General features: G+C 39.1%; 1 protein-coding gene and 6 non-coding genes across 7 annotated transcripts; 1 reads left to right on the top strand and 6 right to left on the bottom strand.

Annotated features, from left to right (window-relative positions):
* Positions 1-15766: 15766 nt before the first annotated feature.
* LOC142177747 (small nucleolar RNA R71) lies at positions 15767-15873 on the bottom strand. Its single transcript, XR_012706305.1, has one exon. It is a non-coding gene; the product is annotated as a small nucleolar RNA R71 (small nucleolar RNA).
* An 11791-nt stretch (positions 15874-27664) lies between these two features.
* On the top strand, positions 27665-39739 carry LOC107784313 (thiamine-repressible mitochondrial transport protein THI74). The gene is made up of 8 exons (XM_016605424.2): positions 27665-28225; positions 29658-30059; positions 30226-30443; positions 32621-32691; positions 32781-32882; positions 38150-38267; positions 38358-38493; positions 39263-39739. Exons 1-8 carry the CDS (start codon positions 28145-28147, stop codon positions 39323-39325), a joined length of 1191 nt encoding a protein of 396 aa, XP_016460910.1. The 5' UTR covers positions 27665-28144; the 3' UTR covers positions 39326-39739.
* Positions 39740-60192: 20453 nt separating this feature from the next.
* Positions 60193-60308, bottom strand: LOC142177702 (U5 spliceosomal RNA). The gene has a single exon (XR_012706267.1). It is a non-coding gene; the product is annotated as a U5 spliceosomal RNA (small nuclear RNA).
* A 180-nt stretch (positions 60309-60488) lies between these two features.
* LOC142177688 (U5 spliceosomal RNA) lies at positions 60489-60605 on the bottom strand. The gene has a single exon (XR_012706256.1). It is a non-coding gene; the product is annotated as a U5 spliceosomal RNA (small nuclear RNA).
* Positions 60606-61172: 567 nt separating this feature from the next.
* On the bottom strand, positions 61173-61333 carry LOC142177886 (U1 spliceosomal RNA). The gene has a single exon (XR_012706425.1). It is a non-coding gene; the product is annotated as a U1 spliceosomal RNA (small nuclear RNA).
* A 2654-nt stretch (positions 61334-63987) lies between these two features.
* LOC142177691 (U5 spliceosomal RNA) lies at positions 63988-64104 on the bottom strand. The gene has a single exon (XR_012706259.1). It is a non-coding gene; the product is annotated as a U5 spliceosomal RNA (small nuclear RNA).
* Positions 64105-64729: 625 nt separating this feature from the next.
* Positions 64730-64889, bottom strand: LOC142177907 (U1 spliceosomal RNA). The gene has a single exon (XR_012706438.1). It is a non-coding gene; the product is annotated as a U1 spliceosomal RNA (small nuclear RNA).
* Between the last annotated feature and the right edge of the window lie 7200 nt (positions 64890-72089).

Raw genomic sequence — 72089 nt, 5'->3', positions numbered from 1 at the left:
AATTGATAGTTTTTATTGTCATTTTTCCCTAGTTAAATAATTTCTTTTAATTCACAAATCAATTCTTGAACTCTGAAAGTTGTCTGAGCTTATCATTAGCGATACTAAAAAGTTGTAGCAAATAGGTTAGTTCCCTGTGGGATTCGACTTCGGACTCTTGAACCGGATTATTTTTTCAGCGACCGCTTAGTCCTTTTTATAAGTCATAGTTGGGCGTGATCAAATTTTGGCACCATTATCGAGGAACTAACGGTGTTATTCGTTACAACTTGAAAGAATTGTTAGGATTTTTAGTTTAGATCAATTTTCCGTGATACCAAAAATATTTCCATTGAAATTCTCACGTTTGAACTCTTATGTGCCTCAGGTGCATGCCTAGAAACTCCTTGAGAACTGGTGAACTATTTGAAGGTCTCTCTGATCCCGAGAAAGCATTCCGGACCTTGAATCAGACTAACAAGAAGGGCAAACAGCTAAAACAAAACGAATAAATCGAAATTGAAATGGGTGACATTGAGAATGTCAACGAGAACAATAGAAATAATCAAGATGATCCAAACATCGGAGTGGTAGCACCTCTTGTGCCGAAAGCTGCTCTATATGATTGGGCGTAACAAACTGATGATAATCTGGCAACTGCAATTGCAGTCCCTCCGATAGATGCATCTATCTTACATCGAAGACCCACAACAACATCTGAAGAATTTCCTATCAATTTGTGTCACTCAAAGATAGCCGAATGTGACACCTGAAGCAATCAGATTGTTACTGTTTCCTTTCTCAATGACTGGGGAGGCTTAAACTTGGCTGAATTCGCTCCCAATAAACTACATTGCTACATGGGAGGAACTAGTCAAACAGTTCTTAAACATGTTCTATCCACCCAACAAAACTGCAAGGCAAATTGATGAGATATTGTAGTTCACGTAGAAACTAACTGAAACTTTGCAAGAAACCTGGGAGAGGTTAAGGGTATATTGGTGAAGTGTCCAAACGATGGCATCCAGATCAGATGCTAGGACAGAGATTCTATATGGGTTTGGCTAACAGTCTGAAGGCCAATGTAGATGCTTCAGGGGTGCATTCTTAAGCAAATCATTCACTGAGTGTAAGATTCTTCTTGACAAGATGGCTCAAAATTCATGCTGGATGACGAGGGATACAACATTCACTCCAATAGTGCATTCTGTTTCTCTAGACCCAAACAATACAAATACAGAAAACATAGCCACTCTCATGACCTAGATGAGCTTGTTAACAAAGAAAATTGATGAGATGGGCACGAAATAGGTTCATATTATTGACACAACAAATGGAGGCTTATGCATTCCCTGCATAAATCAGTCGTATGTTTGCTCGTGGAGTGGAGAGAACGATAACCATGGCTTCAGAGAAGACATGAATTACGTAAATAATTTTGGGGGTCAGAGGCAAGGTGGACAACAATGGTTACCTCAAAATCAGTAGTACAGACCAACCCAGCAACAGTATAATACCAATCTTGGGGGAGCACGACCACAAGGCCAAGTTGTGCCCTATCAAAGGCAGCAGGGTTATAATCAGCAGCACCAACAATAGTTGGCTTACCAACAGCCTCATCAACAGCAGGTGACCAGACATGACGATAGTAATATGATAGAAATCAAGGGCATGCTGCAATAAATCACTGGGACAAATGGAAGGATGCAAGAAAAGTTAGTCGCACATGACTCGGCTATTAAAGGCATTGAAAATCAGTTATGCTAGCTGTCCATGGATTTGAACAATCGTCCACAAGGAACGTTGCTTGCAGACACAAACATCAATCCAAAAGAGCAAAACCCGAATTAGTTAATGGTAGTGAGTCTCAGGAATGGAAGGGATTTGGACAGAGAAATAGAAGTTGTTTAATCTAATAGAGACGGCGTGCCACTTACTCTAGTGCCAATCAAGATCAATGAGTTGACAGAGCTCACAGAGGTTGTAATTGAACAAGCACAAGTTAACAAAGGCAAGGAGAAGGAAATTGAACAGCTCCCAGAACAGGTAGTGGAAAATACTTCTAATCAGGAAAAGACATAGGCCAGTGGGCAGAAGCTAATTCCAGCACCATTCCCTCAAAGATTGGCAAAACAAAAGAAAGATGATCAATACAGAAAATTCATGGAAATGCTCAGACAGATTCAATTGAATATTCCGCTGATGGATGCTTTGAGGGAAATGCCAGGTTATGCTAAAATGATGAAAGATTTGATATCGCGAATGTTTGACTTCTAGGACTTGTCCACTGTAATTCTGACTCAAACTTGTAGTGTGGTAGTGACAAGACCTATGGCTCAAAAATTGTCTGATCCCAATAGTTTTACTATCCCATGAACAATTGAAAGTTATGTTTTCTGCTAAAGCATTGTATGACTTGGGATCCAGTAGCAACTTGATTCCCTTGGCAATCTACACAAAATTAGGCATTGGTAGAGCTAAACCGACTTCAATGTTGCTGCAACTTGCTGATCGCACAGTGAAAAGGCCAACAGGAATTCTGGATGATGTGCTCGTCCAAGTGGGAAAGTTTGTATTTCCTGATGATTCATTATTTTTGACTGTCAAGTTGACGAAGAAATATCCATAATTTTGGGAAGGCCGTTCTTAGTCACTGGGAGAGCATTGATTGATTGTGAGACTGGAGAGTTGAAAATGAGGTTGAATAATGAAGAAATAATATTCAATGTTCAACAATCTATGAGGAGGCCCAGCGAATTTGCAAATTGTTCGCTAGTAGAGGCAGTTGATGTATTACTACAAGAGGAGGACGAGACCCTTAATGTCAGCGACCTATTAGAAGCTTGCTTGATGAATTTGGAAGATGTGGATGGTGAAGAGTTGGCAAAGTGGGTTATGGCTCTCGAAAGTCAAGGGTTCTAGAAAAGGGAACCTCGGTTTGAGCCACTATACTTAGAAGAAAGAGAAACACCACCTGCGAAGCCGTCAAAAGAGGATCCACCATAGTTGGACCTGAAACCGCTTCCAACTCACCTCAGGTATGCTTTCCTAGGGCCTAACTCTACTTTACTTGTTATTGTCTCATCTGGTTTGTTAGTTGTACATGTAGAACAAATCTTACAGGTGTTACAGGAATATAATACTGCTATTGGTTGGACCATAACAAACATAAAAGGTATCAGTCCGGTCTTTTGCATGCACAAGATTCTATTGGAAGAAGGGCACAAACCTTCTAGGGAACATCAAAGAAGGCTGAACCCGAATATGAAGGAAGTGGTGAAGAAGGAAGTGATTAAGTGGTTGGATGTGGGCATCATCTTCCCGATCTCGGATAGCGTCCGGGTAAGCCTAGTCCAATGTGTTCCGAAGAAAGGTGGTATGAATGTTGTACATAATGAGAATAATGAGTTAATCTCTACTCGTACAGACGTGGGCTGGAAAATTTGCATGGATTACAGAAAACTGAACACTGCCACCCGAAAAGACCACTTTCCCCTGCCATTCATTGACAAAATGTTGGATAGATTGGCACGTAGGTCTCACATTTACTTTCTGGATGGATATTCGAGGTACAATCAGATCACAATTGTCACGCCTAAAAACCGAGGAGCACAACCGGCACTCAACCGAGTAAACCTGACCGAGCAAGCCTGTTAAATTTCATTCTACCCAACTCATCCACCATAGAGATAATACATAATTTCATTAATTAGATAAAAATGTGTTCATGTCTACAATACCAATTCATTACCAATAATTTCATCACTTTTAAAGTCTCAAATGGACAGATAATACAACCACAATATAACATAGTTTGTCTTTCCCCAGCACCAATATACAACCCACACTATGTCTACGGAGCCTCTATAGATAAAGAAGGGTATAATGATAATGCTGGAAACAAAGCTCCGGCTATACCTCAAACCGAATACACAAAGTACAAAAGATACATGACCCCGGAATGAAGTGGGGCTCACCAAGTCAGCTGGGAAGAAGGTGTACTGATATCACTGATCAATATCTCCTGCTGTGGAAACACATGCATCCATTTAAAGATGTAGCGCCCCCGACAAAAGGGACGTTAGTACCGTCGAATAGCACTAGTATGTATAACTAAACACCCTCTCAATAGAATGACAAATAATACAAACAAGATTATCATAATATCAATGAAAGCCTTAATCAACATCAAACCTTAATTTAGGATCAAGACAGTGTTCAAATTAATTTTCATATCTCACATTGGGAGATTTTTCGTATCGATATACCATTGTCCACAATACCATTATTCACAAAACCAGTACCACCATAATCTTAGCACGGAGTCCGATCACGACCCGATCGGCTAGGCTATCTCATTAGAGATATCAACCACAATTTCTCTCAATAACAATACCACCGTCTTTAACACGGAGTCCAATCACGACCCGATTGGCTAGGCTATCCATTAGGGACATCGACCATAATCACAATTTCAATTACAATTCCAGCACAATCACCACCATGTGTGCGTCATGGTGTCCGATCACGACCCGACCGGCTAGGCTGTCTTATTTGAGACATCAACCTTTTTATATCAATCATCACATTTCATATTACTTTTACATCTTTTCATTTCATTGGCACTAATGGCGATAATTATAAGATCATTCTTGGCACGTTGGCCATGCTTAGTATTTCATGCTCACCTTTTCAATTTCAACTATCATCATCAGCAGCAGCAATAAATACAATTCGAATCAAGGTGTGTAGTACACATGTAAGCAATTTAGAATCTAAGGCACATAGAGATATTTCACAAAATTTGGCATAATAGCCTTCGTTTAAACTTGACTTAAAGTCGAAACATTATTAATGCACATCCCATATTTTAATACATCCTCAATTGATAACATAACATGAATAAAGCATTTGGGGATACTTATTGAACATACATCTTTCAACCCAATCTTACTCGAAATGGCCAATTTTATAATGAACCACTCGGGACTTACATAATTCACATGAATATCGTAGGATCCAATTCTAGGAGAAGAGTTTAGCCAACATACCTCAATTGAGCTTCCTTAAACTCTAAAATGTTCCAGAATTCTTGGCAACTTCAATCTATTATAGAAATATAACAAATTGAATCAAAATTAGGAAGATGATCATGGTCCTAGCTCATTTGAGCATTTTATCAAACATTAAGTGTGCATTAAGATTCCAAGGTCCTTTTATGGAGAATTCCATCATCCCACAATCCAATCTTTATCATTTTTAGCTCAACAATCTTCCTACACCCTTTTATAACACATGCATGTAAATAAACAACCCTCCTGCCCAAATATTATCTTGCTAATTGTCCATTTCTACATAAAATTCGAAAGTGAGGGTTAGGGTGTAGAATCTTACCTCTAGGATGAAGACCTAGTGAGTTTCCCTTCTTCATCTTACAAAACTTGGGCAAGAATTGAAGAATACCTTCTCACTCTAGGTCATCCTCTCTCACTCTAAAATATCAGATTATAGCTCAAAAATGACCCAAAGAGTGTATTTAACGAAATAAGGTCGGGTTTTAAAAATCTAAAAATGGAGCTCCGGAACGATTCTGCGATCGCATATGCGACCGCATAATGGATATGCGGACCGCATATCGGTCACATAATTGTTGACAAAAATGATCAAAAATCTGCATGTGTATGCGGTCTGCATAACTGTTATGCGGTCGCATAATGCATCGCATAACAGTCATGCGATCGCATAGTCGACCGCATAGCTGCTGCCAGATTTGGCCATCTCCTGCTCACTTCTGCGGCCATTATGCGGCCCGCAGAGTGATTATGCGGTCGCATAATGGACCGCATAAATGCGCTTTTCTGCCAAAAATTTTCCTTTACTTTCCGGTACATTGTTCAACCCAAAAGAATTTCTATAATCCTCAACACGTAAGCCTAGTCTGGCACCATGAAATATTATTTTTTTTGTAAATTTTATCGGGCTTTACACTTAAGTACTTCAAAAATTTCCAGGGTGTTACAACAATAGCCCCTAAGGATAGAGATAAAACGTCATTTACTTATACGTATGGCATCTTTGCCTTTCAGAGAAGGTCGTTTGGCCTATGCAATGCACCGGCCACATTCCAGAGGTGTATGTAGCCATTTTCACTGATATGGTTGAGGATATTATGGAAGTCTTTATAGATGATTTCTCAGTGGTAGGGAATTCATTCGAAGACTAACTTCACAATTTGAGAAGAGTATTGAAAAGGTGTGTGGACATAAACTTGGTGCTGAACTAGGAGAAATGCTATTTTATGGTACAAGAAGGTATAGTTTTGGGGCATCGAGTGTCAAGCAAAGGTATTGAGGTCGACCATGCTAAGGTTAACGTGATTGAGAAGTTTCCATAGCCCACCTCGGTTAAGGCAGTAAGAAGTTCCCTTGGGCACGTCGGTTTCTATAGACGATTTATAAAGGATTTCTCTAAAATTACTAACCCCTTATGTAAACTGCTTGAAAAGGATCACCCCTTTTTATTTTTTGATGATTGCAGGTTAGCATTTGAGGAGCTGAAGAAGAGACTAGTGACTATACCAATTATCGTTGCATCCGACTAGGAGCATCCATTTGAGCTTATGTGTGATGCGAGTGACTATGCTATAGGAGCAGTTCTGGGGCAGCGAAAGGACAAAATGGTACACCCAATTTACTATGCAAGCAGAACGCTAAGCGGTGCACAACTCAATTATACCGTGACTGAGAAAGAGATGTTGGCTATGGTGTTTGCATTCAACAAATTCAAGTCTTATTTGATAGGTTCAAAAGTGATTATTTATACTGACCATGCAACACTTAGGTACTTAATAGCAAAGAAGGAGTTAAAGCCACGCTTGATCCGTTGGGTTCTTTTGCTACAAGAATTCAATTAGGAGATCCGCGATAGGAAAGGAACAGAGAACCAAGTGGCAGACCACCTTTCAAGGTTAGAAGGAGCTGAAAAAAAGTAGAAGTTGAAGATATAACAGAGACATTCCCAGATGAACAATTACTAGCAATGGCAATTGAGGAGACGCCTTGTATGCTGATATTGCTAATTATTTGGCAAGCGGTATTGTACCTTATAAACTCTCTTCGATTCAAAAGAAAAAGTTCTTTCGTGATTTTCGGTCTTATTACTGGGATGAACCTTTACTTTTTAAAATATGTTTGGATAACTTGATCCGGAGGTGTATCCCCGAGAAAGATCAATCTTCTGTTTTGTAGGCTTGTTACACTTCACCATATGGTGGGCATTTTGGAGGAATTCGGACAGCTGCAAATGTTGGAGTCGGGTTTGTATTGGCCAACTTTATTCAAGGATGCCCATGCCTTGGTGAAAATTTGTGATGAGTGCCAAAAGACTGGCAACATATCTCGCTGTCACGAGATGTCGATGACCACAATTCAAGAGGTGGAAGTGTTTGATGTGTGGGGGATTAATTTTATGGGACCATTTATCAGCTCGTACAGTAACAAGTACATATTGGTAGCAGTTGACTATGTTTCCAAATGGGTTGAAGCAGTGGCTCTTCCAACAAATGATGCCAAGGGAGTGATAGGATTTCTAAGAAACAATATTTTCACATGGCTTGACACTCCGAGATCTATAATCAGTGATGGTGGAACCCATTTTTGCAATAGAGCATTCGCAAGGCTATTAGAAAAGTATGGAGTTCGCCATAAGGTTGCCACACCTTACCACCCGCAAACGAGCGGGCAAGTGGAAGTGTCCAACATGGAAATCAAAAGTGTCCTGACCAAGACAGTGAATGCGACTCAAACTGTTTGGGCAAGGAAGTTGGATGATGCATTATGGGCTTACCGCACAACATTTGAAAATCCAATTGGTATGTCTCCGTACAAGTTGGTGGTTGGAAAAGCATGCCATCTTCCAGTGGAGCTTGAGCATAAAGCCTTATGGGCACTGTGGCAGTTGAATTTGGATATGAAAATCACAGGCATAAGTAGAGTTACAGATTTACATGAACTCGAGAGGAGTTTCGGTTCCAAGCATTATAGAGTACAAGATTTTACAAAGAAAGGATGAAGATGATGCATGATAAGCACATTCTAGATAGGAACTTCAAACCGGGAGATCTAGTGTTGTTATACAACTCAAAATTGAGATTATTTCCGGTTAAGCTAAAATCAAGATGGTCGGGACCATTTAGAGTGGTGCAAGTGTTCCCAAGTAGAGCGGTAGAGATTGAGTCCGAAGATGGGACAAATAGGTTTAAAGTGAATGAGCAAAGGTTGAAACACTACCTTGGAATGATTGAAGAAAAAGAGGAGAAATATGCGATGTACTTGGGAAAGCCCCAATATGTGAGCGAAGTGTAATCTTGAAAGCCTGCGTCATGTCGCGACGTTAAATCAAGCAATTCCTGGGAGGCAACCCATGGTTGTGTTATATTCGTCATGCCATGACGTTAACTAAGGCGCTTATTGGGAGGCAACACAATTCAAATTGTAGAGTTAGTGTAATTTTATTTTATGATGTTGTTTGATGTTGAGGCCGATTAACAAGTGAGTTTTGTGTTCATTTGAAGTGTTTTTATAGGTAGTGGAGCTATGTAGAAGGAAGATGTGCTCGGGTGTCCGAAACAAGCTAAAAGGTTGCAAAACAAACAAGAAAACATCGAGCCATCGTGAGGCGAAGTCCAAATGGTAAGTTGTGTACGCCTTGTGTTACCTAGCGCAGAAGTAACCATACGCCGCCCCAGACCCCGCCCTGTGCTAAATTTTCAGCGCCTCCCATGGCACCTCGCGTTGTCCAACGCGCTAAGGCCAGCGTCCCTAATGGTGCCTCACAGCATTCAAATGTCGCTGCCCACACCACCTCGCGCCAAGCACATGTAAGTCTTTAATTTCTTTTGTATCTTCTCGGTTAAACCCCTCAAACCAATTAAAATAATCCAACATCACCAAACACACACCCTATTGTACCTAAAGTCCCTTGTTTTCTTATTATTTCCTTAACTTCCTTTTATTAATTAACACCATAACACTATCCCTTCCTCCTTAATTAATTACCCCCCTTCACACGACCTCACCCCAAAAACAATACAACATACAGTAGAATCCAAGATTCCCCAACCCTTTTGTCCCGTGTCCAAAGAGAAAAGAAAATCCAAAGTCCTCACCACAACACCCCCACCTCACTGCCTTGCCCTCTCTCTCTCTCTCAAGTAACAGGTACAAATTTCTCTTTCTCACTCTTATATTCTCTCTTTTTCTTGTAAATTCTAGTTGTGGTTAATATGCTCTACAAGGTACAACAATGGTGCACTTGTGCAAAACCTTTCCAACCCCAAATACCCCATCAGATATCTTGTGATTGTTGTAACGAGTGTTTCACACTCGATTCCCAAGCCGATTTGGGAGGGTGGAGCAATCCTTCACCTACAAAGAAACTCACACACAAATAATACATACAAGGTGTTTGATACATTGCCTCATTGGCGATTTAAGTCCCAATTGGAGCCCGAGTCTGTTGGATTGATTGTTTGTGTTAGGTGAACATGATTGATATGAAAACCTAAGTGTGGGGTGACTCTAAGGAGTCAGGGTAGATTGATAAAGTGTGTTGGCAATGACATATGGGCTATGTGTAGTGCCTAAATTTAGATGCTAATACGCTTACTTGATAAAGGTGAAGTCTGAGTAGCCTATCATTTAAAGTAATTAGCATATCTTAGAGCTTTAAGTGTGGGGTCACCCCGACCTTATTTTTGTGATAGTTGTTTCCTTGCATTGATAATTGGCATGGTTGAGAGGTAAATGCAATATGGGTTGTCCAACAGCTAGTTCTAAAGCACCGGCTAAGGTCAAGGCACCACCAAAGGCAAAGGCTACCTCGTCAGGCCTACCGCCAAAGCAAAGGACCAGAGTTGAGGCTACATCTGGTAGTCACAGTGGTAAAGGAAAGGAAATGACTTCTTTTTCTACCAGGGAACAACCTCAAGAGAGAGCGACTCATGAGTCTGTAATCAAGAGTGTGCCCCTATGGGAGAGCATTTTATAGGAAGTGTCGCCCAAACTCATATCTCCCTAACTTTGCAGTCAATGAGCACAAATTGAAGTCTGTTACCTGTAGATTTGGGATACATGAACTAGCATTGAGTTTTGTATTTCAAAATCCAGGAGAAGCAAACTTTATCTTAGTGCACGAGTTCTATGCCGGGTGGAACATTGAGGATAAGGAGCAATTGGTACCTATTCGTGGGAGGTTGATTGATATTTCGGCTAGTGCACTATGTAGATTCTTGGATACCCCTGATGTCCCATGTAGTCCGTTGTGTGACTTTATTGACCGGCCTTCTTATAGAGATATTAGGCACACACTGTGTGGTGTTAATTCAAATGCGGAGTGGACACGAGAAAAGAGATACAACAACCGTGCTTCTTTGCCTAAAGTGAAGTTTACGAAATTTGCTAAAGTGTGGTTGCGATGGGTGAACACGAGACTACTTCGGTGTGAGCATAATTCTGTTGTTGTCCAAGAAAGAGTATGTCTAGTGTATTTCTTGATGAAAAGGTGGCTGGTGAATGTGGGCCAACTGATACGTAGTCAGATGGCACAATCTAGAAATGGCACACTTACTAGGATATTCTTTGTGAATCTTCTTACGCAATACTTGCATAAAGAGCAGGTAGATGAGGAGCCCCAGTTTGACATGTTGTTTCCACCCACATCTCGAGCTACCGACATTACTATTATCCGTGGGCCAGATGAGGAAGATGGTACGATGAGCGTCCTGGCTAATTTGTATGGGATGATGGATTTGCAGTTAAGGATTGGCGGTAGGCCTGCTACTTCAAAGGAGAGGACTCAGTTGACTGAGCGGTTCCCGCTCAACACACTGGCACAACAATTGGTTGATATAGCTGCGAATCAGAGGGTGCCACCAGAAAAAGATATCAACACTCCAGAGTATTTGGTACAAGGTGACGAGGAGCAGGTTGATCCAGCAGTTGAGCCAGCAGTTGATGCCGATGGTGAGTATCTGGGTGATGATGTTGATGATTGGGATAAGACTGACCGGACTTTCTTCGATGGGGGCCATCATCTCTAGGATTGATCAGGGAGTTCTTATTCACCCTTTCTACTTTAATTATGCATTGGGGAACACTGCATGTTTTAAGTGAGGGGTGGGTAACTCTCATTATGCATAGTAGGAATAGATTAGTAACCGTATTAGCTTCTTATATTTTTAACGAAAAGGGCCAGAACTTACCCTGAACTATAGTTTCAGGGTTAAAAATACCCTTCGTCCACCTATTGGGCCATTGGAGTCCCTAACGTTATTTTCCTGGCCCTCATCTGCCACTCCGACTAACGACTCATATTAAAAAAAGAAAAGGTTAATGACTAATTACGTGGCAATTTTTCATTGGATTATTTTAAAACAAGAGACCCCTTTTACATAACCATCAGGTACACCGACCCGCCCCAAAAAACCCACCCGCTCAGACCCAAAAATAATTAAAATACGGATTTCACCCACTCTAACCCTTATTCTACTCAGTCGTCATCTTCTCTCCTGTTTAGGCGATTTCATAATCTCGAAAATGTCTGCCACTTTATAGAGATTGAGTAGTAAAATATTCATTAAAGCTGAATTTGAAAGAGAGGCCACCCACACTTCTCCCCAAATACAGGACATCTGGGTCCTGTAAACTGATGGCATGTCCAACGCGTCAGGGTCCGGGCTGGGACTCGTACTCGAAGTTTCGATCGGCGAAGTGATTCTCCAGTCCAAAAGGTGCCCGGATATGACTAACAACGAGGTCAGATATGAGGCCATAATTGCAGGGTTAAGGCTAACACTCAAATACGGGGCAAAACGGTTAAGACTACGCTGCGATTCTCAACTCGTTGTCAACCAAGTCACAGGGACTTTCCAAATCAAGGAACAAAGGTTACAAAAATACCAGACCGAAATCTGTAAGCTGTTGCCCGAGTTTAATGAATGTCAACTCGACCATATCCCTTGAGCACAGAACACCGAGGCAGAAGGCCTCACCAAATTAGTCGTAGCTACCAAAAATATTACAACCGAAGACAGAAGTGTAATCCACATTCTCAATTCATCGATAAACCAAATTGAGGTAAGAACCATAAACCTGACTTGGGACTGGCGCAACCGTATTATTATATATTTGCAGGATGGCGTACTCCAGGTGACAAAAAAGAGGCAAAAAAATTATGAATGCAAGCAGCCACGTACAACATCATTCACAATGGCTTGTACAAGAGAACGTACGGCGGCCCTCTGAAAAAATGCTTGGTCCCAAATCAGACGTGGCGCGTCCTCGAAGAGGTCACGAAGGCCATTGTGGAGCTCATTCTGGCAATCGGGCTTTGGTTAGATGCCTTATACGGGCAGGGTATTACTGACCCACCATAAAAAAGAGGTCGCAGACTTCGTGAAAAAAAAAAGCGAACAATGCAAAAAGTACGCCCCAGTGATTCACCAAGAAGGAGAACACCTCCACCCAGTCACTTCCCCTTGGCCATTCATGAAATGGGGAATGGACATCGTAGGCCCCCTCCCGGCAGGGCGAGGTAACATACGATTTCTTTTAGTTTTAATTGACTATTTCTCTAAGTGGGTAGAAGCAGGAGCATTCGCCCAAATACATGAATAAGAAGTGTGCGCCTTCATATGGAAAAACATCGTATGTCGGTTCGGCCTCCCCAAAGAGATCAACTGCGACAACGGACCCCAATTTACAGGAAAGAAGGTCACTAAATTTTTGAGAAGTGGCATATCAAAAGAATATTCTCGATGCCATACCACCCCGTGGGCAATGGATAAGCAGAGTCCTCCAACAAGACGATACTGAATATCATGAAGAAAAACCTTGAAGACGCCAAAGGGCTATGGCCGGAAATGTTACCAGAAGTACTCCGGGCCTACCGAAAAATGCCGTAGACAAGCACATGAGAGACACCTTACTCTTTAGTCTATGGGACTGATGCAGTAATACCGATCGAAGTCGGGGAGCCCAGCCTAAGATACTCCTGCGAGAGTGGACCAAGGAATGACAAAAGTAGAAGGCAGGATCTCGACGAAGTCGAAGAACGACGAGACATGGCCTACATAAGGATGATCGCCCAAAAACAACAAGCAAAACACTATTATAACAAGAAGGCAAAGGTCAGGCCACTCAAAGTCGGGGACTACGTGCTTAAAGATAAAACACAAGCAAGCAAAGACCCGTGGGAATGCAAACTGGTAATAAATTGGGACGGACCGTACAAAATCACAGCAACAACGAACAAAGAATCATTCCAACTAGAAACAATGGAAGGAAAGCTACTACCAAACAACTGGAATATTACCCACATCAAGTACTTCAACTTTTAGAAGGTAAAGCATCCCCCAAGTCGTACTCTTTTTTCCCTCACTTGAGTTTTGTCACAATTGGGTTTTCTCAATGAGGTTTTTAATGAGGCGACGAGGGGGACACTTCAGGTCGAAGTATGCAAAAATGGAGGCCCAGGACGGCTAGTTCATTGCCCGACCTCTAAAACCTTCTCCGAGATGACAAATGAAGGGACTTGATGGTAGGCTATCATCTAGTATTTTAGTCGCCTATTGCACTCTAATTTAATGCACTTTACTTGTGTTTGAGTTTTAATTGATAGTGTTTTGCACTTATTGTGTGTTTATACCTCGTGGGAATGATTCCAAGCTATATAGATGTTATGGAATGAATTTGAGTGATTTGGAGATTTTAAGTATGAGTAAAAGCCCAAGGGATTAAGCCGGGATCATGTTAGGGGGTCAAGGACTAAGTCTGGACGTCAAAACGCAAGAAAAATTCGTACTTTGCGAAAAGCTCACTGTCGCGGCGCGTGGGGCGCCGCGACTGTGCAAATTCATGCTTCCTGTCGGAACCAAATCACTGGATTTCCCCACTAATGACTTGCATGGCGTGTCGCCCCATGAGGTGCGCCTATGCAATTTTTATAGAGTAATTTTCCTATTTCGGCTAGGAGAAGGTGATTTCGTCTGGGCCTGACCCTACTTGGTAGAAATATATGGAAAAACATTATTTCCTGGACTTTTGACATACTTTAGGCCTAAGGAGGCTAATGAGGAGTTGGAGGAGCAAAAGCACAAGGATTTCATCATTCTGTCCTCACTCAAGACCTGAGTTTGGATTGAATTTATGTTTTCCTATCTTTTAATTATATTTGTGATGAATTGCTCCATATATATCGAGTAGTTTCCTTTAGGGTTGATGGATTTGGTGTATTGATGATTGTTTGTGGATTATAACTCTAGTTTGTGTATTGAAGCGTTTTTGGATGATTTAACTGTTGCATCTATATTCACTTGTTCATGTAATCGAGAGAGGCATAACATGTGATATCTTTGCATTATAGTGTTGGTGGAGTTCATTAATTCTTCTTAGTAATCGAAAGAGGCTAGTTGAATTATTGATTAAATCTAGTTAGGAGGATAATCAAGAGAGGTTCTCTTAAAGACCAATCCACTACGCATTCTTGCATATCTTCACGTGCTTGGTTCATCTTGTGAGGTTAAGACTTAATCGAGAGAGTAGTTTTTGCTAAACGTTTGAACTAATAATTGATTGAATTCGAGATACTCACTTAAACATTAGAAGTGAATTGTCTAGAGTTAGATACCAAACAATTATCTTGCACCTATCCTATCAACCCCTATTTTCTACCATTAATCACTTCCTTGCTTACCTTTGTTTCGATTATCATTAGGCAACAGCTTTAGATTCTTAGTTAATTTTAGTTATTCATCATAAAAACCTCGATTGTTGATTCTCCTAGATAGAAATCAAGCTAGAAACTACGAAACTACTGTTTAACTCCAATCCCTATGGATACGATATTATACTATACTATCTTTGACTAGCGAGCATAATTAAAGTGGTATTTTGTGCTCGTCAAATTTTGGCGTTGTTACCAGGGATTGGAAATCAATAGTGTTTGAAATAGTTTGTAGTGCTAATTCAAGAATTTTTCTTTTTATTTTATTTTATTTTTCCCTTTTTACGTTTGGTTACAAGTGTAGATTGGTGCATGACTCGCGTCTACGAAAGAAGTGCTACCATACCAGCATGAGATAGAAAAACAACTGCGACAGCTGAGGAAGGAAAGAAATCTCACTGAGATGTTAGAAAAGGTTGGGCAATACTCAACCAAAGAAGATAAGTCTGGAAACGGTGATGATGATGTATATATGGCTACGAGAGAAGCAACCCAACGTCGAGAACAAGCTGCACAGGATGTAGAAGAAGCAGTTATTAAAGATGCACAGATTATCTACAAAGAAGAGAGGGGTCGTAGAATTGCTCAAAATCAACCTTTGGGTGCAGACCAGTTCGAAAATATAGCTCCCATGCCTGGAAGACCACTTGGTGATTATGCTAGACCGATCTACATTCAAGATTTATCAAGTGTTAGATCACCTCCAATTGCAACAAACAATTTCGAGTTAAAGCAAGGGTTGCTTCAAACCCTTAAAAATTGTTGTGTGTTTAGATGGAAGCCAAACGAAGATCCAACTAAACATCTAATGGACTTCGAGGAGATTATGAACACCTTTCAATACAATGGTGTGTCACAAGATGCAATGTATCTAAGGGCATACCCCTTTTCTCTTAAAGATGATGCAAAGCAGTGGCTTCAAAGCTTACCCACGGGATCAATTAGAACATGGGAGGAGATGAGAAGAAAATTCCTTGATAAATATTTCTCCTCAGCTAAGACGGGCAATTTTAGAAGTGAAATCCATAACTTCTTCCAGAAAGAGAATGAAACTATTTTTGAAGCATAGGAGAGGTTTAAGGAGATTGTTAGAAAGTGTCAATATAGCGGAATTGAACTCTGGATGCAACTCTAGAACTTTTGGTATGGATTGACACCGGCCTCACATAGAACATTGAGCAATGCAGTTGGAGGCCCATTGATGAAAAAGACTATAGAGGATATAGTTACAATTCTTGATGAGTTATCTGAAGATGCTAATCAGTGGCCCTCTGAGAGTGCTAAAAGAAGAAGATCAACTGGTGTTCACCAAGTTGATGCTAATATATCTGTGTATGTACAGTTTGATGCTATGTCTAAAGAAATACGAAAGCTGCCTTAGCCACGATACAGAGTAAGCCTCATGCAGCCTGTGATATATGTGGAAGAGAACACCCTACTCATGAGTGTCAAGCCTCAACTGAGGAAGTGAATGCTGTGGGAAACTACAATTTTAATGCAATGGGTCAGAGGCACCCCATCTTTTCATGGAGTTCAACTAGGGGTACCACGAATGCATGGAAACAAAATAACTCTAGACCCCAGGGACAAGGTGCTCCAGCATTCCAAAATCAGCAGAGGCAGCAATTTCAGCCTCAACAACCCATTCAGTCTGGCATAGAAAATCTCATGAAGGCTTTCATTCTTAAAACTGATGAGAGGCTTGAAACTCATAGCGCAACTATATAGAAACATGGAGCAGCTATCAAAGAAAAAGTACTGGTTTTTGAAACTTGGAAAGACAGGTCCGGCAGCTAGCCACTCTATTGTCTGAGAGGATTCCAGGAACTCTCCCCGTTGATACTGAGAGAAATACCAAGGAAACAGTGAATGCTGTGACCTTGAGAAGTGAGCAAGTGTTGAAGGATACACCCCAACCCAAAAATATATGATAATTGCAAAAGAAAGTGGAGAGCAGCTGAAAAGTGATGATGACAAGAAGAAGAAAGGCCCAATGAAAACGGAGAAAAAGAATAAGGAAGAAAAATCGAGAAGAGAGGAACCTGAGAAGAGCGAGCATATGCCTGCTTTACCTTTCCCTCAAAAGCTATATAGAGAAAGGTTGGACAAGCAGTTTGGGAGATTTTTGAATGTGCTAAAACAAGTCCATGTAAACTTACCATTTACAGAAGTGCTCTCACAAATGCCTGCTTATGCCAAATTTATGAAGGAGATCCTTACAAAGAAAAGAAAAATAGAGGAGACCTCAGTAGTCAAGCTTATATAGCATTGCAGTGCTATATTGAAAAATAAACTCCCACAAAAGTATGGAGATTCAGAAAGTTTTACTATACCTTGCTCATTAGGGACTATAAATTTTGGTAAGTCTTTATGTGATTCTGGTGCATCAATTAACTTAATGCCTCTATCTATTTACAGAAAATTGGAGAAGGATATTGGAGAGATAAGGTCAGTGCCAATATCTTTGCAGCTGGCAGACCAAATGACCTTAATACCCGAAGGGATAGTGGAAGATGTGTTAGTTCGGTTGGATAAGTTCGTATTTTATATAGATTTTATAGTGTTGAATATGGAGGAGAACAAGGAGGTCCCCCTCATCCTAGGAAGACCATTATTAGCGACGGGTAGAGCTATACTAGATATACACGAGAGGAAACTCATGCTTAGAGTGGGCGAGGAGATAATGACTTTTGATATGAATATAGAAAAGGGGGCACAAAAGGAAAAACCAGTTGCGAGTATTGAGTGGAAAGTGAAGGGCTCGAAAGAGAAGGCTACAGTGAGCGAGAAAGATAAGTGTGGGGTGTACCCCAAAAAGCCTGAGAAGAAGTTGTCGGCATGGATGTGCGCATTAGTCTGAAGGCGAGGAATGGAGCCCGACTTCGACTCAGACCCCGACTAGATGTTCAGGGAAGTTTCCTTTACCTTATACTTTTTAATTGTGTGTCATGGGGATATGCCACAACTTAAAGTGTGTGGTGGGGGATATGTTGTATGTATGTATGTATATTAGTTTTAGTTTTTGTTGTTTTAGTAGTTAGAGATAGAAAAAAACCATAAAAATTGAATTTTTTTTCGATTTTTTCCGACGATGGATATCATTAGATGGGTTTCTTGAGGGATTAAAGTCAAAGGAAAAAATACAAAAAGATTTTCTTTTGTAGGTAGTGTATTAATTTCCCCTTAGTTTTTCTTTGTGCTGCGGTTCTTTTCCAAGGGTTTTTATGTATGTATGTATATTAGTTATAGTTTTTGTTGTTTTAGTAGTTAGAGATAGAAAAAATTGAAACAAAACCATAAAAATTGATTTTTTTTTCGATTTTTCCCGACAATGGATATCATTTGACGGGTTTCTTGAGGGATTAAAGTCGAAGGAAAAAAGACAAAAAGATTTTCTTTTGTAGGTAGTGTATTAATTCCCCCTTAGTTTTTCTTTGTGCCGCGGTTCTTTTCCAAGGGTTTTGTTTGAATCAGGTGTAGTTAGTTTTTATTTTTGTTAGGAGTAGGAAACCTTGTGCTATGGTTTCGATGGAAGGCAATATCTCTTGACTTTATTATTCCTCGAGAATAATGAGTGCTTTAGTTGTGACGCTTAGGCTCAGTTTTTGACTCTTGTATAAGTACCTTAAGTTGTATGATTTTAACGTTGCTTAAATGCTTTGACTAGAGTGTATTGATGAGTCCGATCCTGAGTGGGTTATGTGCCATGTGTGTGTAAGGTTTTGTATTATTCTGTACATTGCATTTGATGTCTAGAACTTGCCCCATGTGTTTGCAAAACGAAATAATAGTTTTATTTGGTCTTGGAAGTGATATAGGCGTTTTTTTGTTGAACCAAATATATGTTTACCCACCTAATTGTTATGTATCTTAGTTAACCCCTTTGAGTCTGTAATCCTGTTTCTTTGGCAACCACATTACAAGCCCTACCCATTTGTTTGAACTGACAATCTATTTGACCCTTGTACCTCTCGTGAGAACTTAAATTTATTGTGAACTTTGTAAAAGTTGAAGTGTGGGGTGGTTGGTTTGGCTTTTGAGGGGAACTAATGTAATAAGAAAAAAGGTGTACTGTATTGAAAAGGTAAGAGCCACTTGAATTGAAAGAGAGAAAAAATATTGTATTATTGTGCAAAATATTATTTGATAGTGCTGACTCTTGATGTAATTGTACTTAAAGAAGTAGGGAGCCAATGTATATTGATGTGAAGGTGGAGTTTTGGTTTGACATAAGTGTGGGGTTTTGAATGGCTAATTGTATGTATTAAAAATGCTTAGGGAAATATAGTCACTCTTATATCTAAATATATCTTACCCATCTCGCAGCCTACATTACAACCAAATGAAGTCCTACTTGATCCTTGACTGAATGAGCTCAATTAGTAGAGTAGTACACTACGGGCAAGTCTATGGTATGTCTTTTGTGGCATATGAATGTTGTTACTGAGAGTGAGTGAATTCTTTCTATCTTGAGTTCCTAATTGTTCTTAAATTTCATTGTGTGTGGAACTACTCTCTATTGTTGTGTGAGGGCACTTGATTCATGAAGAAAAGGTAATGTCGTTGACCTCTATGTTAGAGTAAGTGAGCGGGTTATAAATAATGCGTGGTGCTTTTGAGTCAAATTTTGAGACGAGGATGTTACGGTATTGTGCTTAATCTATTTTAAATATTCTTGGTATGATGATGCCACGACCCCAAATTCCCTCTGTATGATGTCGTGATGGTACCTAGTCTCTAAGACTAGGTAAGCCTATCAATGCGGAATAACAATTGAAATATGAAATAAATAAATCTGCAATTCACATAATTACAACTCCCAAAATCCGGTAGAAATAAGTCACAAGCTTCTAAGAATTTATCCTCAATGTATCTATATATATATATCAGGGTCTAAGAAAAATAAGGAAACAACATAATAATGATAGAAGGGGACTCCGGAGTCTGCGAACGCTGGCAGATATACCTCGAAGTCTCCGTACATAGGTAACTCACTGATGTCTGGACTGGTAGGATGTACCTGGATCTGCATAAAAAGATGTGCAGAAGCGTAGTATGAGTACACCACAGTGGTACCCAGTAAGTGTCAAGCCTAACCTCGGTAGAGTAGTGACGAGGTCAGGTCAGGCCCTACTGGAATAATAAAAGACAAGGTGAAATGTTTAACAATATAATAAAAATAAAATGACAATGAAAATGAATCAAGTAGTATGTCATCAATTAACTATGCAAAATAATAGCAAGTAATACCTCGTGGAAACAAAACAGAATTAGTTTCAACTTTAAGAAAATCACAACAATAATCAAAGGCAATTGCGGCCATAAATCAATATCAACAAGGGCACTCCCGAGGTATCGCCTCCTAGTCCCAAATCATAAATAAATTCACAATATCTCATTTTCTTATCTCACCGCGGGAGCCTTCACATATAATTTTAAAGAAAACTATTTTTCCTGAAATAGCATCCCACGTTTTAGCCACCCTTATCACACCACATGACTTCTAATAGTTTCCCTACTAGCCACGCGTATCAAGCCACCCTTATCTCACTGCATGCGTTTTAATACCCAGACCTTATACCACCGCATGCGTATCAATATCATAATATATCACAATCTCCATCTCAAGTGCTCAAATATTTCAATTTGCCAAAATAAATAATATCAACAATATTTTCCACAACAGGGAGCTCACACATCAATCACAATGAGTACAAAAATCTCATAAAAATATTCGTGAATAAATAGCTCAACAAAATAATAATTCAAAAATTTTAATACGTTGTTCCATACCAAATTTAAAATATCGAATACATCATATTAATAATATTTGCACAGAATCAAAGAAAACCAAGTTTCAACTAAACAGGTAAAACAATTAGCAGAAAAAGGTCAAGCAAGTTTAATATATAAAAATTAGATCAATGATGAAGAATATACAAGATAAAATAATTTAATTAATTTGAAACAGTGTTCTACAAAAAATTCAAAGACATAATCTTCCACATTTAGCCCGTGTACACACTCGTCACCTCGTGTACACGACTTTCATCACATTACAATTATCACATCAATATCAATCCTAGGGAAAATTTCTCCCACACAAGGTTAAACAAGTCACTTACCCAAATGTTTTTCCTTGAAAATCTATCAAAAAGCGCCTCTCCTCAAGCTCCAATTCGTCAAAAATGGCACAGGGGACGAAGTTCCCTGTTTTATAATTCTGTTCAGGCAACCTTCAGACCTGTCTCGATCCTGGACCTCGATCAAGGCTTTGATCATGGCCCTCGATCCTGACCTTCGATCCTGGGCATCGATCCTGGCTTCTATCATGGCCCTCGATCCTGGCATTCGATCATGGCCCTCGATTCTGGCCTTCGATCATGACCCTCGATCCTGAGCATCGACCTTGGCTTCGATCCTGACCCTCGACCCTGGCCTTCGACCCTGGGCTCGATTTCTTCATTTCCAGCAGAAGAAATTGCAACACCTTTTTAAGTCCAACTTTTGATCTGTTAACTATTCGAAACTCACCTGAGGCCCTCGGGGCCTGAACCAAGTACACCAACAAGTCCTAAAATATCATACGAACTTATTTGAAACCTCAAATCACATCAAATAATGCTAAAATCACAAATCACACCCAAATTCAAGCTTAATGAAACTTAAGAATTTCCAATTCTACATTTGATGTCGAAACCTATCAAATCAAGTTCGATTGACCTCTGATTTTGCACACAACTCATAAATGACATAACAGAACTATTAAACTTTTTCAGAACTGGATCCGACCCCGATATCAAAAAGTCAACTCCCCGGTCAAACTTCCAAACATAAATTCCTATTTTAGCCATTTCAAGCCTAATTTAACTACGAACTTTCAAATACGCATTACACGCCTGTGCAATATTTACAGAGTAATTTTTCTATATCGGCCAGGAGAAGGTGATTTCGTATGGGCCCGACCCTAATTGGTATAAATACATGGGAAAATGTTATTTCCTAGACTTTTGACATACTTTAAACCTAAGGAGGCTAAGGAAGATTTGGAGGAGCAAAAGCACAAGGATTTCATCATTCCGTCCTCACTCAAGACCCGAGTTTGGATTGAATTTATGCTTTCCTATTTTTTAATTATATTTGTGATGAATTGTTCTATATCTATGTAGTAGTTCCCTTTGGGTTTGATGAATTTGGTGTATTGATGATTGTTTGTGGATTATAACTCTAGTTTATGTATTGAATCATTTTTGGATGATTTAACTGTTGCCTCTATATTCACTTGTTCATGTAATCGAGAGAGTCATAACTTGTGGTATCTTTGCATTATAGTGTTGGTTGAGTTCATTAATTCTTATTAGTAATCGAAAGAGGCTAGTTGAATTATTGATTAAATTTAGTTAGGAGGGTAATCGAGAGAGATTCTCCTAAAGACCAATCCACTATACATTCTTGCATATCTTCACGTGCTTAAATTGGTTCATCTTGTGAGGTTAAGACTTAATCGAGAGAGGAGTTTTTGCTAAACATTTGAACTAATAATTGAGTAAATTCGAGATACTCACCTAAATATTAGAAGTGAATTATCTAGAGTTAGATCCCATATATTATCTTGCACATATCCTATCAACCCCAATTTTCTCCCATTGATAACTTCCTTGCTTACCTTTGTTTCGATTGTCATTAGTCAATAGCTTTAGATTCTTAGTTAATTTTAGTTATTCATCATAAAAACCTCGATTGTTAATTCTCCTGGATAGTAATCAAGCTAGAAACTATGAAAATACTGTTTAACTCAAATCCCTGTGGATACGATATTATACTATACTATCTTTGACTAGCGAGCATAATTAAAGTGGTGTTTTGCGCTCGTCAGGACTAGATAGACTGGGACTGGAACGCCAACCAACACCTGAAAATTGCTAAATTTCTCCAAGTGTATGAACAAAACAACAATGCATGAAGTTTATTTTTTCTATTTTCTCCAAACGTACAACCAAGGCAACAATGCTTAAAGTTTACGATGTCGACAAATTCCGCACTTAGAAGCATATTTTTCCAAACATAGGTTATGTTCGACCTTGTTAGAACTAACACCTAATGGCCCTCGTCCATAGTCAAACATAGGTTATGTTCGACCTCGTTCAAACTAACATATACTGGCCTTCGGCCATATTTTTGACCTCGTCCGAACTAACACTTACTGGCCCTTAGCCAAAATTAAACACATGATATGTTCGACCTTATTCGAACTAAGTGATTACGGCTAAGGAAATCAAGGCAACCAAGCGACAAAGTCAAAAAACATACAAGTACGAACAACAGGAAGAGAATAAGGTACAAATAACAAAGTTGACATTTCATACTTAGAATATTTTTACAAAGGCTCGTAAATATGCCTACAAAATACGCACAAGTTCACAGCAAAAATAAGAAGGAAGAAGAAAAACTACTGGTCACCACCAGGCCCATCAATGCCATCGGCCTGACCATCTGGGTCATCTCCATCTGCGCCCTCGCCATCACCACCGCCCTCAGGGTACGCGTCTTCATACCAGGCGTCCTCTTCAATCTGGTCCACACCCACACCCCTCTCATCGTCATCGGCCTCCGGCGTAACAGGATCATACCTGCAATCGATTCGAGCTTCACGGACCTTGACATGAGCATCTTCAAGGGAGGCCCCAAGAATAGATCCCGCCGCATGCAAATCTCAAAATGCATCCAACTGAGCCTCAACGTGAATCCATTCCTCGTACAAGCCCCAGGGAACGGTTGGGAAATCTGAGGTATGAGAATATGACGGTTGCACAAGCATTTGAGCCTTCTCAACTTCTAAGGCGGCCACCTGGTCCTGAAGAAAGGAGTTGTCTTTCTCCAACTCCCCAATCCTCTCATCGAGCCGCTCCTCTTTAAGTCTTGCCGTCTCCAAATTAATCTCTCGCTCAGAATGGAGTGTCCGGATCACTACCTCGAGGGCCTCCGCTTTCCTTGAAGCCGTCGAACAAGCAGACTCTGCCCTCTCCAACTCGTTTTGCTTCTCAGTAATCTCGCCGTGAAGAACCTGCGCCTGCAGATCGCCATATTGAGCCTCCACAGCCCTGCTAACATCGAGCTCTTTCTCTTTATTTCTTAGCGTCCCCTCAAGGACGTTGCACTTTTTGATGACCCTCACTAGCTCGTCATCCTTATCCTTCAGTTCATCTAGAAAGGCCTGCAGATTATTGCTCTTACCAAACCGCCTACAAATTTCCCGGTTCTTACAACGGTACTCGCGGTATTTTCGCCGCAACTTCATAAAAATGCCTTATGCCTCGTCTCTCTTCGGATGCTTTCAATTTCCAAGATCACGGTATGGAAAAGAAAGAAAAAGAAAATAGACAGAGTAAGAACGAGGCCTAAACATTGAACATAACAAACAAAAACATGAAGTGTTGAAAAACTTACCCTGAGGGCGAGGCCGGCTATGCTCCTCGATAAGGTAGCATCATTTAGCTCTAGGAGAGTTCGACCCTCCATGTCGGAGCAAAGGGGATCGAGGGAAGGAACCACGTTCTCTGTATCTTTTAATAAATCCTGATCTATGGGGATCGCAATAGTCCGCGTGGACCCTCCAATCTCACCTCCAGCTGGGTAAATCCCTCCTCCATCATCCTTATCTCATCATCATCGAGGTCAGAACCCACCTCGTAGCCATCCTCGGCAACGCCTTTGCCTCTCCCATCGGCCAGTGAGGAAGCTTCGTTAGCTGGTTGCGAAGTCGATGATCCCTCTTGCCGCAAGTTATCAGAAGCCATATCGGCCGGCCCTTCGGATCCTACCGTCGCAAAGGGAGAAGGTACGCCTTCGACGGCCCCGCTACTATCAGAACATAAAACGCCACCTCGAAGTCGTCCTCAAGTACTATAGTCTCCGTCTCACGGATGACAACATCATCCGTTACTGAATCTACGGCCCGGGTGACCCCATCACCAACGTCCACAGATTTTCTCTTACAGGGAACCAAGTTCCCACCGCTTGTCGATGACTCCCCCTCCTCGTCCACAAGACGGTGCAAGGGGGAAGCTGGAAGCTCCGCTGTTGAAATATTCACAGACAGAGAAGAAACTAATGTTGAGGTAGCAGTAGATGGGGCCGATAACCGAGCAGACCTGGCCGCGGATGAGGAAGGAACAAAAGCGGATGATCGAGCAGGCCTAGCCGCAGCCACCGAGGGAATAGACGCCGAAGATGAGGCAACCTTCCTCTTACGAAATGCAGGAGGAGGAGCTCTCGGCCTCCTCGAAGATCCTCGAGCTGGAAAAGAAAAATCAAAGTAAAGTTATCACCACCACCAAGAGCGAACTATAATAAGTAGGCGACCATGAGGCCAAAACAGCAAAAATATCTACAGATAAACTCACCGGCCAAGGAAGGAGCAGGCCCGAACTTCTTAACAAAGCCCGGCCACTCACGAATCCACATGATGTAAGGCAGAACCCGGCCAATCCAGTCAGAAATGTCCCCGACTAAAGGAGGGGGCGTAGTCTTGGTTGCACGAAGATGGGACAAAAGTTCAGAGCCTACGACTAAAATAGACATGTTAAACGTTTTAACAAAAGAAGAATAGACACTTACAAGTGTAATTCCAAGTCTCGAGGAAGCCATCCGCTTTGGCCACCACGTCTTCGGTTCTAACAAAGAAACAATTATGCCAGAACTGACGACTTGCCTTGTCATCTATCTTCACCACTAAACATTTGCCTCCTCGATGGCGAAGGTTCAACATTGTCCCCCTATAGAAACTAGGGGCGAAGAGATGCATCAGATGCCGGAGGGTGATCTCGATCCCGGCCAACTCCGCAATTTTAGTAAGCATCCTGATGAGCTTGTAGGAATAGTAGCGACAGTATTCCTCCGCCAATGGGCGAAGGGGAAGAGCGTAGATGACCTGGAAGGGGTATGCATAGAAAGCGCAATACCCGGGGCGTTGGATTTGTACCACATCATGCCCTGCTGGGACCCAATCGATGCGGGCAGGAATGTCAAATTTTTCCCTAAGCTCCGCTAGATCAGCCTTTTTCATCGCCGACTTAGAGACCTCGGGCTCATCTTCAGGCGCCTTCGAGAAGTCAGACCTAACTTTCTTGCCGCGCGGAATTATTTCCTCTACCGTAGGAAAGTTCTCATCGTCGATGGCGACAAAGACACCATCAGCGTGAGTAGGCATAAGCACCGCCAAAGGGATAGGGTCAGTTCCCACACCAGAACCAGATGATAGATTAGCCATAACTTCGATGAGAGAAAGGATATTCAGGCAAAGATGGATTAGAAACAACAGGAATCACTAAGACCAGGAAAGAAGACACACAGCAATGGAGGAAGGAGAAGAAGGCACAAGGTTTTGATGATAAAAACACGTAAAGAACAAATGAATGTCATCATATCTCTATTTATAAGAATTCGGGCACCAAAACCAAGAGATTATGCCATCATTACCAGCATTAGAATCGAAACGGCAGCCTCAACTGACAGTCACATGGGAAACGACGCAAAGCATCGGAAAAACGCATCATAATGACGCATGATGTCATGACGTCACTCTAGTGCAGAAACGACGTAACCCCAAAAGTTGCGGCTCACGAAAGGCCATGTTGCCAACTCGTCCCAAACTTAACTGCCCGACCCACTCGCCTACTCTTCTCGACCATAACCAACAAAATTCGCTCATCGAGGTCGTACGAGGACGACCTCAATAAGCGGAGAGACTAACTGTATAGGTCGAAATCTACCGCCGAGCATTTAGGGCGGGGTAATATCAAGGGAAGGGTCAATCGAGGTCGATCAGGAAACGACGAAGCTTGTGATCGAGATCTCAACAATAATTGAGGTCGAGCACTGTAAAAAGGACTGTAACGGCTAGTTTTTAGAATAATATAATAGTGGGAGTATAATAGTTTTTAGAATATTCTGGGTACATGTACTATTAAGTTTTTTTGGGGTGTGTCCCATATAAAGAGGAAAAAGATAGGGAAAAGAGGCTTGTGATATTTACCGGATAAGAACAGACTTATGATAAAGATTCTCTCTCTTGTAAAAGATACAAAGATTACCTTTTTATCAAGATTCTTATTCATATTATTCTACACTTTTCCATCAGATCCGAGAATAGTTCGAGCATTCTAGGATTTATCTGTCACTCATCATTGTGAGGAAGAACAATCATCTAGTTCATTCATCATTGGGTGAATCACTTTTCCTATTTTTTTTATTTAAATATCATATATTGTTATTTATTGCTAGATACTCCTCCATTATTACTCATACATTTTGGAATATTTAATGTATATTATTGTCAGTCTCGCACTAGATCTGTTCCACATTATATACATGTTATAAAGTTTCATCTAGAGATATTATCATTAACTAGGTTTAATCCATCATTACATAAATACAATAGTTTTAACCAAAAGTTATAATTTTTGGTCAAACAAACCTGATTTTGAATTTGAACCAAACTGTCCATAATTTTCTTTCCAAACTAATTAACATTGGTTAAATAAATGCGCCGTCCTTGTATTGTAAGGTATCACCCAAATAAATAAAACCTTGTTTTGAAAGTTACTACTACCGCACGCCTCTCCCATTCTTCATTTTCTAAAATGTTAAATAAATCTACTCTCTTTCTTTTTTCTTATTTCTTTCCCCTTTTTTTGGTCATTAGGGTACTAAGTTTAAAAATTTAATTTGATTTACGTAATACGTTTAATGATAGAGAAATAAAATATTTAAAAATAATTTAACAATTAATTTGTTAAAAAACACATTACACCAGGTTTTAAAAATAAAAATTTAACTTGGATTATTGAAAAATCAAACAATTTCAAACGTTAAATAGAAAAGATATTGTACAATTGAAGCAAATGGAGTATTACTTTCTAAAAATAGAAATAACTCTAAAAATATTGAATATTATGATCCAGCGGAGCAAGATCCGGCCGGCCGACCGACAACCAGAAATAGAAAGAACCTAAGAGGAAATGAACATGACCCTTTTAACTAATTATTTGACATTTCCAGAAAATTTTGTAACCCTCTTACCAATTTTCCCTCCATTATTTCCGATATTATTGGCATTCTTATTTTCCATGTTTGTCTTAAAAACGTAGCAACTCAGCATTCATATATTTCTAAATTAATAAATTCATTCATTCATTCATACACCTAACAATCCAAACCAAACTATTTAGCCAGTGGGTCAGATTTGAGTTTTTTTAAGAGTCTTCTTTACGTTTTATTACAAGTTGAAAAGCAATTGGCAAACTAAAAAGTTCAGATCTTTGGTTCAATTTTGTGATTCTTGAAAATACCCATTTGGGTTTTGAGTTATTTTTTATTTGTTGTGATGGGTTGGAGATACAAAGCTGGTCTCTTTCTTATTTCAGCTGTTGTTGTTATTTGGGTCACCTCTGCTGAAGTTACCCAGGTAAAATTTTTCTTTCTTTCCTCATTTCTCTTGATATTTTATGTATGTTTTTTTATTGGGGTATACCATAATTTGGTAGCAAGTTATACAAAGTGATAAACTTTGACATTTTTATTAGTCTTCCCATAATATTAGTGCTTATTGTTAGTTTTAACGCCAGCATTGAGGATTTGTATAGCCGATTCCGGCTGGTTTGGGTTTGAGGTGTAGTTGTTGTATCAAGATGTCTTAATGTTTAGATTTGTATATCTCAAATTAGATAGGAACACAGTGCAGAATATGGGATGAAATTATCAGTCAGTTGACTTTTCTGTCAACAGCTTATAATGTGGATGGATGCTAACATATTACCCAGAGGATTAAGAAACTAGAAAATGAACTCCAGCATGTGTATTTGTGACATTTACAGAAAATTTCTTATTATCAGTTTCATTAGGGATTCGGGTTTCAACAGTAGTTTCACCTTTGCAAAAAAAAGTTACAACAGTAGTTTGTTCTATGCTCTGATGATTTTGGACGAATTGCATTGTAGCTAGAGATCTGATAGCACATTTATTGTTTTTGAAGACATAAATAAGAACATCAATTAGGTTTAGGCTTATTTATTATGTTACCCTACAGAAATAAACTTATGCTGTGGGTCATTCGGACATGATTTAGGATACTCTTTTTCTTCTTCTGATGTATTTTCTGATGAAAGAGGATGTGGTGTTCAAGTAGTTGTCATGTGGTTCAAATGAGATGCTTCTCATTACTCATGGCTTAATCTGTTGTATGTTTCATCTCTATTTTTATAACTATGACTATTAGTGATGCTTTACAAGATATCTAAGAGTGTGACAAATATAAAAGGAACGCAAAAAATTAGATGCTTAATTTGAATTACTCATCTGTGAGCCTTGAAGCGTTGACTTCATCCTATTTATCCGCCCCAGAAAAAAGCATTAACTTTATCCTTAATGCCTTGAAAGCTATGTTCTCATAAGCTCCAGTGCTGGGCAAATTCTCATTAGCCTATTGCCAGAACTTTCACTGTACCTCACATGTTTGCCTAGGTGTCTCTACTCCTGAGCCCAAGTGTTTTTATGTTTTTAAACACACATTAATGAGGTTGCACAAGAAAAAGATACTCCCTAGTGCAGATCTTATTGCCCATTTTGCTTCTCAAAGGTCAAATTTATATTAGGAAGAGTCGTGGATTAATTTGCGTTTTGTAAACAAAAGTACATCTTTCATGTCCGTGCGCGGATAACTATGGTAAAAGATGCACCATGTACTATAGATGATAAGTTCAGTATTTCCTAAGGCCTTTGTAATTCTCATTACTACTTTGACAAAGAATATTCTTGAATTACTGAATTTAAATTTGCACGGGTGGACATGTTGCAACCTGATGAACTGAAACATTTTTATTGTGTATGTACCGTGCCAGGGCATTTTCTCAGAATATAAGCAGCCATTTGCAATCACATACCTTGGAGCTTCTTTGCTGGTAATTTATCTCCCTGTAGCATTTCTTAAGGATTGGATATGCGATTTGCTGAAGAGACGCCGTAGTAGAGCTGATAAAATTTCTGAGACTGGCAATGAATCATATATGAGACATAGTAGTTCTCCTTTAAAGCATACAGTACAGAAGGTCTTCGAGATAGAAATCTTGAAATCATTTGATAGGAAAGATAGTGAAGAAAATCTTTCTGCCGAGGAAGAAGGAAAACCTTTAGTTGCTAGATGCAATGGTAATTCCGATGATTTAAAGAATGGAAAAGAAATAACCACCTGGCAAATTGCTCGTTATGGATTCTATCTTGCTCCTCTCTGGTTTATTACTGAGGTACTATGTCAACTTTAGTTATGCTTGTACTTTGTTACCTTGCCCAAGGGAAATTCTCCCAGGTGAATAGGAAAGGACAAAGAGAGAGAAGGAAAACCTGCTTTGGAAGAAAAGTCTATGGTCTGAGTTTGTTTGAGCTTATTTGTGTCTTTTGTCTTTTCTGCAGTACCTGTCGAATGCAGCACTTGAGCATACTAGTGTTGCAAGCACAACAGTACTATCTTCTACGTCGGGATTATTCACTCTTTTTGTTGGTGTATTACTGGGTGAAGACTCATTAAATATGGCGAAGGTAGTTGCAGTCTTTGTTAGCATGTCTGGCGTTGTGATGACAACTCTTGGAAAAACATGGGCGACTGATGAATCTAAGTTGGATTCTTCCTCGTAAGGCATTCCTGCACTTCACAGAAGCTGCTTTCTATGTATTTCTGATGCACCTAGGTTTTATCGATTTCAGAATAGGTCTCTTAGTTGCTGGTTGAAGTTATGTTTGGTGTAAAGAGTCATAATTGGGTTTCTTTTGACGTGCGGTTCCTTATTATATGAATAATTTATGTATTTTACTTGTCTTGCTGCATTTGTTTTGCTCTGTGATTCTTTACTGGCTAATATGTGACACTGAAATTTCCAGTTTTAGGTGGAAAAATTAGGTTCAATGATTCAATTACAAAGAAGAATAGAAAGAAGTAGGTCTGCTGTAATTGGTCATAGACGAACTGATAAATGGATATGTGAGGTTAGAAAATAGCTCATATTCCTGACATCACATTCTTGTGAACCATGAATTTCAGCTCTTTATTGACTTTTACCTGTTTCGCTAACTGTACTAACAGTAATAATGTCAAGGTTTCTTGTACTTTGGGCTTTCATAGTGCAAACTCCTATGTTAGTTAGTACCTGCGAATCCTGCTGCAGCATATCTAGTCTCCAATTTTGTGGCAACTGCGCATGTATTTTTGGCAAAACAAGTCAAATAGCATTATAGGTGGGTTGATTTAGCAATTATGACAGTTCAGAAAAGTAAGAAAGAAAGGAATGGGTACTCTGGAACTCCTTGGTTGAGGTAGGTAGTGTCACCAAAGAGTATACTGGAAAAAAAGCAGGTCGACGATGGCTTAGAGTGGGGAAAGGGGTAACACAGTGGAGGCGTTGGAGACAGAGGTATTATTCGGGCAAGAGATCGGCTGCAAGTCGGTGGTAATGTTATAGTCTGCAAGTCCGCAACAGGGCTAGAGGGAGGAGGGGAAGGGAGTTTCCACCCTCTTTGGCTGGGAAAGGGGAAGATGAAGCTGCAATAGTTGGATGAGACAAGGATGGTGCTATCGTGAGATGTGAGCGGCTCGAGAGGAAGAGGTGGAAGTGTTGCTGGTGATCTTGGTGTGTGTGTGTGTGTGTTGTCTAGGGAGTCAGGAAATAGAGAGGTTTGGGGGCATAGGGCAGATATCAAGCAGGGCCAACTGAAATAGCAGCTAAGCCGGCAAATGTGAGATGGAGGGAGCGGGCGCTGGGGGATAACTTCTGTTTCTAATGTATTTTTACTTGCTGATGGTGCATCATTATTTTCTTCTCTTTAATGATTGTATTTCCTTTTTCGCTTTCCCAAGCTTCTTTGATTTCTTTTTCAGTCTCTTCTTTTTCCGAACTTTCTTTTGAATTTGGCATAGTAGGCAAATAAACACATTAATTTGCACGGAATTCTGTTCCTGGCACCCAACTCCATGGGTCCTAAACTAGACACCTTAATTTGTACAGAAGTGTTTTAAGCCTCTAACCTCGCGCATTCTTCAATTGCACTAATCATGACAACACGTCATTATCCATGTCAGCCATATCTACGTTGCCTTATCCAATTCTTGTTTTTCTTTCTTTGGGTATTAATAGAGGTAGCCGGAAAAAGATCACGGCCTCACCTGTGAAAATTCACGGCCAGCCATCAAACTTCACATTGACACCACTTCTCACTACTCCATTCCTCTTTTCTTTCCGTTACATCATCATTTATACCATTGTTCAACCTTCTTCACCTTCAATCTACCACCTGAAAGGCCCAAAGATAACCTCGTGGGCAACTTTCTTTGGTCAAATTCCTTTCCAGTTCAAGAGCCTGGAAATATATCATCTTTGAATAGCCATGTCCATCCTAAGCTACCAGATTATGATGAAATAGCAGCTAAGAAAATTGTTCTCAAGAAAGAGAAACTGCAAAAGAAATGCTAGCAGAAACCAGTCACTATACTGTAACTGAATAAGTTGATTGCTAGAGACAAAGAACGAGTCAGCCTAGTTCTGCAAGCCTTACTCTAATAGGGTGTATATATACACGAAGTAGTGGCAAGCACAAATATATATATGTTTATCCTTGTTGTAAAGAAACTTGAGACGTCAATCTTTTTATCCTTTAATGTCCGATCACAACATTAAAGATAAAACTGCATCTTCTTTGTGATTTAAAAATTTGGATTTTCGTCTGAGAACTAAATTTTCTGTTGTTTTCATCAGTGTTCCTCTCAATTGTGTTTCAGGGTGTTGACTGATAGTTAAACTTTTTGTTTCTTTTAAAGAAGTGGCGAACGTTCTCTCCTCGGGGATCTCTTTGGCCTTCTATCAGCTATGTCTTATGGGCTGTTCACTGGTTAGGCTTCTTCTGGATTAAGTCTTGATACCGAAGTGTTAGTTATATAATATGACAGATGAATAATGTTTTCTCTTAATGATCTGCAGTTCTTCTTAAAAAGTTTGCTGGTGAGGAAGGAAAAGGAGTAGATATGCAAAAATTGTTCGGGTACATAGGGTTGTGTACCCTTGTGACCATGTGGTGGCTTGGTAAGATTTGATTCTTTTGCACTAATGTTTAGTTGTTGCTGATATGTAGAGTTATATAACAAGCAGTCTCCTCATTTTGCTCTTTGGCATGCTCTGTGAGCAAGTCTTCTGAAATAGTTCTTTCTCCAAGTTTCCAAGTTCAGGTTTGAGGTTGAGAGTAAAACATATTTAAGCTTGTAAAGTAGAAATGTTGCAATATGATGAGACTCCCGTATAGTTTGTCTGTGATCCTATGAAAATCTGATAAAGACAGCTATGATTTAAGCCGTTTTATTATCAGATAAGTCATGTTTAGATAGGCTATAATATAGGACAACGACTTACTGGCTGTATTTTCTCATACTCAAATTGTAATCTTCTGCTACAGTATGTCTATATATCACTTTGGGCAGGTAAATCTAGACAAATGCAAGTTGTGAAGTTACATCGATTTTCTGATTACTTTTGTAGTTGGTTGATCAATTTAACTCCAAAGCTATTGAATTTATTAGACCATACGTAAGTTGATGAAATTGTAGTCAGACACTTCCTTTAACGTCTTGATTTTGCAATTTAAATGGTGACTAGTTGTAGTGGACTTGACTTAGTGTATGATGCTGGATACTGTTCCTTTCCATTACTTGCATGTGTTGTCAACAATTTTTTCTTTGTGGAAAATGATTAAGAGAATGGGCTAGCCGGTATAGTACTTCACAAAGTTTTAAATGTGAGCGATGTTGGTCAATTTTGATTCAAATTCTGGTGACCTTTTACTTGCTATTTGTGACTGGGGGCTCACCAATCCTATTTACACATTTGATGTTTGGGTAAATTTTGTGAATCCCAGGCTTCTGTATCATCTATACAAGATGACAGGATATGATTCATTATTAATGTTTACACGTAAATATGGTTTAATAGGATAGTATAACCCACTGTTGTGAAGAGCGTGAAGCGAGAAAAAGCGACAACCCCCATTTTGCTTAAAGCGAGAAGCGAAGCGCTCGCTTTTTTGAAGTGAAGCGGAATTTTAAAAAAAAATTAAAATAAATACTGCATAGACAACACATGTAATTGTAAGCAAATGTTCAATACTTCAATGTAAAAACTAAATAGTAGCATCAATTAAAGCACAAAATGAGCATCCTATTCTTCTACAAGATTGTCAAATTCTTGTATTCCGCTATCATTATTATATTGCTCGTCATCTTCTTCAACTTCTTCTTCATCAACTAGGGACAAAGTAGCTGCCTCTTTTCTCTTCCTCTGTGAACTTGAAGTTGAGGTACTCCCCCTCAAACTGTAAATCCTCTCCCCAAATTCACGCGCCTCCGCAACATCACTCCAAGTGAAATCAGAAGTGTCCTCAAATACTTCTTCATCTGCATGATCTTCCGGGACTCCAGTTAGCTATTCATTAGCATCATCGATGTTGTCCAAACTAATTGGATCAATTACATTGCGAGCGTTGTAACGACGCCTCAATGTTCTATTGTACTTAATGAATACTAGATCATTGAGACACTTCAAGGTTTGTTTGTTCCTCTTTTTGGTATGAATCTGCAAATAATAAGTAATTAGTAAGATTAGGACAATTGAGATATAATTTAATTATCTCAATATACTAAATCTTTCTTCTTAGTTCTTACATGTTCAAACACGCTCCAATTCCTTTTACACTCAGATGAGCTACATGTTAGACTTAGAACCTTGATGGCAAACTTTTGTAAATCTGGAGTGGAATGGCCATATTGCTTCCACCATTCAACTGTAGAAGTAGAACAAATTTTCAAAACATAATATTGATAAAGAAATAACTTATTAACTATAAAACAACCCCGAAGAGGTAAAGAGGTTGTTTCCGATAGACCCTCGGCATCCTCCAAGAACTCTCCACCTTGTTCTTGGGGTGACTCGAACTCACAACCTCTTGGTTGGAAGTGGAGGGTGCTTACCACTAAAGCAACCCATAAACACTCGCTCACCTGGTGACTTCGTCTTCCTTTGTCTAATCGCCATGTTTTTTCCAAAAAGTTGCTCAGCATTCCTATAAATACTAAATTGCTATGTTATTTTATCTTGCACGGATTCTTCAGGTATCAACTTCTCAATACATTCATAGTATCCATTCCACAAAGGTTCATCTCCTAGAATCCTCTCTTCATTGTCATAAAACAGTTCCGGGTTCAAAACAAGTCTAGCTGCATGCAAAGGGCTATTAAGCTTACTATCCCACCTTTTATCTATGATCTCAAAGACTCTTTTGTATTTTCTTTGATCACTAAAGGAGGCTTGAATAGCCTCCTTTGCCCTATCCATTGCTTCGTACAGGTAGCCCATTGGTGGCCTTTGCTCCCCATCCACCAAACGAAACACTTTAACTAAAGGACCACCAATCTTCAATGCATGAACCACATTATTCCAGAATGAAGGAGAAAGTATAATATTTGCAGATTCTCTCCCTCAGCTTCTCTTCTATAGGCACTGTAGTGTACTCATCTGAAACAAATAACTTCTTCAAATTGCTTTTTTGCTCATACATCCTATGCAAAGTCAAGAAAGCAGTAGCAAATCTTGTCTTTGCAAGTTTCACCAAGCTTCTTTGTTTAGTGATTCATCATATTCAATAACAAAGGCCTTTGAACAATATAGGAATGCACTCTAATTATCTGATTAAAGACTGAACTGAAGGGTCTTTCCTTGAAAATGTCACCGAAGATCAAATTAATGGAATGTGCTGCACACGGAGTCCAATAAATATGCGGGTACCCAGCAGACATCAAATCACCAGCTTTAACATTTTCACTGGCGTTGTCCGTGACAACTTGAACAACATTTTCTGCTACAATAGAGTTTATTGTACTCTTGAACAAGGAGTACATTTTGGTTCAATCAGTCGAAGAGTCGCTTGCATCAACGGACTCAAGAAACCGGCTTCCCTTAGGAGAATTCACCAAGATATTAATGATCATTTTTTCATTTCTCGCCGTCCACTTATCCATCATAATGGAATAACCAAACCTTGTTCCATTCTACTTTGTGCTCCTCCACGATTTTGTTCACCTTTGCCACCTCTCTTTTTAGATATGGCCCTCTAACTTCATGATAAGTTGGAGGCTTCATTCCTGGACCATATTGGCCTACGACCTCAATAAAAGCAGAAAAAGTGTCAGTATAATTAACAGAATTAAAAGGAAGACTTACATCATACATCCATCGCGCAAACATTGTAACTGCACGATCCCTCAAAATCGCTTTGGTATCAATTTGAGGATTACCACTTTTTCCTTCCTTATCTCCAGATTTTTGCGGGAAGTAACAATCCATAGGACCTTTGGTCTTGCCAGTAGATCCACAACTAGAAGACATTGGTTGCATCCTTCCCCGCTTTTGTGATTTTGGTGGAAGCGACGAAGCATCGTCACCTTCTTCTGTTTCATCATCGTCATCAAGATTATACAGTTGTTGTTCATGAATCATTTGAGTCTTTAACTCTTTTTTTTTTTTTTGAAGGAATGCTTTCAAATCTTCCTTCACATGCGACGGAACTTTAGGACAAGATGCGACATTTGGATCACCACCGATTAGATGCGCTTTTTGACGATAGATTCCCCCATTTGAAATCTTGTCACAAAAAAGACATCTAATTGCCATCTTGTTGGTCTCGCAAACTCTTTCAGAGTAAGCCCAAGCCGGGTCTTTCCTTTCTTCTTTTGACGCCATTAAAAGAATAACTACATAACACATAAGAAAGGCAATAAGAACTAGAATAAAGGATATAAAAAATTAGAGGAATTCTCTGTTAAAAACTGGAAAAATTGGGCAGTAATTTTCTGGAAAAAATTCGCCAGTATTTCGCCACTTTTTGGACGTTTAGAAAGAAAAAGAAAAAGAAGAAGAAGAAGAATGAAAATCAGAAGTTCAGAACATACCTGTTGACTAAGTTGCTCGGACACGGGTGCAAGTGTCCGACACGGGTGCAGATCTAGAGGTCGGACCTTCGAGATGTAAATTCTAAGATTCGGTGACACGGATCCTAGTACGGATACGAGTGCGGGGATCCAGCTAAAAATAATTCAAAAAAATAAAAATATAAAAATATATCTAAATTATGAGAAATTTTGTGGAATACTTATGTATAGCTTGTAAAGTGTGGATTTCTTTTTTATTCTCAACTTGTAGATAAGTAAAGGATTGATTTCCTAGATAGGTATGCTATTTTCTTCAAATTTACCCTAGTTTTGGTTTTGATTTCAAGAATCAAATTGTATCTCATCTCGAATTTTCCCGTCCGTCGCGGTCAAAGTATCCAAAATTGTTTGACGAAATCCGGTACGGATCCCATACCCACACCCATACTAGTGTCTTGTCGACACGGGTACGGCACCTAAACTGCCGTGTCAGAGCAACTTAGCCTGTTGAAGTCTTGAAGTCTTGAACTTGAAGTTGAAGAAGAAGAAGAAGAACCCTAGTCGCTGTTGTTGAAGAAGTCCAGACCAATGTTTAATCCAAAAACTCGTTTTTAATAAAATAGGGTTGGGTATTTTAAAACAGAGAAGCGGACGCTTCTTCGCTTCGCTTCGCTTTCCCCGCTTCTCGCTTTTTACAGAGAAGCGGTCGCTTTTACTGACCTGAGTCGCTTCACCTTGCTGTTGCTGAAGCGCTGCCCTTCACGCTTCGCCTCGCTTCTCGCTTAAAGCGAGGAAGCGGGCGCTTTTTTAAACACTGGTATAACCTGGGCCTCACTTTTCCAATTGCCAGTATCAGGTAGGACTATGTGGTCACAAAAAAGGGTAGGGATTCACTGAAATGGATTTAATACTCTCGTTTACATCTCTTGTTTGTTGATGTCCTTCACTTTGAAATTAGTTCTTTAACAAAATATGTCAGTTACAGATTAGAGTGCATAAGAATGCAACTAAGGATTATCTTAATGTCTTTAAAGTTGCTCTTTTTCTGAGTCTGCTTCTTGCTAAGAAAAGTATGTTATATAACAGTCGGATGGGAGATTCAAAATTGGAAGAGTAGATGTTTTGAAGTCTGATAACATGTAAGATCAATGAACTGATAGATAGTTTTCCCACTGCATTCATAAAAAAGCAATGCAATTATGCATTTATGCATCTTCTTAATATCTAATTAGAGAAAGCTAGTGGACAAGTTGGTTCATTTTAAATTTATTCACTATTTCAAAATCAAGATAATTCACTCAACATTATTTTTGTGTATTATTTGACTGATGTCTTTAAAATCTAATTTATGATGTGAATTCATCTTCTTTTTTTCAGTCTGGCCGTTGACAGCCCTAGGTATTGAACCCAAGTTCACAATACCTCATTCTGCTAAATTGGACGAAGTTGTTTTGGCCAATGGACTCGTAGGAAGTGTTCTCTCGGATTACTTTTGGTATGAAAGATCAAGTTATCCACCACTAGTACATACTCTCTTAACCTCTGCTTTGTCAAGTTTACCCATAACTTGCTTTTTTGTTCTTAGGGCACTGTGTGTTGTTTGGACAACTCCATTAGTTGCAACCCTAGGCATGTCTCTCACAATTCCACTTGCGATGGTGGCTGACATGGTGATTCATGGACGTCATTATTCTGCTATTTACATTCTTGGCTCAGCACAGGTAACAATCTATTAATGCAGACAATAAAACTTGATTTTAACACTAATGTTGCAATTTACAGCATGTTCCATTAAATGAATATGCTGTACTGTCAAACAGAAGCTGAGACCATGAGAATTGAGGAATATGAATTGCATTAATCTGATATTAATTAATTAAAAAACAAGGACATTTTAGGGCGCTAGAAATGATAAGAGAAAGATAATGTCATATTTAAATCTATTTTGCATTTTAAAATGCATCGGTGAATTGGTTGGAGTCTTTCTCAGCATAAGTCACATTTGCTAGAATCTTATGACTGGAACGTGGTCCGTTTGGTACATTTATTAAGTCCTCAAATTGCAAATCTGGTCGCAGAATGAGGCGTTGTGTCTATTTACTTAAACTTCGAGCTGAGGTTCTTTTCTGTCCCTCACCTCTTAAGTTAACCAGTGTAGTGTAGCTGGAATAGTCTCACCCTCACCTCTTAAGTTAACCAGTGTGGTTTAGCTGGAATAGTTTCATCTTGTTGTACTATTGAAAAGCCGAGAGTTATACCTGTTAAAGTTGAGTATTCCATATTCTGACCAAGAAAATGGAGCAGAAAAAAAAAATCCCATATTGTAGGTGGAGTCTTTCCTTTATGATTAGTCCAACTCTTTTTGTTTGGAGTGCTCAAATGCTTACCTTTTGGCTCATTTTCTAGTTTTAAGGAGGCATTGCTAAATGCTAATCAATTGATCCACAGGCAAAATATGATATGGCTTGGCTTATGCATCTTTTTTTGCAGGTATTTGCAGGATTTGTAATAGCTAATATATCAGACTGGATTTCAAAACTTATGGGACTATAACATTTGGTGGAATTTCCCTAGCTCAATACAGAGATCGCTACATCTTTTATTAGTACCACTTCCTGCTTCATTGTTCAAGAAAAGGTGGATTTATCGGACAGTTGAATATAGGCGTTCATTGATATGTGCTGATATATGCCTATGGCATATGAAAAGAGGCAAAAAGATGGCCACTATACTACTATTGTGTGACTGCAAAAATTGAATAACAATGTATTCATTGTTGTCCCCCATCTTAAGCTTTTGATCTCCAAATGTTTTTTTCCCCTTTGATTCTTTTGATAATTCTTTCTCAAAGTTGTCATTTTTAAATCCGATGTAAATATTGAGTGGTATGATTATGTTTGTTCAATTCATCTCCCAACAGTCGGCTTATATAATATGTAATTTTATGCACATTTTCCACGGTCAAAAGGCTTGTTTTTTTAAACCGGTCTCTTTCTTTCTATCTATAAACAAGAATTAGACTGTTTACCTGTTCTCAATATTGTTCTTTAGGTTTGGGGTTGATTGTTTTGTCCTTAAACATATAACTTTATTTTGTCCTTACATAATCCTAAAATATATACTGTCCTGAACAAAAATACCTTTTGTCCAGTCTAACATAACCTTAATAGATTTAATTAAAAATGTCAATAAAAGTTAAAGAGTAGTCACTAGTTTACGTGTAGTTTCTAAAGTTCGAGTGTTTGGCCAATGGCCATTTATATATTTATCACTCTATCAGATCGATGTAGGCCTGTAACTTTGCCAAATCGAAGAACCTTTGATCTTTACCCAACTTATTAGAATTTCCACGGTCAAAAGTTAGTACTTGAATTGTAAAGTTGAATGAGCTACTGATATACTCCCTCCATTTATGTGAACTCATTTGAATGAGCACGGAGTTTAAGAAAAGAGAAACTTTTGAACTTGTAATGTAAAATTAGGCACATTTTGTGTGACTATAAATCATTACATAAAGGTAAATTATTTCTAAATAGGGAAATAGATCATTCTTTTTGGTACGAACTAAAAAAAATTAGGTTCACATAAATTGTACTGGAATTGTAAAAAGACAAAGCTCTGTGTGAGCACTCTAGGCCATTGGAGAACATAAAAGAAAAACTTTGTGCGAAGAATTGGGAAGGGGCCGCGCTAATGCATGCCCCCACTATTATGACGTATGCTCGACCACTTGGACCAACCTTAGACGGACACCCCTCCAAAGTGCAATGGAAGTCACCGGCTCATTGACCTTGTCCAGGTAAGTATATTTCCACGAAGCTCAAGGTCAACCTCGTCCTTGTGTTTTTATATTCCTTCGGCTCCTCGTTCTCCTATGTGTCAACGACGAGGGAGAGTTATTCCGTTATCATAAAAGTAAAATGTCACTCGGAAAATTTTATATTTTTCACTCACGAACTCTAGTATGAGTAAATTATGTAATCCATCTTCAACAAAAAAAAATCAAATGTCTGATTCTAGGGGCGTATGTAGTGTATTAATAATGGGTTCAGTTGAACTATAACTTTCGACGCGGAATAAAAATTTATATGTAAAAATTCGTTACAATTGTAAAAGTAGTAAATATGAACCCATAAATTTAAAAATATAATGGATTCAATGCTAAAAATCTTAAAAGATGAACCCATAGAGTTTAAATTCCGGATCCGTCTATGTCCACATTGTATTAAGGGTGTTTAGCAAAAACATATCATTACTGCAAAATTCTTTATGAAGTTTAAAATTTTGAAAACCCCTTATAACAACGAATTGGATGCGTTTAAATCAACTATCACATGGATAGGGGTGTTGACAGAAAATCGAAAAATCAAACCAAATCGAAAACCAACTCAAATCAAAGACAAAAATCGATATCTTTTTGTTTGATTTGGTTTTGGTTTTTAATTTTAACAACCTACAAAATTTGTTTTAGTTTTGGTTTTAAATAAAAAATAATCGGAAAAAACAAACCAAACCGACAATATATCTATATCTATCTATCTATCTATTTATATTATTATAAAAGTATGAATATAATATTGGTTTACAAAAATAACCTTATAATATTAAGTATAATAACTCACAATAAAAGGACAGAACCGGAATTCTAGACATTAACCTTGTAATACTATTAGTTTTACGACATAATACTACACGTTAGGAATCCTACATGATTAATATTTGGAATTCTATTAGTATAAACTTTTGGGCATAGACATATAATATGTTAGCATGTAAACATAAAACAACTAGGAATACGTTAGGTTTCCTATTAATATACGTTAGGATATATTTCTTAAAAATTCCTATTACTACTTTAATTTGAAAAGGTATTATATTGTCCTATTACTAATTTAATTTGGGAATGTATTATATTATCCAAATTCATTTAGAAAAGGTGAGCCTATATTATTATACGAGCACAAATACAATATTGATAGATCAAAATAGCTCTAAAATATTAAACATAATAACTCATTGGACATAACTGTATAAACCTATTTTTGGACTATAATACCTTTTATGTTTTTTTTAATATTTAAGATTTTAAAATTAATAAAAAAATATCTTTTAAATTATTATTAAAAATATGTAGGAAGGCTTAATAAAATTAATTTTATAAGAATTCTCTATATTGGCAATACATTACCACTCTATAATGTCTAATATCAAAAAAAATAGAATTAATATTAAATGGATTGCATAAAGCGTTGAAATTGAGAAAAATAAATATTCCCACGATAAAATATTTTTATATTATATTAAACTGCTTTCCTACTCAAATAATATTATTTTACTATTAGTTTTTCGTGTAATATTAAAAAATATACCGAATTATTAAAAAATAACTAAAAAAATATTTAAGAATATAAATGTGTGAGAAAGAGAAAGAAAAATGATTGGTAAGAGTTAATACCACTAATAATTCTGCAAACATAAAGATCTTAAAGTGGAATGTCAGATCAATAAATTTACGGTGTTAAAATTATAATTACGATTAAATATTCAAAAAATAGATGAATTGATATTAAAACCTGAATCAACCAAAGATAAATTCTTTCTTTATTTTAAGACTAAATAATTAAATCTTTCAATTAATTATTTAGCAAGGGAATCCAATTCTAGTATTTGTTTGAATTCATCATATGAGTAAAATTATTTTTCAAGTTAAAAAAAATCTTAGAGTACATAAATTTATTTCATAAAAAGAGCGTTAGAGATTAAAAAAAAATTAGAACACAAAGTAAAAAAGGTTAGTATATTAATAAGAATCAAAAGGCCATACAAGTGTCTGGGGAAGCAGAATCAAAGCTAAATCTTTAACAAGAACAAACTTTCAAAACTATATTATAAAGAGTCAATTCTAGTATAATGAGATTATCCTTTGTAGATGCCTCTGGCGGAATCAAAATAATACTCATATGTCATACATTACTTGCAAATGTTAGATCAAAAGGCATGATACTGTTTGCAAGAATAACAAGTGGTGTACCAGCAACGATTTTATTATGAGGTCATACAACTAAAATAAGAAATATAAAAATAAGAACAAATCCGGCATTCAATGACTTCTTGCTTCATGTCGGAAATAAAAAAGAGCATCCAATAAAAGATGATTTGGTTCTTCCAAAATATTTGGTTATCAACCCCAACACTAATAGTAATGCATTTAATAAGGAAAATATTTTCAATATTAGACTAAAATATAATTTGTGCAAATTATATTATAGAAATTAAAGAGCTATCTTAGCTAGCAGAAATGAATATGTCGATCAACAACATAAAAGGTTAATTGGTAATATTTTTCAGTTTTTGACTCAACAGACGATGATACCAACAATTACTACCAAGAAAAATACTTAAATATTTTCATACCAAATGGTAGATGTTGTCAAGTTATTTTTTACATATGTTAGTGTTACCGTATATATAATACACTAAGTTAAAATTGATCTTCCATCGCATATAGGTTGATTTTGAAGAAAAATATGCCCCTTATGCTATTGAAAAACTTAGATCCGCCGAATAGCTTATGTAATAGCACACAGATGGTATAGAGAAATTTTGACAATAACGTTATATATATAGGTTAATTTTAAAGAAAAATATGCCTGCCATGCTACTGAAAAACCTAGATACGCCGAATAGCTTAATGTAATAGCACACATATGGTATATAGAAGTTTTGACAATAACATCATACATGCAGAAATTATGATACTGGTCAATGTGCTTTTAAGTATGTGTTTATCTCTGAATTCAACTTTCGTCTTCCGGAACTAAAGAATATCCTTTTAAATTTGTGTGAAAATAATTTCAGTACGTTTACATTTATAATAAATAAAGCACACGGATAAGCATCCTAATATTGGACTATATTTATCATAATATATTTTCTTTCACGAACAACTATATGTTGCACTTTCAAGAGGGATATCAATATCGACAACAATAGTTCTGGTTATGGCAAAGCAGCCAAAATATTAGAAGGAAACATACATACACAAAAAAATATTGTCTACAAAAAAATATTCGGTAAGATACCATCACATTAAATATTTTTAAACTACAATCCATAATTATCTAACGAATATGACTAAATTGATCATTTGTGTAAGTTCTGATGATGTCCTTTTATTTTAAATTCACATATTATGCTAATATAATAATATTTTTTGGCATTTAGATGATTGTTGTATTATTATACATAAAATTTCTCTCATTAATTAAATTTTGTTGTTCCTTCATATAAATAAATGTTTAAATCACCACGTGCCATTATTAACGTGCAACGCACGTTCATAGATACTAGTTATTATAAAAGCATGAATAAAATGTCAATGGAATAAATTTATATATATATATATATATATTGTATTCCTTCGTATAAATAAATATTTAAACCATCACGTATCATTATTAATGTGCAACACACGTTCACACACACACACACACATACACACACACACACACACACACACACACACACACACACACACACATATATATATATATATATATATATATATATATATATATATATATATATATATACCGAGGTGGGGATAAGAGGTTGTTCAGGTTAGCCAAGGCGCGAGAAAGGAAGGCGCGTGACTTGGACCAAGTGAAGTGCATCAAGGACGAAAAAGGTAGAGTTTTATTGGATGAGGGTAGGGGTGGCATGTGGGCCAGTTAGGATCGGGACCGGCCCAGAACCGCAAGCCCACATGGACGGTGGGCCTAAACAGTCCTAACCGGATAGGACCGGGACCGTGGGATGGTGGGCCGGGTAGTGGGCCGGTCTAAGCCTAAGGGTGGCATGTGGGCCGGTTAGGACCGGGACCGGTCCAGGACCGCAAGCCCACATGGGTGGTGGGCCTAAACGGTCCTAACCGGATAGGACCGGGACCGTGGGGTGGTGGGCCGGGTAGTGGGCCGGTCTCATAGGGGAGGCCCGCGAGACCGGGACCGGCTCAGAAGTGGGCCGGTTCAAGCGGTCCTAAACGGGCCCAACGGATAATTGTTTTTTTAAAAAAAAAATTGACCGTTTGTCCATTTAAAAACTAGCTGTTTGGTCTGCCAAAATAGTCGTTGGCTATTTGCAAAATAGCCATTTAACCTCCCAAATTTTGTTTTAACCCCAAACTTTTTATAATTACACTTTTTTCTCTATTTTCACCAATATGTTCCTCCTCCACTTCCCCCGGCTCCCCGGCCGAAACCTGTTACCCGTCCTACACCTGCTATTCTTGATAGCGATAATAGTTTATTACAATTTACCGAGAGTCAATTTTGCCATAATATTGCCCCCGGTGAACAATTAAACCATGAATATATGAATGCTCTTTATGGTAATCCAACTATTGATGAAAATGATGATGAAGAAATAGATTTTGATGAAACGCAGCCGGATGACGATACACCCACTAGTCCTGCTCCTGAAGTTAACCCAACTAATAATAATCCAAATGATCCCCCGTCTGACCCTCCTGTTACTGCCTCTACTTTTTCTAGACAACCTTTTAAACGGGCAGAAACATCTCTTGTTTGGCCATTTTTTACTCAACTACGAGAAAAAATAGGGCTAAGTGTAAAACTTGTGGCAAAGAGTTAGTTTTTAAATATGTTGGAATAATATTTCTTAAAACAATTCCATTTACTGTAACGACTCGGCCAGTCGTTTCGAGAGTTATAACCCTGTTTTCCCCATTCCTACTTCTTTTTGTGTTATTCAGCTATATTATGTTATATCGGGTTAGTTGGTTCGAGTCCGGAAGGGACTCGGGGTGAAATGAGACACTTAGTCTCATAATTGAAAATTTTAAGTTAGAAAAGTGGATCGGATATGGACCTATATGTAAACGACCTCGGATTTGAATTTTGATAATTCCAATAGCTCCGTATGATGATGTTGGGCTTAGGAGCGTGTCCGGAATATTATTTGGGAGTCCGTAGAGGAATTAGGCTTGAAATGCCGAAAGTTTTATTTTTGGAGAAGTTTGACTGGGGGTTGACTTTTTGATATCGGGGTTGAAATTCGATTCTAAAAATTGAAATACCTCTGTTATGTCATTTAGGACTTGTGTGCAAAATTTGAGGTCAATCGGACGTGATTTGATAGGTTCCGGAGTTGTTTGTAGAAATTACAAATTTCAAAGTTCATTAGGCTTGAATTGGGGTGTAATTCATGATTTTAGCGTTGTTTGAGGTGATTTGAGGATTCGACTAAGTTCGTATGATGTTTTAGGACTTGTTGGTATATTTGGTTGAGGTCCCGAGGGCCTCGGGTGAGTTTTGGATGGTTAACGGATCAAAAATTGAACTAGAACAGCTGCTGCAATTTCCTTTTGTTGGAAATTGCTTCTGCCCAGAATCGAGCCCAGATCGAGCTCAGGGTCGATGGCCACGATCGAAGCCCAGATCGAGGGTCACGGTCGAAGTCATGATCGAGGGCCAAGATCGAGGGCCACAATCGAATCCCAGATCGAGCTCAAGGTCGAAGGCATGATCGAGCCCAGGGTCGAGGGTCACGATCGAAGGCACGATCGAGCCTAGAGTCGAGGGCCACGATCGAGGACCTCGATCGAAGGCAGGATCGAGGGCCAAGATCGAGGCAGAACCGAGGATGTCTGGGCAGAATTATAAAAACAAAGATTTCGTCCCATTTGCCATTTTTGGCAAATTGGAGCTTGGGGAGAGGCGATTTTTGATATATTTTCAAAGAAAACTTGAAGTAAGTTCCTTGTGATCATTTCTACTCCATAATATTGAATTATCATCGAGTAATCCGACTAGATTACATGTTTTTGAGGCGTAAATCAGAGATTGAAACTTAGAAATTTGGAAATTTAATTTGTAGATTTGAGGGTCGAGTTGAGGTCGGATTTTGGTAAAATTGGTATGGGTAGACTCGTGGTTGAATGGGCTTTCGGATTTTGTAACTTTTTTCAGGTTCCGAGACATGGGCCCCACGGGCGAATTTTGAGCCAATTTCGGGTTTTGGTCTAATTTTGAAGCTTTTCTTGTGGAATTCATTCCATTAGCGTATATTGATGGTATTACACTGATTGTGAATAGATTTGGAGCATTTGGAGGCCGAGTCTAGAGGCAAGAGCATTTCGGGGTAGAGATTTGACCAGTTTGAGGTAAGTAACGATTGTAAATCTAGCCTTAAGGGTATGAAACCCCGGATTTCATATCATTCTATTATTTTGAGGTGACGCACATGCTAGGTGACGGGTGTGTGAGCGTGCACTGTTGGGGATTTGTGACTTGGTCCGTCCCGTAGCAACTGTAAAGTTGCATACTTTGTTGAAACCATTGATACTTATATGATTTAGAAAGATTTTTATGTAAATTAGGCTGAATGCCATGTTTGGGCCTTGCGCCAATGTTGTTTGGACCCTTAGGGGCTGTTTCTTACCATGCTCTCATTGTTTTCGATTGAAAATCTATACTCAGTCATGTTTATACTTGTTTACCGCATAACTCAGTTTTATGACTCTATTTTGATGTATATAAATGTTTTGGGCCGAATGCCCTGTTTTACTGAAATGCCCGAGAGGCTTGAGTTACTTATGACTGAGTGAGGCCGAGGGCCTGATTTGTGAGGATGAGTGTGGATCGGGGCTGCCCGCCTGCAGCATACTTATGACTGAGTGAGGTCGAGGGCCTGATTGGTGAGGATGAGTGTGGATCGGGGCTGCCCGCTTGCAGCATACTTTATTATTATCGCACGTGAGTTGTCCGTGCAGATTATAGTGCTTGGGCTGAAGGAGCCCCTCCGGAGTCTGTACACACCCCCAGTGAGCGCAGGTACCTACTGAGTGCGAGTGCCGAGTGCCGAGTGCCGAGTGCTGAGTGACTGGGAGGCAAGAGTGATTGTGAGGTATGCCCGAGTGGCAAGGGTGATTGTGAGGTATGCCCGAGTGGCACGAGTGACTGTGAGGTCTGCCCGAGTGGCTGTTTATGATTTCATCATTTTTGCTCACCTTTGCATTGAGCCTTTATTTGAAAAACTATTGGAAAATAAAAATGTCTTTAAAATTATTTTTATTGGAACTGGGTTTAAACGAGATGTTTGATTCAAATCCTGATTTTTAAGAGCATGTGGTATTTTACTGAGATTTCCTGATATGAACGTTATATGCTTTATTGCTCGTCACTACTGCTCGGTCTTTATTTATTGTTGTTACTTACTGAGTTGGCATACTCACGTTACTTTCTGCACCTTGTGTGCAGATCCAGGTGTGGCTGGACACGGTAGCGGTTATTGAGTGTTCTGGTTGCAGATTTTCTTGGAGATAACAAGGTAGCTGTTTGGCGATCGCAGCCCCTGCTCTTCTCCCTCTTATCTTCCTCTAGTAGTATTTAGCTATTTTTCCAGGCTGAGTTAGTCTTGATATTGTTAGACAGATTATAGTAGATGCTCATGACTAGTGACACCCCAATGTCGGGCTTTTCTTTTCCGCACTTCTGTTTTTCTTTGATTTGAACTCTTTAAATGGAGGTTTTTATGTTAAATAACCTTGAAATTATATTTGAAATGAAAATATCATTTTATTTTGGAAATGAGTCGGCTTGCCTAGTTCCACGATAGGCGCCATCACGACAGGGGGTTAGTTTTGGGTCGTGACAGATTGGTATCAGAGCCTAGGTTACATAGGTCTCACGAGTCATGAGCGGGTTTAGTAGAGTCTTGCGGATCGGTACGGAGACGTCTGTACTTATCTTCAGGAGGCTGCAAAACCTTTAGGAAACTCCATATTCTTGAATTCTTGTCGTGCGAATCTGTTGATTCTAGTAACTAAACATTTGTTGTTTCATTCTCTCACAGATGGTGAGGACTCGTGCCACCGGTCAGGAGGGCCAGCTACCAGTACCACCAGCCAGGGCCACGAGAGGCCGAGACCGCGGTAGAGGCCGTGGTAGGGAAAAGGTGCACCTCGTATAGCAGTTGGGGCAGTACCTACAGATCCACCGATTGTCCCAGATCAGGACCAAGTTCTAGATGTTGATGCACCGGCTCAGGCACCACATGTGCCTATTGTGATTCCAAGCCTTCAGGAGGCCTTAGCTCAGATTCTGACAGCGTGTACTGGCCTTGCTTAGGCGATCTCTATTTCGACGGCAGGGGAGGCACTCAGACTCCCATCGCTCGCACACCCGAGCAGGTTATTCAGGGACTTCAGACACTAGAGGCACCACCAGCCCATCCGGTTGCTGTTGCTCAGGATTATGTGTTTCCTGCTATGCCTGAGGATGATCAGCGTAGGTTGGAGAGGTTTGGGAGACTTCAGCCACCACCTTTCAGTGGCACAGAGAGAGAGGACGCTCAGGACTTTTTGGACAGGTGTCAGAGGATACTCCGTACTGCTGGTATTTTGGAGACTTGTGGGGTCTCGTTCACTACCTTTCAGTTTTCTGGGGCTGTACTTAGATGGTGGGAGACCTACGAGAGGCGTAGGCTTGTTGGCGCAGCACTCCTTACTTGGCAGCAGTTCTCCATGGTCTTTTTGGAGAAGTTCGTGCCTCGATCCCGCAGAGAGGAGCTGCGTAGGCAGTTTGAGCGGCTACGCTAGGGTGATATGTCTGTGATGCAGTATGATATGCGGTTCTTCGAGTTGGCCCGTCATGCTATCTGGTTGGTTCCCACGGACAGAGAGAGGATCGTGAGGTTTATTGATGGCCTCACTTATCAGCTATAGTTGCTCATGACCAGGGAGCGAGTTTCGGGTGCTACCTTTGATGAGGTTGTTGACATTGCTCGGCAGATTGAGATGGTTCGTGGTCAGGAGAGGGTTGAGCGAGAGGCCAAGAGGCCTCGTGGTCAGGGTGAATTCAGCGGTGCTCCTTTTGGGGGTCAATTCCAGTACGATAGAGGTCGTCATTTCAGACAGGCTCAGTCAGCTCGGCCATTTCATCGGGGTGCATCATCTGGCCATGGTTCTCACAGTTCTCATCAGGGCCACTCATCACTTAGTGCCCTTCCAGTTCAGAGTTCATCTCGTGCTCCACTTGTTCAGGGCTCTTCCATGCCAGGTTCTTCTACCAATCATCCCGGTGCTAGGGGTTCCTTTCAGTTTCCGCCGCCAGCACTAGGGAGTTGTTTTGAGTGTGGGGAGCTTGGGAATATGTGGAGGCAGTGTCCTCATCATCATGGAGGTCTATCTCAGCAAAGGAGTCAGCCTCCGACTACAGCACCAGCTACCTCACCACCCGCCCAGTCAGCTCGGGGTGGAGGTCAGTCAGCTAGGGGTCGCCCTAGAGAGGGAGGCAGATCAGGGGGTGGTCAGGCCCGTTTCTATGCTCTCCCTGCTAGACCAGATGCTATTGCTTCAGATGCTGTGATTACAGGTATTGTCTCAGTTTGCCACAGAGATGCCTCAGTTTTATTTGACCCTGGTTCCACGTATTCATATGTTTCCTCGTATTTCGCCCATTTTCTGGATATGACCCGTGAGTCCTTAGTTTCATCTGTACTTGTATCTACTCCTGTGGGCGATACTATTATTGTGGACCGCATATATCGGTCATGTATGGTGACTATTGGGGGTCTGGAGAGCCGAGTAGATCTATTGTTGCTCAGTATGGTTGACTTTGATGTGATATTGGGCATGGATTGGTTATCTCCATGTCATGCTGTTCTAGATTGTCACGCTAAGACGGTGACGTTGGCTATGCCAGGAATTCCGAGGGTTGAGTGGAGCGGTTCTATAGATTATGTACCAAGTAAGGTGATTTCATATTTGAAGGCTCAGCGCATGGTTAAGAAGGGTTGCCTATCTTATTTGGCTTTTGTGAGGGATGTTAGTGTAGAGACTCCTGTCATTTATTCTGTTCTGGTGGTACGTGATTTTCCGGATGTGTTTCCTGCAGACCTACCGGGCATGCCGCCTGACAGGGATATTGACTTTGGTATCGATTTGGTGCCGGGCACTCAGCCCATTTCTATTCCACCGTATCGTATGGCACCGGCGGAGTTGAAGGAATTGAAAGAACAGCTTCAGGAACTCCTTGATAAGGGGTTTATTCGGCCTAGTGTGTCACCTTGGGGTGCACCGGTTCTATTTGTGAAAAAGAAGGATGGTTCCATGAGAATGTGTATTGATTACAGGCAGTTGAACAAGGTCACAGTCAAGAACAAGTATCCTTTGCCTCATATTGATGATTTATTCAACCAGCTTCAGGGAGCGAGGGTGTTCTCCAAGATTGATTTGAGGTCCAGTTATCACCAGCTGAAGATTCGGGATTCAGATATTCTCAAGATAGCTTTCAGAACCCGATATGGCCATTATGAGTTCACCAGTGATGTCTTTTGGGCTGACCAATGCCCCAGCAGCGTTCATGCATCTGATGAACAGTGTATTCCAGCCCTATTTGGACTCATTCATCGTTGTATTCATTGACGACATCCTGGTGTACTCTCGTAGCCAGGAAGAGCACTCTCAGCATTTGAGGGCTGTATTGCAGAGATTGAAGGAGGAGAAACTTTATGCAAAGTTCTCTAAATGTGATTTTTGGCTCAGTTTAGTAGCATTCTTGGGGCACGTGTTGTCCAGTGAGGGTATTCAGGTGGATCCAAAAAAGATAGAGGCGATGCAGAGTTGGCCCAGACCGTCCTCAGCCACGGAGATTAGGAGCTTTCTTGGTTTGGCGGGTTACTACCGTCGCTTTGTGGAGGGATTTTCATCTATTGCGTCGCCCTTGACCAAATTGACCCAAAAGGGTTCTCCATTCAGGTGGTCAGATGAATGTGTGGAGAGTTTTCAGAAGCTCAAGACTGCTTTGACCACAGCTCCAGTGTTAGTGTTGCCATCAGCTTCAGGTTCTTACACCGTGTATTGTGATGCCTCAAGGATAGGCATTGGTTGTGTTTTGATGCAGGAGGGTAGGGTGATTGCCTATGCCTCGCGCCAGTTGAAGACCCATGAGAAGAACTATCCTATCCATGATCTTGAGTTAGCAGCCATTGTTCACGCCTTGAAGATTTGGCGTCATTATTTGTATGGGGTTCATTGTGAGATCTATACTGATCACCGGAGTCTGCAGTATCTGTTAAAGCAGAAGGATCTTAATTTGCGTCAGCGGAGATGGTTGGAGCTTCTTAAGGACTATGATATCACTATCTTGTACCATCCGGGGAAGGCCAATGTGGTGGCCGATGCTTTGAGTCGCCGGGCAGAGAGTTTGGGGAGTTTAGCCTATCTTCCAGCAGCAGAGAGACCTTTGGCATTAGATGTTCAGACCTTGGCAGGCCAGCTTGTCAGATTGGATATTTCGGAGCCTAGTCGGGTATTGGCTTGTGTGGTCTCCAGGTCTTCTCTTTATGACCGTATCAGGGAGCATCAGTATGATGACCCTCACTTGCTCGTTCTTCAGGACAGGGTTCGGAGAGGTGATGCTAGGGATGTGACTATTGGTGATGACAGGGTGCTGAGAATGCAGGGCCGGATATGTGTGCCTAATGTAGATGGGCTTCGAGAGCTGATTCTTGAAGAGGCTCACAACTCGTGGTATTCCATCCATCCGGGTGCCGCGAAGATGTACCAGGATTTGAGGCAGCACTATTGGTGGAGGCGGATGAAGAAGGATATAGTTGGGGTTATGGCTCGGTGTCTAAACTATCAGCAGGTTAAGTATGAGCATCAAAGACCAGGTGGTTTGCTTCAGAGGTTAGAGATCCCAGAGTGGAAGTGGGAGCGGATCACTATGGACTTTGTAGTTGGGCTCCCACGGACTTCGAGGAAGTTCGACGCTATTTGGGTTATTGTGGATCGGCTGACCAAGTCCGCGCACTTCATTCCAATTGGTACTACTTACTCTTCAGAGCGGTTGGCTGAAATTTACATCCGAGAGATCGTTCGCCTGCATGGTGTCCCAGTTTCCATCATTTCAGATAGGGGTACTCAGTTCACATCGCAGTTTTGGAGGGCCGTGCAGCGAGAGTTGGGTACTCAGGTTGAGTTAAGCACAGCTTTTCACCCTCAGACGGACGGGCAGTCCGAGCGCACTATTAAGATATTGGAGGACATGTTGCGTGCAAAATATTCAGATGATAATAGCATTTCTCCATGAAGGAGACATCTGTCACAAAGTTGGCGGTAAAAATGCTGAAATTCTTATTTTTTGTCATTTATAAATTTAGAATTGTCTTTATATTGTTCATTTGATTATATTTTCTCTCATGATACCAGAAGTGTCTGAACAATATTGAATAGTACAAAATATATCAAAAAGTCCTTAAGAGCTAACTATTTGTCTAAAAAAACACATGACACTAGTAGTGTCCGAATAATATTAAATTGTGGATAATAAATGAAAGCTCTCGAAGAGCTTATATACAAATATGTCATTCATATTATATGATTATGGTCAAAACATATGTTGTAGTAAACCTGAAGTTTACTAATACAAATGACTATCATACTGAGACTACAAATGATTGGAAGATTGAACATCTTCATGTTTCCACAATCATAGGAGATAAAATAATATGTATGTGAGAAGCTACCCGCCTTATTCTTCAATTTGTACTACATCATGTGTCACAGTAAATCAGAAGTTTACTAATGCAAAAGCAGTCACAGTAAACCAGAAGTTTAACACTTGTATGCATCAGACCAACAAGACCAACAAGATATGATAAGTCCTCTCCTCACAATTAGTTCCGGATCAAAAATTAAATATTTTTACTATCTACCACAACGTACAAAGATATGTTCCCCAAAGAAGATTGGGAATATATGTTAGTTTTTCTAACATTAGGGGGATGTAATAAGCAACTAGCAAATAGTATGATCATCAAGTTAAATGCAGAAGCATTTGTTGATCCAAAATTAAATATTATATTTCATCTGCAAATGCTCTTATTAAAATTAAAGTTCCTGAAGGAAAAAGTTTGTTGCACGAATGAAGCATGGTAGACTAATCGGTTCCAAATGTAGCAATCCTTAAGAAGGATAGGAGCAAACGATCAAAATGATACGGCATAACATTTTGTAATGACCCGGCCAGTTATTTTGAGAATTTAAGTCTCGTTCAGCGGCATAAGGTCCTGAGAAGCTTTGTATTATGTGTATTGACTTCCGTGCGTGGTTGAATTCAGTTACCGGATGAATCAGAGTCAAACCGGAAGAAGGATTCAAGTTTTGGAAGCTTAAGCGGTAAGAGTTGACCGGAAATTTGATTTTTGTGTAAACGGCTCCGGAATGGGTTTTAGATGATTTCAACAGCTTCGTATGGTGATTTTGGACTTAGGCGTGCATCCGGATTTGGATTTGGAGGTCCGTAGGGTGATTTGAATCATTTCAGCGAAAGTTGGAAAAGTGAAAGTTTGGAAAGTGGAGAGATTTGACCAATAGTTGACTTTGGTGATATCAGGGTCGAAATACGATTTCGAGAGTTGGAACAACTCCGTTATGTCATTTGGGACTTGCCTGCAAAATTTGACGTCATTCCGGGTTGATTTGATAGATTTCGGCACGAGTTTTAGAAGTTGAAAGATTTGAAAGTTCATAAGTTCGATTCATGGTGTGATTCGTAGTTTCGATGTTGTTTGATGAGATTTGAGACCTCGAGTGAGTCCGTGTTAAATTATGAGACTTGTTGGTATGTTTAGACGGGGTCCCGGGGGCCTCGGGTGTGTTTCGGGCGGGCTACGGATCCTTTTCCCCTATTTTTGAACCGTTGTTCCTGTTTTGTGGTGTCCTTCTTCGCGATCGTGAAGCACCTTTTCGCGTTCGCGAAGTGTTACTGCTGACCACCTCGAGATCCTTTTTCATGTTCGTGTTCAACCTCTCGCGTTCGCGAAGGTTTGTCTTTCCCCTTCATCGCGTTCGCGATTAGCCACCGGCGTTCGCGAAGCTCTTTCTGTCAGCCTCATATTTCTTCTCCGCATTCGCGTTCGCCGTCTCGCGTTCGCATAGGTTCCGTCCCTTGTTCTTCATGTTCGCACTCCTTCCCTCGCGTTCGCGAAGGGTTTTTCTGGACAGCCTTACTTTCCTTCTTCGCGAACGCGAGCCTTTCGCTGCGTTCGCGATGCTTTCAGACCTGGGCAGAATATAAGTTTTCTAAATCGAGGGTTATGCCATTTTTCATCATATTTTTTCTTGTAGAGCTCGGTTTTGAGAGATTCTTTGTGGGTTTTTCAAGCAAATCGATTAGGTAAGTGTTCTTCACCTAGAATTTAATATATTCCATAATTTTATCTTTATTTTTATCATTTAATTTGTGTTTTGAGTTGAGGAAAATTATGGTGTTTGAAGAAAGTTTTCAAAATGAAAGATTATGATTTGAGGGACGAAATGGTATCGGAATTTGATAATTTTAGTATGGTTGAACTCGTATTGGAATGTGTATTCGGGTTTTATGAAATTTGTCGGGTTCCGAGGTGTGGGCCTAGGGGTCGACTTTTGGGTCGATTTTTCGATTTTGATAAAGATTGAGTCTTTATGATCCGGAATAGTTTCTTATGAGTTTTATTTGTGCTTTGAAGTTATTTTGGTTAGATTTGAGCCGTCCGAAGGTCATTTCACCCGAGAAGTTCAATTTAGATTATCGGTTTGTCTTCTTTGAGGTAAGTATCTTGTCTTACCTTGTGTGGGAGAACTACCCCCTTAGGATTTGAGTCTTCTATGTTGATTGTAGTCCGTGCACTCGAGGTGATGAGTACGTGCTCAGACTTATTTGTTAAAGTTGGCCTTTTAGGATTCCTAGGTCCTTATATTCATTGAATATGCAGTTGTACTTGTTATGATTATGTTCTTTAATTACTAGTTTCACCTTTACCTGCTTAATTAGAATCAATTGTTTCATGATCCACTATTACTGTTTAATTGATTCATATGTACCTTAATTGAAATTATTATCTCTTCCATTGCCATGTTATCTTTTCCCTAACTGCGTATCTTTATTTGAAGTTGTAGTTGTCCCTTTTTGTAAATGTTCACCCTTAATTGAGGTTATGGTGATTTTCTCGCTGCCCACTTTTATTTGAATTGGTTGTATCTCTTCCGTAATTGTCCAAACTTAAAAGAGGCTTAGATATCCTATGCCTTAGTGGACTTGCCCTTATTTGGAATTATTTGACTCGTGTTAGTTTCTTGTTGTTGAACCGTATATTGTGCGAGCAGCTCATGCAGACAACTTAGAAGTAGCTCAAGAAAAGCCTCGCAGTTGCTTCCTTTCTTCTATAAATACAAGAGATTTCAGTTCATTATGTAGATCAGTTTGAAGTTGAATAATATATCATTCTCTCTCTATACTTGTTTTCGGTTTATTTACTTTACAGTTTTTATTTTATAACATGTTTCTAGTTTTCTTTTGTACAGAGGTTTACACTTTACATTTAGTAAATTGTTAATGTGCAAACATCTATATTAAGTAATGTTATACTTTCTTCTAAAAAAGGAACCACGGTGGGCGCCAAACTTTTACCCTTAAAATAGATAACAATTAAATTTATGCGTGGTTTTAAGAATTGATTCAATACAAGTAATTGAGGATGTTAGATAAATAAATGAAAGATAAAACGAATAATCAAACCAGTTGTAATGCTATGGCCCAGCTAGAACTTGGGTTGGACAATAGTTTTGCCCTCAATCGGACCCTCGGTTCGGAGCCAATAACTTTCTCCATGTCGATCCAGTAGTAGCCGGCCCTGATTAATTTTTGAACCAAAGATTCCGCTCCCAAATTCTCCCAAATTTTTGAACTTCTCTCAAGACATATTCGATATCTCCCAGCCCCAAGCATATGGCCAGTGGGCAATTTTCCAGTCTTCAAGTAATCTATGTACTGGTTCCTCCAATCCCAAGTTAAACACGGGGAGTTTACTTCGGCGTGACCTTCTTCTACTACCGGCTTCATGAGTTGTACTACTGTCCCCGAGATGAACTCATCATCATCAACCGAGGACCCCAAGTTAGCCAGAGCATCGGCCTCGCTGTTATGATCTCGGGGCACGTGCTGTAGAGTCCATTCCTTAAATCGATGCAGCGTTACCTATAACTTGTCTAAATACCTTCGCATTTGTTCCTCTTTTACTTCAAACTCCCCATTGACTTGATTTACCACAAGGAGGGAATCGCACTTAGCTTCGACTACCTTGACCCCAAGTGTCACGACCCAAAATTCACTATAGGTCGTGGTGGCGCCTAACGCCGCCGTCAGAAAAGCCAATGGTGATTTACCAATTTAATTACTCCTTTTAGTATTTTGAAATCATAATTTTCCTTAATTGAATAGTAGAAAAGAGAATTTACAGAGTAAATAAAAATATTTACACGATCCACAATAATGAATAACCTGAAGGAACCCCCAAAACCCGGTGTCACAAGTGCATGAGTATTTTTCTAAGAAGCACAACAACAGTACAACATCTGTCTAGAATATAAATAAGACAGAAATAAATAATTAGTACGATGGAGACTCGGTGGACTGCGATGCATAGCCTGGGTTGCAGCTCACGTAAAGTCTCCTCAACAGATGCGCCTATGCACCAAGATGATCATCCAATGAACCTGTCAGTTTCTGCACATTTAGTACAGAAGTGTAGCATGAGTACGTAAATCAACGCGTACCCATTAAGTATCTAGCCTAACCCCGGATATGTAGTGACGAGGGGTCGACATCGATACTTACTAAAGGTCCAATAAAATAATGTAATAAAACATGAGTAGATATGAAGCATACGACAATGGTGGGGTGAATCTATAAGTTACATAATATCCCAATTACTTCTTTTAACGCATAAATTTCTAAATCTTGTATTCTACTTTAACAGCTCAGAAAATGTCAAGTTCCATTACCAAATAAATAAGGATTACCATTATTGGAAAGTTTATCTCGTGAATATTCAGACTAATAGCGTTATAACGCACGATTTCCTGTCGAGGTCGTTCGTCCCGATCCAGAATAACATGTACACTGTCGAGGGACGTGAAGCATGATCCATAGATGCATCTATATACTGCCGAAGCGTTCGGCCCGCTCTACAAGAAAAGGAAGGAAGTTACCTAATTACGAGGCACGTATTTACAATACCGTACATGGGTACAAAATGAATATAATCTTTACCGTTTCTCAAATAACTCACCCACAACTCAAAGTGTTAAGGCTTGGCCTAGTATACATATATTTATTTCCAAATAAATTTCATTTATAACTTCAATTAATTAAGCCAGCAACATGAGTCCAAATAATTCAAATATTACAAAATAAGATCCTACGTCTACCTGTACATAAACATGATTTTGCTACGTACGGACTCTCGTCACCTCGTGCGTACGTAGCCCCAATTCAAGCTTAATGAACTTTAGAACTTCAAAGTTCTACATTCGACGCCGAAGTCTATCTAATCAAGTTCGATTGACCTCAAATTTTACACACAAGTCATAATTGACATAACAAATCTACTCCAAGGCTCGGAACCCCAAACAGACATTGATAACATAAAAATTCACTTCAAACCAAACTTATGAAATTCTTAAACTTTCAAAATGTTAACTTTCCATAATAAACGCTGAAATGCTCTAGGGTGATCCGATACTCAACCCGAACATACATCCAAGTCCAAATAATCATATGAACCTCTTGGAACATTGAAATCCCAATTCCGAGGTCGTTTACTCAAAAAGTCAAACCTTAGCCAATTCTTCCAACTTAAAGCTTCCGAAATTAGATTTTTCTTTCCAATCAACTCCGAACTTCCCGAAGTTCAGTTCCGACCACACGTACAAGTCATAATACCCGAAGTAAAGCTACTCAAGGCCTCAAACTTCTGAACATTATACTAGAGCTCAAAACGATCGGTCAGGTCGTTACACCAAGGCTTTTAGCCAATTCGAGACCTGCAATCATGGCCTCATACTCTACCTCATTTTAGTCAATTTTACAGTTCTAATAGACCGCCTAACTACATTACCCGTAGGAGGCTTCAGCACGATGCCGAGCTTGGAGCCTTTTGTGTTTGAGGCGCTGATAAGTGGGGATTTTGACTACTTATTAGCGCCTTTTAGCTTTTGTTTTAGTCTAAAAGTATTGAATTATGTTCCCGAAACTAATGAAATGTGCAAAATTATAGGAATGCTGGATGTTGGAGCTAAATTGGGCAAAACCACTCTGATCGAGAGGTATTGAGTGGGTAATTGAGAGTTGATAGCTATAACAGGCGTCGTTCGTAAAATGGGTCCAAATTCTCAAGGTAGCCCCCGAGGCTAACAATAATTCTCTTTTAACTTCGGCCATTAAGGCCGGCGTAAAGTCGGCCACAAAGTCATCCAAAATTTGAGATTTTATGGCTGTTCGGGGTCAATACTCGATATCATACCTGCTGATTTTGACGGCCCATTTGACCAATAGGCCCAAGAGCTCGGGCTTGTGCATGATGTTCCTCAGTGGGTAAAAGGTTACGACATATATAGGGTGACATTGAAAGTACGGTTTTAGTTTTCTGGAGGCGCTTAGCAAAGCGAGCGCCAATATTTCAAGGTGAGAATACCTTATTTCGGCCTCACCTAGAGTTCTACTGACATAGTAAATAGGAGATTACGTACCTTCCTCTTCCAGAACCAAAACTCCACTTACCTCCACCTCGGATACTGCCAAGTAGAGGTACAGTTGCTCATCCGTCTTCGGAGTGTGGAGCAGTGGCGGACTCGAAAGGTATCGTTTGAGTTCTTCCAAAGCTTATTGGGATTCCGGGGTCCAGAAAAAATTATTCTTGTTTTTCAACAGTGAGAAGAACCGATGGCTTTTGTCCGAAGACCTTGATATGAACCGGCGCAGGGCAGCTATATGCCCGGTCAGCCTCTGAACGGCCTTGACGCTGTCCACCACGGTGATGTCTTCTATGGCCTTGATCTTTTTAGATTAATCTTGATCCCTCGATTGGATACCATGAATCCGATGAAATTTCCCGATCCGACCCCGAATGTGCACTTCTCCGTATTCAGCTTCATATTATATTTTTTCAATACGTCGAAGGTTTCCTACAAATGTTTTAAATGGTCCTCTACTCACAGGGACTTAACTATCATGTCATCAATATAAACTTCCATTGAATTTCCTATTTGTTCTTCGAACATCCGATTTACTATGCGTTTATAGGTGGCATCAGTGTTCTTTAATCCGAATGGCATTACATTATAATAGTAGGCGCCAAATTTAGTGATAAAGAAAGTCTATTCTTGGTCGCCCGGGTCCATCCGAATTTGGTTGTACCCGGAATAGGCATCGAGAAAGCTGAGTAGCTCGTGCCCGGCCGTCGCGTCGATCATCCGATCGATGTTAGGCAAAGGAAAAGAATCATTAGGGGAAAAAAAAACCTTTGTTACTTAGGAATATCACATTGAAAGAGTAAAACTAGATTTGTATATAGGGGGCACTCAATTTGAGAACCCCTCCAAAAATAGGCGTGTGTCACTAAGTGCAGTGCACACACGGTATTCTTTAGTAAAAGGCGAAAGAATAGCTCGATTTGTACTCGCCGCATAGCTGCGTGCCGAGCTGTTTTTGCTTTCCATCTATTTACTGGTTCATAGTGCCGGGCGTAGTCGAAGATCAATCGAAAACAGTCTCTCTACCCCTCGAGGTAGTTTTACACTACCCTCCCCGGAACCCACTTGTAGGATTTTACTGGATCGTTATTGTTATTGTTGATTAAACTGGAATTGTAGAGACACTCAATTTGAGAACCCCTCCAAAAATAGGCGTATGCCACTAAATGCAGCGCGCACACGGTATTCTTTAGTAAAAGGCGAAAGAATAGTTCGCTTTGTGCTCACTGCATGGCTGCTTGAGTTTTGCACTTTGCTTAAGTAACCTTTATGATGTGGGAGTCAGCTCTCTTCTTCCGCTTTAGTCTCTTCACTGTTTTGTTCAATTACTCTGTACTTTAAAGTCTACATTTTAATTTTAAATATAAGCGACTTTGCGGATCGTTCTGCTCTGTCGTTTGATTCCTTCGCATAGTTGCTTTAACCTTTTTATTCATTTCAGGTTCTTGATGGTTACACTTGGTTTTTTGGTGTTGTATGATATGTTGAAAGTCTACATCTCATTCATTTGTTGCATAGGTATTTAAGCGTTGATTTGTCTCAGTTTCTTGCTGATTGGGAAGAATAAGCTCATAACCTGCTTATGATGAAAAGTTGCATAAAATGTGTTCGACTAAATATCTTGAACTTCCAATGAAGGTTTTGTCTTTCTTGTGATTGAATTGCAGAAAACAGAGCAGTTGCAGTTATAGTTACATTAAGATAGCTTTCTTTCGTGTAGCAAAAAAAAAACTCATTGTGGGAATTCCAGGCCATTAGACAATATATAACCCATTGAGAAGAAAATTTTACGTGTAGAATTGGGTAAGGACCGCGCGAACGCAGGCCCCCACTACCACAAATTATGACGTAGAGTCAACCACTTGGGTCGACCTTAGACGAGCACCCCTCCAAAGTGCAATAGAGGTCACCAACCTAGGCCATGGGTCTTATTGATCGCCCATTGACCCCGTCCAGGTAAGTATGTTTCAGCGTAGCTCCTTGCCATGGTTCTATACCCCTCCAACTCCTTGTTTTTCTTTTTGCCAGCCGATGAGGGACATCTTATTACTTGAGCTTTCCCCTAATATTTTCTCTGAAATAACTATTGCTACTGAATGTTGTTTATTTCAAGTATAATTAAGATGCCCTATCCATATACTAATAATTTTATGTACAATATATAAACTCCTTGCTTTCCTTTCTCCCCTTCAATTTAATATAACACACCAAGATATGAAAACGGGCCGAATGAAATTAGAGGAGATTATTCTGGTTTTTGTTTATAAGTAGAAGTTAACTTTAAAAGAAAACTTTTGTAAAATTGTACTATTATAGTAGTACTACTTAACATTGCACACGAAAAGGCTATTTTAACTCTTATTGCTTCTGACTACTTTGCTACTGTTAAACAAATACAAGAAAAGTATTAAAACTCTAGCCATCTTAAAAATGACTATCTTTTCTCTTCTCAGCTCCCCATATGTAGCATTTTTTCGTAAAATGTCATACTTTCAGCAAATCAAATTTTCTCTATAATATGAACAAATCATGTGACAATCTGAGCCCAAACCCATTTGATCCCTTCAACTCGTCCAACCCATTTGTCCATCTCAGCCAATCTAAAATTGGGTTGATTAATAGCCCAAATTGATGCATGAATAACTTTGCTAAAATATCTTTAAAATAATTCCTTTTTTTATTTGATATGTTATATATGACCATAACAAAAGAAAAAGGAAAAAATGCATAAGTACACCCCCCCTCCCCCAGAACTATGACCATATTTCCAACTACACACCTTTCCATTACGGGGGTCCTATTATCTCCTTAAACTATTTTAGAGTCGAATTATTTCCAAACTAAAGGCTTATGTGGCAGTGTGTGTATTTCACTCTCTCAAAGAGAGTGAGGAGCAGATTTTTTTAATTAAATATATACTTTATAATTTTCAATATATAACAATTATTGTTTTCGTAGAAAAAAAAAGTTAAGTATATTTAAATTCAAATCCAAAAAGAGTAACTAATTATTACAATTTGAATTAGGAAGAAACTACTCCCCATTTTGAATTGATAATATTTAATTTTTTTAATTTTCGTTTTTTTATTTCAAAATTATTTTAATACTCCAACTTGAAACTACTCCCCAATTTGAATTGGTTGGTTTTTTTTCCATTTTTTATTTTAAAATATTTTTAAAACTCCAACTTTATTGGAGCGTAATTTGTCCTAAACATCTACACTTGTCATCTTATGATTATGCCACATGGCTTAATATGGTAGTTTTGCCTCTTCTGCAGGAGTGGATCTACCTTAGGCGATGACACCGCTTCGTCGGGAAATGTTACTAAATATTTATATGTGATTGAAATGTCGAAACAAAAACTAGAATAAATAAAGTAAATGACACTACTTTATTTATGAGGTCGCGAGTTCAAAGCTACACAACATCAATTTTTATTTTAAATTTTTTGTGCTTAATCTACAAATAGGAAACACAAGATGGATTTGAACTATTGACCTTTTAGTTCTTAATTCTTAACAAAACTTTGACCTTTTTGTTTGAATATAGAAGAATGATGTTGCTTCCATAAGTAGTTCGGATTTTTTTTTTCTTTCCGTTCATCTTTAATCTCGACGATAAAATTTATTAAAAATAATTTGTGAAATCAAATGAATGATGAGTTTTAATTGAATGTTTGGCGCCTTATGTAGAAAAAATTATTTAGTGTTATTTCTAATGAGCTTATTTTGAATGCATTTCAAACAATAAAAACTTATCGAGAAGAGTTGTAGTAATATACTTGAGTTGTGTTTTATTAATACGATTCAAATTGTGTTCTTTTTAAAAAGATTTGCTTATTTGTTCACGGTTTAAAATGGTGATCCCGCTTATGAAAAAATCCTATGTATGCCTCTGCTTATTCTATTTTGACCCGCCCAAAATCAGCCCAACTCGCACATTTGATACCCTGTTGTGATTCATTTTCAATGACGAAGTCAAGTTACCGGTACTGTGCTGGATTAAAGGTGTTTTATACATACAACCTAAGATTATGAAAAAACATATGATTACTGCAAAAGTCACTAAACTTCATAATCTCAAAACCTCTTAACGATGAAGAAAGTGTGATATAATCAACTATCAGACTGATTCGGGAATATAATGTGCATTTTAATGGATAATCTGGTACCTACTCGGTTTTTATTTTTCTGTTCAAACTTATTCGTATCAGTAGCTCATATTATTGTCAAGGGAAGATCTCCCTAAATGGAATGTCATCTTTTAGCTGTTGAGTACTCGTTTCAGAAGATAAATAAGTGAAAGTTACTCCCAACTTTGCAATTTTAAATTATCATGTTCATTCAGAAAGTTTAACATAGAAAACCCACAAAGTCTACCAGTTAATTTCACTTATATCCCTATTAACACCAATGATTAAAACTGGAATGGTTCATAGTGCCGGGCTGTTTTTGCTTTCCATCTATTTACTGGTTCATAGTGCCGGGCGTAATCGAAGGTCTATCGAAAACAACCTCTCTATCCCTCGAGGTAGTTTCACACTACCCTCCCCGGAACCCACTTGTAGGATTTTACTGGATCGTTATTGTTATAGTTGATTAAACTGGAATTGTAGGGATACTCAATTCGAGAACCCCTCCAAAAATAGGCGTATGCCACTAAATACAGTGCGCACACGGTATTCTTTAGTAAAAGGCGAAAGAATAGTTCGCTTTGTGCTCACTGCATGGCTGCGTGAGTTTTGCACTTTGCTTAAGTAACCTTTTATGATGTGGGAGTCAGCTCTCTTCTTCCGCTTTAGTCTCTTCGCTGTTTTGTTCAATTACTCTGTGCTTTAAAGTCTACATTTTAATTTTAAATATAAGCGACTTTGCGGATCGTTCTGCTCTGTCGTTTGATTCATTCACATAGTTGCTTTAAGCTTTTTATTCATTTCAGGTTCTTGGTGGTTACACTTGGTTTTTTGTTGTTGTATGATATGGTTGAAAGTCTACATCTCAAATAGAAACGACCCTTTGCTATTCTGTCTCCTTCATCATTTGATTCATAGGTATTTAAGCGTTGATTTGTCTTAGTTTCTTGCTGATTGGGAAGAAATATAAGCTCATAACATGATTATGATGAAAAGTTGCATAGAATGTGTTCGACTAAATATCTTGAACTTCCAATGAAGGTTTTGTCTTTCTTGTGATTGAATTGCAGAAAACAGAGCAGTTGCATGTTGTTTGAATTGCATCCTTTATAGTTACATTAAGATAGCTTTCTTTCGTATAGCAAAAAAAAACTCATTGTGGGAATTCCAGGCCATTAGACAACATAAAACCAAATGAGCAAAAAATTTTAGGTTTAGAATTGGGTAGGGGCCTCGCGAACGCAGGCCTCCGCTACCACAAATTATGACATAGGCTCGACCACTTGGGTCGGCCTTAGGCGGGCACTCCTCCAAAGTGCAATGGAGGTCACCAACCTAGGCCATGGGTCTTATTGATCACCCATTGACCCCGTCCAGGTAAGTATGTTTCATGTAGCTCCTTGCCATGGTTCTATACCCCTCCAACTCCTTGTTTTTCTTTGTGCCAGCCGATGAGGGAAATCCTGTGCTTAATCTATCCCTCTTATATTCTCTCCGAAACATTTTATTGCTACTGAATCTTGTTTATTTCAAGTATAATTAAGATGCTTATCCATATAATAATTTTATGTACAAATATATAAACCCCTTTCTTTCCTTTTTCCCCTTCAATTTAATGTCACACCATGATTTGAAAAAGGGCAGAATGAAATTTGTAACGACCCGACTTGTCGTTTTAAGAATTTACGTTCCATTCGGTGGCTTAAGGTCTCGAGCAACTTTGAAATTTGTATTATGACTTGCAAGGGTGGTCAAGTTTGGTTTTTCGATGATTCAGGATTTAATTGAAAGAACAATTCTTGTTCTGGAAGCTTAAGTTGAAATAATTGACCGGATGGTGAATTATATGTAAACAACTCCGAAATAGAGTTTTGATGATTTAAATAGCTCCGTATGGTGATTTTGGACTTAGGAGCGTGTCCAGAATTTTTTTTGGAAGTCCGTAGTGAAATTTTGCTTGAAATGGCGAAAGTTGAATTTTTGGGAAGTTTGACCGGGAGTTGACTTTTTGATATCAGTTCTGAAAATTTTCATAGATCTATTATGTCATTTATGACTTTTGTGCAAAATTTAAGGTCAATCGGAATTGAATTGATAGGTTTCGGCATCGAATGTAGAAGTTGGAAATTCTTAAGTTCCTTAAGCTTGAATTGGGGTATGATTCGTGGTTTTAGCACTATTTTATGTGATTTGAGGTTTCAACTAAGTTCGTATGATATTTTAGGACTTGTAGGTGTATTGGGTTGAGGTCCCGAGGGCCTCAGGTGAGTTTCGGAGTGGTTTCGGATAAATTTTAACTTCTGATTTTTTACAGCAATGTGCGAAATTTCTGATACGCAGAGTTGACTTTGGAAGTTTATATCTCGAAATCTATAAGGAATCTGGATATTATCAAAACATGAAAGTTGTAGCTCTTTGATTCTAGTTTCCAGAACAATAAACCATTCATCATTCGGACATTTGTACGAAATATTATGATCAATCGACTGAAGCTGGTACTGCAAATTTTGGCTACAGTAGTGTGCATCACAAGAAATTTCTGCTGCGCAGGGCTGACTTTGGGAGCTTATATCTCGCAATCTATAAGGAGTTGGGCGATGAGCAAAACATAAAAGTTGTAGCTCTTTGTATCTAGTTTTCAGAAATTTAAACCGTTTGGCAGTTGGAGTTGAGTACAAGAAGTTATAGTTGATAAACTACAGACTGTCGGGGATGAGTTTTGGATGAGTTTGATGTTTTCAGCATAAGCATGTAATGATCCAACGGTCCATTTTTAGTTCTAGAGATTGAAATTTGATTTCAAGACTTCCGGGATTTTGATAATGAATTGTAGGAGTGATCTGGAAAGTTTGGTCTAATTCCATCAAGTCGCGATTTGGTTTTTAGCGCGAAACATAAGTTAATTATTTAACGAGCAAAATTGGTATCACATTGAGCAAATGAGCTCCGAATTGAGTTTCGAATAGGTTCGTATTATTATTTGTGATTCATAGGAACAACAATCGTCGAATTCCGAGTTCGTATGATGGAGTTAGAGCCTTTTTAGTGAAAACAAAACTGCTGGTGTAAACAGTTCTGGTACGCACCTTTAGCGACCAGATTTGACACTTTTAGCGACCAGAATAGTGTTTTTTGGGCAGAAGCTTAAGGACCAAAAATGGTAATTTTCTTCATTTCGTTTTGGATTTTTGGAGCACGGTTCTTGGGCGATTTTGTGGATTTCTTCAAGACTTCAACTTGGGTAAGTGTCCTATATCCAAAAGTGATTATATTTCACAAATCCATGATTATATTCATCATTTAATTCAGATTTAAATGGAAGAAATTGGGATTTATGCAAATTCTTTCAAAAATGGAAATTTTAGATTTGGAGCCCGAGTTGTTATCGGAATTTGATAAAATTAGTATGGATGGACTCGTAATTGAATGGGTTATCGGATTTTGTGAGTTTTGTCGGATTTCGAGACGTGGGCCCCGCGGGCAATTTTTGAGTTAAATTTCGAATTTTGTTGGAAAATTAGTATTTTCATATGAAATTAATTCCTATAATTATTATTAACTGAATTGAATTAATGTGGATAGATTTGAGCTGTCCGGAGGTCAATTCAAGCAAGAAGGAAATTTTGGAATATCGGCCTAACTTAAAAAAAAAAGAAGTAAGTATCTTGCCTAACCTTGAGTGGGGGAATTATCTCTAAGGCATCGAGTCTTATGTGCCATTTTTGAAATGTGAAAAGTCGTGTACGCGAGGTGACGAATACGTACTAGGGCTTATATATGTAAATTTTATTGAGTTAAAGTCTTAGGCATTATTGAGTAGTAAATTGGATAATTATTGGCATTTATTAAATCATCTATTTGCCATGCCTCAATCCTTGTTTGCTGAATTTATTTTTATATGATAATTTGATGTGATTGTTAATTGAATATTTATGTAAATTCCGTGAGTTTGGTGATTTGATATTTCCTGGAAATAATTATATTATGGATTTTTCATCTGCAAATAATTAATGAAATAAGTTTAAACCGAGGCGTTATATAATTATCAATAATTTGGATTAATGAAGGTGTTGCCCTATACTGAGTATTTTTCATCTTTGTTGTTATTTTGAGGTGTTATACACATTGTGTGGAGCATTGGGCTATTTGTTGTGAAATTAATTGATTTTGTTATATCTTTGGAATTGATTGTGGCCATTGGGCAAATTGTGATATGAATTGATTTTGTTATGTTGCCGTGATAATATTCCGTGTAAATTGTTGTGTTATTTAAGTTATTATTTTGAGGATATAAGGGTGACATTTCACTGTTGATATTATGTGGGTATAAGGGTGGTATTTCACTGTTGTTATGTGTGTTGGGATATTGTCTGGGCGAATCGATAAAGGTGGCTATAGGAGAGATAAGGGTGGCTATAGGAGAGATAAGGATGGCTATAGAAGCGGTACGGGTGGCTATTGATATTATCAGGGCGGAGGGATAAGGGAGGCTATTTTAGGAGTGATAAGGGTGGCTATAGAAGAGATAAAAGTGGCATCTCGTGCCCACATTTCATATTTGCTGCGGCGTGCAACCCAATCTCATATAACATTAATCATACCTGTTGCGGCGTGCAACCCGATCCCATATAACCTTTTCTATCTAACAAGAAGTTTGGGCTTACTCTTTCTTTTATGATGTGGGAGTCAGTTCTCTTCTTCCGTTTTAGTCTCTTCACTGTTTTGTTCAATTACTCTGTTCTTTAAAGTCTACATTTTAAATAGAAGCCACTTTGTGGATCGTTCTGCTCTGTCCTTTGATTCATTCGCGTAGTTGCTTTTAGCTTTTATTCATTTAAGGTTCTTGGTGATTTTGAAAAAAAAAGATGTTGGAAGCTGGCTAGGAAGGAGGCAAAGTTAACGGTTACGGCGGCTAAGACTGCAGCATTTAGTCGTTTATATGAAGAACTTGAGGGTAAAGGCGGAGATAAGAGGTTGTTTAGGCTAGCCAAGATGAGAGAGAGAAAGGCCCGTGACTTGGACCAAGTGAAGTGAATCAAGGACGAAGAACGTAGAGTTTTGTTGGATGAGGCGCATATCCGTCAGAGATGGCAGACTTATTTCCATAGTCTCTTAAACGAGGACAGAGAGGCAGATCCAAGATTTTAAGACCATGGGTTCACCATGATACTTGTCATAATATTAAGTGATGTATATTTTTTTTAGTGTTTTATGACATATTAATAATTTTGCACATTATTCAACGAGATAAGCTATAGTCTTACTATTCTAAATCTGTGTTTTTCATTAATATTATTAATTATAATCCAACAATCATTGCAAAATGTTTATCTTAAAACATGTTCAGGCTTTAGCATATAATTCAAAATAAAAAGGAAAAGTAGAATACTAATGAAAATTTAATACTGTAAAAATTGAAACTTTGCAAATTTTATAGCTAAAAGAAAATGAAATTATCAAAAAGCTCTTATTAGAGCATATGACAAGTTCTTTATATGTGACTTGCTTATCCATAAAAAGAAAAGTATATTTTATCCTATAAATTTTGAATTTTTTTAAATAATTTGCGTGAAATTCAAATATGTTTATGCAATAATTTTGGATAAAAATATTTAAATCAAGTCTCATCATGGACTTAGATCTTATTGTCACATAAATTATTTATAATAAAACTAATTTATAGTGGATCAAGATAAGAGAAATCTCAATGCAAGTAATAAGTAGTTTAATTTCTGACTCCTTAAATTGTTGTTTACCATGAAAACTTGGAGAAGGAGATAAAAAAGAAAAAAATGATAAGAAGGAAAAACAAATAGAACTAAAACAAAAAAAGATCTGCGAGGTACAACTAAATACGTAGTATTATATTAATGTGTGTCCATAGGGTCTCGACCGGAGGCACCAATGCCAAAATTTGAGCATGGGTGCCATATACTCTCTATGGCTAAACCATTGAAAATTTGTACATAAAATCTGCTTTTACTTGGCAAGAGGATGGGTGCATGTGCCCCACATTTGCTAACATAGATACGCCCTTGAACGAGGATGGGAACAAAGACATTGTTCTGGGTGATTTGGGATCCTCTGAGAGTCGTTGCGACTTTGGGTATTGCAGGTGGATTAGAGTTGAGGAGGTTGTGGGGGCTAGGCGTAAGATGAGAAGGGGCAAAGCGACTGGACCAGGTAAAATCCCGGTGGAGTTTTGGAAGAGTGTGGGCAGGGCGGGCTTGGAGTGGCTTACTAAGTTATTTAATGTCATTTTTAGGAAGAAAAGATGCCCGAAGAGTGGAGATGGAGCACGATGGTTTCTGTGTACAAGAATAAGGGTGATATCCAAAATTGTAACAACTATCGGGGTATTAAGCTGCTTAGTCATACTATGAAGGTGTGGAAGAGGGTGGTGGAGCTAAGGGTGACGAGAAGGGTGTCTGTTTCCGAGAACCAATTTGGGTTTATGCCGGGACGTTCGACTACGGAAGCCATTCACATTGTTAGGAGATTGATGGAACAATATAGGGAGATGAAGAGAGACTTGCATATGGTGTTCATCGATTTAGAAAAGGCTTACGATAAAGTCCTGAGGTATGTTTTGTGGAGATGTTTGGAGGCTAGAGGGGTACCTGTTGCCTACACTAGGGTGATTAAAGACATGTATGAGGGAGCGAAGACCTGTGTGAGGACAGTGGGAGGGGTTTCAGATAATTTTTTGGTCATGATGGGGTTGCATCAGGGGTCGGTACTCAGCCCTTTCTTGTTTGCCCTAGCGATGGACGTACTAAGTCGCCACTTCCAAGGGGAGGTGTCGCGGTGCATGTTATTTGCAGACGGCATTATTTTGATTGACGAGACGCGAGACGGTATTAACTCGAGGTTAGAGGTGTGGAGACAGACCCTGGAGTCTAAAGGTTTCAAGCTGAGCAGAACCAAGATAGAATACTTGGAGTGTAAGTTTAGTGGTGCCACTCAGGGAGTAGATGGGGAGGTGAGGCTGGATTCAAAATTCATCCCTAGGAGGGGGAGTTTTAAGTACCTTGGATCTATTATACAGGGGATGGGGAGATTGATGAAGTTGTCACACATCGTATTGGGGTGTGATGGATGAAATGAAGACTTGCTTCCGGTGTTTTGTGTGACAAAAAGGTATTACCAAAACTTAAAGGTATGTTTTATAGAGCGGTGGTCAGACCGGCTATGTTGTATGGGGCTGAGTGTTGGCCAGTCAAGAGCTCTCATGTTTAGAAGATGAACGTAGCAGAGATGAGTATGTTGAGATGGATGTGCGGGCACACCATATTAGATAGGATTCTGAATGAAGTTATTCGGGACAAGATAGGTGTGGCCCCCTATTGAGGACAAGATGCGGGAAGCATGGCTTAAATGGTTTGGACATGCGAGGAGGAGAAGCACAGACGCTCCGGTAAGGAGGTGTGCGAGGTTGACATTGGAGGGCCTTAGGAGAGGTAGAGCTAGGTAGGCTGAAGAAGAGTTGGGGTGAGGTGATTATGCATGACATGACGCAGTTACAACTGACCGAGGACATGACCCGTGATAGGAAGGTTTGAAGGTCGAAGATTAGGATATTAGGTTAGGTAATCTAGATTATTCATACCGGTAGTGTTAGTACGTACTCTCGCATTTGGTTGGTAGTAGGCTTATTTGAATACCTGTCATTTTTTTTAAATTCTTTTTATATTCCGATCATCTTACTATCTTGTTGTGTATGCTGCTTTTACATAATTTTTCGGTGTTGTCCCATCTTATTTCTTGTTATTATTGTGGTACTTATGCTTGATTGAGCTGAGAGTCTATTGAAAACAGCCACTCTACCTCCACAAAGGTATGGGTAAGGTCTGCATACACACTACCCTCTCCAGACCGCACTATGTGAGATTATACTGGGTATGTTGTTGTTTAGATGCTGGAAGCTGGCTTATGTAATGTCGCATGGAGAGGGAGATTCAAGATTTGAAGTTTATGGGTTCGTATGGTAACTTTAAGTAAATTTATAGTAATAACTGGGTTCACAATTAAATATTTATAGATATTTAGTAAAATATTTAACACATACATTGTCTAGGAAAAAGTTACTGGGTTCATGTGTACCCGTATGTCGTATGGCAAATGCGCCCCCTGGTCACATGGAATGTATGCTAATATCTTGAGTTTCCAATGCAAGTTTGTTTTTAAGTGTATAATGGAGGACCCAATTAAGACAATCCGAAAACAAAGCAGCTAGCAATTATTTAGTCAAGATGCGCGCAAGCTGGTTTGGACACCATGGTTATAGTAAAAAAATACATTGCATCCCTTTTACATCTTTAGGTTGGCTCTACAATGGAATTTAGTAGTGTTAAGGGAATTTGCATAACTGGAGCTATGACAATGAAATCCAAGTAAAATGAATGATGCCCTAGCCCAGAAGAAGAATATTCTACTATTAGTAAAATGGCTTAATAGATTAATCGATAATGTGAATTCAACTGTTGATTTCAGTATGGCAATTGACGAAATTTTTATAGCTAACGGTTTCCTTAGAAAGTATTTTCAAACAACCAACATACTTATTTTCTCACAAGCATTTTTCT

This window comes from Nicotiana tabacum, chromosome 23 (assembly GCF_000715075.1).
Source record: "Nicotiana tabacum cultivar K326 chromosome 23, ASM71507v2, whole genome shotgun sequence".
Taxonomy (NCBI): domain Eukaryota; kingdom Viridiplantae; phylum Streptophyta; class Magnoliopsida; order Solanales; family Solanaceae; genus Nicotiana; species Nicotiana tabacum.
The sequence above is the reverse complement of the archived record's forward strand: the minus strand, read 5'-3'. Positions and strand labels throughout refer to the sequence as shown.

What these genes read in the sequence shown, in the direction of transcription:
- LOC107784313 (XM_016605424.2), top strand. Translation starts at nt 28,145, where the DNA reads ATGGGTTGGAGATACAAAGCTGGTCTCTTTCTTATTTCAGCTGTTGTT. An exon ending in TCTAAGTTGGATTCTTCCTC is followed by an intron (nt 30,444 to 32,620) that starts GTAAGGCATTCC and finishes TTTCTTTTAAAG; the next exon opens with AAGTGGCGAACGTTCTCTCC. An exon ending in TGTGACCATGTGGTGGCTTG is followed by an intron (nt 32,883 to 38,149) that starts GTAAGATTTGAT and finishes TCTTTTTTTCAG; the next exon opens with TCTGGCCGTTGACAGCCCTA.